The 72,089-nt window shown below is 37.0% G+C and overlaps 2 protein-coding genes across 2 annotated transcripts in view; one reads left to right on the top strand and one right to left on the bottom strand.

The window, feature by feature from the left end:
- Positions 1 to 37,981: 37,981 nt before the first annotated feature.
- LOC110657268 (E3 ubiquitin-protein ligase UPL3) lies at positions 37,982 to 56,171 on the top strand. Its single transcript, XM_021814424.2, has 18 exons — positions 37,982 to 39,322; positions 39,525 to 39,635; positions 39,752 to 39,868; positions 39,956 to 40,126; positions 40,207 to 40,368; positions 46,411 to 46,659; positions 46,741 to 46,862; positions 46,948 to 48,376; positions 49,707 to 49,799; positions 50,789 to 52,360; positions 52,460 to 52,684; positions 52,777 to 52,881; positions 53,097 to 53,177; positions 53,267 to 53,335; positions 53,441 to 53,569; positions 55,324 to 55,446; positions 55,557 to 55,775; positions 55,975 to 56,171. Exons 1-17 carry the CDS (start codon positions 38,447 to 38,449, stop codon positions 55,620 to 55,622), a joined length of 5,700 nt encoding a protein of 1,899 aa, XP_021670116.2. The 5' UTR covers positions 37,982 to 38,446; the 3' UTR covers positions 55,623 to 55,775; positions 55,975 to 56,171.
- A 12,713-nt stretch (positions 56,172 to 68,884) lies between these two features.
- LOC110657267 (beta-galactosidase 13) overlaps positions 68,885 to 72,089 on the bottom strand; it is a 5,079-nt gene continuing 1,874 nt past the window's right edge. The window contains exons 8-19 of the mRNA XM_058148626.1: positions 71,881 to 71,986; positions 71,704 to 71,788; positions 71,500 to 71,618; positions 71,223 to 71,390; positions 70,962 to 71,137; positions 70,747 to 70,856; positions 70,503 to 70,612; positions 70,308 to 70,415; positions 70,076 to 70,183; positions 69,812 to 69,957; positions 69,368 to 69,713; positions 68,885 to 69,259 (exon numbers count right to left, since the gene is read on the bottom strand). Of these exons, the coding sequence (XP_058004609.1) occupies positions 69,143 to 69,259; positions 69,368 to 69,713; positions 69,812 to 69,957; positions 70,076 to 70,183; positions 70,308 to 70,415; positions 70,503 to 70,612; positions 70,747 to 70,856; positions 70,962 to 71,137; positions 71,223 to 71,390; positions 71,500 to 71,618; positions 71,704 to 71,788; positions 71,881 to 71,986 (1,699 nt within the window). The 3' untranslated portion in view covers positions 68,885 to 69,142. The remainder of the gene's footprint in view (positions 69,260 to 69,367; positions 69,714 to 69,811; positions 69,958 to 70,075; positions 70,184 to 70,307; positions 70,416 to 70,502; positions 70,613 to 70,746; positions 70,857 to 70,961; positions 71,138 to 71,222; positions 71,391 to 71,499; positions 71,619 to 71,703; positions 71,789 to 71,880; positions 71,987 to 72,089) is intronic.

Raw genomic sequence — 72,089 nt, 5'->3', positions numbered from 1 at the left:
AAAGTTGCATTGAAAATGCAATCTGTACAGCTTTAGTAAATTGACCATATCTTGGTCTATACAACTCAGAATGACCAAAAATCAGTGCCAAAAGTTCAATAAGATATAAATCTACAATATTGAAATTTTGACCAGAACCCAGAAATCAAGGGAACTAGGCCAATTAAGTTGATTAAGTTGACACACTAAATCTGGAATTGGTACAATTGACCATTAAGTCTAGAAAATTCAAATAGGCATATCTCCCACAAGAAGTCTCCAAATGTAATGAACCATAACAATATGGAAAGCTAAGAAAGAGACCTAAAGCTTTGTTTTAGGCAACTTCCTTAAATTATAAATGTATAAGACCAGAATTTAAAGTTAAAGCCATTGACCTAATTGAAGACCATGCCAATATAGGACCTTTGAGTCCAAGTCAACAATTTAACTATAAATAATTCTATAAAACTTGATAAATCACAAGTAAAATTTCTGATTGTCCCTAAGACATACGGCAACAATACTTATAAAGAATATTAGACCTCAATGTTATTACAAATAGTTCAAATAATTTAGTAAAGTCAGAACCGAAAATGCCTAATAAGGAAGTCGAAATTTAGATTTGACCTAGTTATGGTTAAATGATCATAACTTGAGTTATACAACTCAAAATAGAGTAATTCAAAAAAGAAATTAAAGAAGACACAATAAGAAACAATTTGATAAAGAGAATTTTGCTAATTTCACCCTATAGCCTAACCCAATGGAACACTAACCATTGGCCATGAAATCTGAAAATTTGGAATAACTTATAATTAGCCTTGAATTAAGTTTGGAAATCAATGCCAATGAGTATAAACTCAAAATGAGGAATCCTATTGCAACTAGAACCAACATATCTGTTCAGTGTGAAAAAGTCAATGTTTATGTTTGACTAGTAATATGAACAAGAAACATAATGACTTAATAAATCACATGAGTGTATGAATGGGACATTAGTCCTTATTATTAGAGACAAGAAAAATACTTTGAGCACAATGGTACTTCAGAATAATTGATATGAAATATGATCTGTCTGATGATCTATTGAATAATTGTGACATGTTGACACTAGAATCAACCTATTTATGATGTATAAAAAAGTCAACATTTTTATTGACCAGTGAAAGGCATAATGACTTATAAACCCTAAGAATAAAGAATTAAATTTTTAAACTTGTAAATGCCCTAGTATTGCCTAGTTGACTAGTTTGGATAGGTTGGCATGCCAATAGGTTCTGACAGCTGTTCTATGAATGGCTTTACGCCATATTGTGTTTTATGGTTTATTATGCCACACTGTGATTTTAATAGCCTATGGCTATATGGATTATGTTATTATAGTCGGCTTTATGCCTAATTGATTACATGGCTTTTTAGCCACACTGTTTGCACACCGGGAGACACTTTGTGACCGATGATGTGACGGCCCGAAGTACTAGGTACCCAGTGCTATTTTAACCATTTATCCAGTCTGGTCAGTGTATAGGCTACATCGGCAGTCAATTAAAATATTATTCAATTTAGGCAGTTAAGTTAAGTATAATAAAATTTTAGTACAATTAAATTAAGTATTGAATGAAATAAGTAAAAGAGATTAGCAATAGAAACATAATAAAAATATAATTTGCAGAACCGTAGAGACTTGAAATACAATACAGTTAGAATAATTTATATACTGGGTAGTATTATTGAAAGCTTATAAACTAAGTACTTCCAAAGACGAACAAACTAGTATATAAGATAGTTGATACTAGAAATACCATACCAAATTAAATTGATTCCTGAGCATTCGAATTATGATTTATTTCTTTCTTTATTTATATATATTATTTCTTGTTATACTATTGCACCACTAAGCAGAAATGCTTAGCGCGATAGAATTGCTTCCTCACGCAGGTATTGAAGGTAAAACCAGTAGACTGTCGACTGAGATTTTTGGAGTCCAGATCTGCAGAAATGTCAGAAGTGTACAAGGTTGTCGACTTCTCAGTAATGCATGTAGATAGGGCTCATATTTACACAAGTTATGTATTTTGTTCATTCTAAGTATATTGTAATTTAATTGTATATCCTGTACTTGACAAACTTATGTAATTAGTTGGCAAATTATGTAAGTTAATGAAATGTAAGAATTTTGATATATGAGTTAAGTATCTGATCATGATGATTCTGATTGAGATTGAGTATGAGAAATTTTGAGACTGATTCTGAGTTGTGAATTTGAGTATATATTGAAATTGTTTTTGGCAGGTTCAGAAGAACTGTTAGTCCACATTATAGCTGGCATTTTGGTGGATTGTTGTTAAGAAATTTTGAAATTTTCCAAATTAGTCAGATTTTGATAAACAGTAAAAATAGCCTAAACCTTAGATAAAGTTTTTGAATAAGTAAATCAAGAACTGTAATGAAATCAAATAAGATCAAATGCTCCGGCACTCCGTGTGACACGCCTTGCTCGGCTACACTGTAGACGAGTGAGGGGTGTTACATTAAGCCACTTTGTAAAGTGATCGATGTCTATAATAACATACTGCTGATATCCCGAAGCTTTAGGGAATGGCCTAAGTATATCGATTCCCCATTGATAGAATAGCCATGGATTCCCAATTACTGATAACTTCTCTGCTGAAGTTCATGGACTGAAACCTTACTCCTGACACCTTCTGCATCGGTGAACTAGACTTTTATCATCGTCTAATAAAATGATTTCTTTCACTTTTAAATCCCAAACAATTCGATTCAGGGTCAGTACACAAAAATTTAAGGTCATTTCTTTAAGGCACTGTAGGCCAGAAATAGCCTTTCCGAAATGCTTTTTGGCAATAGCCTAAGCTCCCTTGTGGCTTCCACATAGGCCTTCATGAATGTCAATCAAAACTATTGCTCCTTCATTAGGAGAGATACATTTTAGCCACGGTTTCATGAAGGATTTTCTGTAAAGCCAACTATTGAGAACATTGTATCAGGATGATTTTTGCACGATCTTCTTTGCTTTGAGCAGGTTATTAGGAAGAGTTCTATGTTTGAGGTAATTGAAAATCAGAGACATCCAAGTTGAGCTGATGTTAATTAGTAGAACTTGCTCTTAATCAACTATTGGCTATCAATTTCTTCTAGATGGATTGGCTAAGAGAGATGCTGTTCTCTTGCTGCTGTCATTTTAGCCAAGGCATTGGTATGATAGTTCTCCCGCTTAAGAACTTGGAAAATTGTGACTTCCCCCAGGCTAGAACAAAATTTTGCTAATAACTTCTGAATTCTTATGTAGTATTTACCCATATTCAGATCTCGTACTTAAAAGTTACCCTAACATTGGTTTACCACTAACTGAGAGTTAAAATATATAGTAATATTTGGAGTTATTATCTCCTTGATGATGCGTAGGGCTATCAATAAAGCTTTATATTCAGCGATATTGTTTGTGGCTCGAAAATTTAGGCGTGCAGCATACTTGAGCTTTATGTTGTAAGGGCCCTTTATTACGATTCCAATTCCTGATCCATTGGCACCCATTGCTCCATTACCCAGACATTCCACATTGTCTTTTGCTTTATTTTCGACTCTGATACTATTGCTAGTTCAACAACAAAATTACCCAAAACTTGCACTTTAAACTCTTTGGACAACTGAACAAGTAGCAAGATGTCCTAATGTATTCAATCTCTATAAGATTTTCCTCAACAAATAGTTTGTTCAAACTTTAATAGTGTGAGATTCGAAATATGGTCTAAGCTTTATTGCAAAAGCTAATTTCTCTAGAATTAGATAATTGAGTTTGACAGCCTTTACAACTTAATATATCGCCTTTAGAACTATAAAAGACCGAGCTCACTGTTTCCTTAGTAACTGCAAGATAAAGATATAGGAACTCACCTTGCCTAGGTGAATCCAATAAAGAAGAGTTAGTTAAAAAAATTTTTAATTCATTAAATGCTACTTGATAATCTTCACCCCATTCAAAACTTCTTCGAGCTTTGAGTGCTTTGTAGAAAGGTAAGCACTTTGTTGCTGAACAAGACATTAATTGTCTGAAAGTAGTTATGGCTTCTATTCCTCTTTCTGAAATTAAATAGCCTAAAAATTTGCTAGCCTTCACCCCAAAAGTGCACTTTTTTGGATTATGCTTCATTCCGACCTTATCGAAAGTGCCGAATGCTTCCAAAATGTCCTTTGCATGGTCTTCTAACTTCTTACTCTTTATGATCATGTTGTAACATATACTTCTACTATCTTGCTTATCAAAGGTTCAAATATTTTGCTAACAAGCCTTTGGTAAGTGGCACCTGCATTTTTAAACCGAACAACATCACGTTGTAATAAAAAACCCCAAAATCAGTGATGAATGTAGTTTTTTCCTTATCTTTCGGGTCCATTTTAATTTGGTATATTTGGAAATGGCATCAACCAGTGAGCAAACCAAATGCCCTACTATAAAATTGACCAATTTATTAATTTTTGGCAATAAGTAATGGTCTTTGGGGCAGACTCTATTGAGATTGGTGAAATCAATACACATCCTCCATTTGCCATTTGACTTTTTGACTAGCACTACGCTTGCCAACCATATCGGGTACTTGACCTCTCTTTTGAGTCCTGCTTTTAACAACATTTGGCCTTCTTCTATGATGGCTTGTTGCGTATCCATAATGATCTTTCTCTTTTCCTGTTGAACTGGCTTGATGTTCATATTAATATAAAGACTATGAACCATGAAAGGTGGGTCCACTCCTGTAACCTCCTCTGGGCTCTAAGCGAAAGTGGATGATCTCTTAATCAAGATTTTAATTAACTCTTCCCTATCTGATCCCTGAAGCGTTGTGCCGTTCTTGACTCTCTTTCCTTTACAGAGCTCAACCTCTTATATTTGATCTGCTAGTTCTGGAGAAATGTTGCTTTCAGGCTTTTCTAGGAGATCGATTGGTAAAGTTACCTTGCCCACTGTTTTTGTAGATTAGTTGTAACATTCTATGGCTTATTTCTGACTATCTCTCACCATAACAATTCATCCTAGAGTTAGAAGTTTCATGCACAAATAATCCATGTTAATTAAAATATTATTACCATTTAAGATCAATTGTTCCAAGATTACATTGTATGATAGTGGAATATCCACTACGACAAACTCAGCATAAATAGATCGCTTGAATTTTTCATCACCATGGACCATTATTAAATTGATGGTTCTAGCCACTGGCATAGTCTTGTCTCCCAACCTAACCAAGGGAAACATGACCTTAGTAAGGTTGCTTCTCTTTAATTTGAGCTTCTTGTAAACTTTCCAAAGTAATCAAATTTACTGAGGTCCCAGTATCAACCGGAGCTTTATGAACCATGTACTTATTCAATAAAACATTTACCACTAAAGGTCAAAATGAGGTTTTTTAACATTCTCATAATCTATGGGTCCAAAAGTGATCAAATTTTTTCATAGAGACTCCTTGTGGAATGAGAACACATTCTTTAAGCTAGTTGCTTCTATTACTCTTTTGCCCTTTATTTTGTGATCATTGGGTCCCCTTGCAATAACATTGATAATGCCAACTAGTTCCTCTAGATCAATTTTTCTTTCATCCTTGTTCCTTGAACTCTTTTCTTTCCTCATGCTCTTTGTTCAGCTATCTTTAGTGAACTTCTTCAAACTTCTTTCTCGAATAAGTCTCTCAATCTCATCTTTGAGCTATTTGCAATTATCTATTATATGTCCATGATTATCATGGAAATAATAGTACTTTTTCTTATCTCTTTGGGTAACAGTGTTCGATTTCATTTTTTGTGGCCACTTGATTTCTTGACCATTCTTTTGTATCCACATTAGTACCTAGGCTCTATACTCTGTCAAACCTGTGTAGTTGTTATACTGATCTCTCCACAAAGTTTCGTGATCTTGTCCGTAAGATCTTCGATCACTGGGTCTTTTTTCGGGCCTCTTATTTGAACTCTACCCTATATGCCTTTCTTCTTTTAAAGCTATCCTCTCATCATCCAATCCAACATAGTTCTGAGTTCTCTCTATTAACTGCTCATAATCCTATGCAAGGTTTTTGATGAGAGAATCCACAAACTTTGCCTTTTTTTAGATCCCTTCTTCATTTCCTCATGAGCAATCTTATGATTGAGGTTTTTGATTTGTATGGCCTCTGCATTAAATCTGGACACATAATCCTTGGGAGATTCTCCCTCTAACTGTCTGATCTTCCTCAAATCGAATGATAACTTTTTAGGTGAAATGCAACTAAAAAATTTCTACTTAAACAAACTCACCAACTGCTCAAAGCATTAATTTGACCGACAGCCTCTGGTACCACTTCTTTGTAAGCTCGGTTAGGGCTGTCAAAAAAACCCTACACAAAGTAAAATTATTAATATTTTCCAAAAGCATTGTAGTGCAAAATTTTGGAAAATGGCTTATGGGATCAAAAGTTCCATCGTATTTATCCAGAGCTGGGAGCTTAAATTTTAGAGGAAATTTTTCTGAGAGAATCTCATCACTTAAAGGTAACCCATTATCCATCCCATAATCATCATCTTTAGGGTTCTTCTGGAACTTTTTAATTGCTTGTATAATTTTCTGTCCCAAAGCACTTTGCTTAGAGTTTGACCCCTCCTCATTTGGGTGTTTTCTTTTTGCTTTGCCTTTGCTACTCCCGGATCTTCACTTCTTTAATAGGTTCCCCAGACAACATTGTAACCATTGGAGGTGGAGGCAGGTGTGGTGGCATTGCTAAAGTGATTAGCATGCTACCCCTCGTGCTTTATTCATACTCAGTTTTCAATGATTCCAACATGGCCTCCATCTCCTTTATTTTCAAAAACATTGAATTAGGATCAAATACACTTATTGGTTGGACTCCTTTAGTCGAAGCACCCATATGCAACTCCCCTACACTTGGTAGAGTGCCCGTGTTGTCACCTGAGATGTGAAGGGGTTTTCCTAAGATTTGAACCTGTATCAACTATTAAAGGTGATGTAAAATAACAAATAAAAACCTAGAAAAATCACGTGAATAGATTTTTTAAAGAAATATCAAAGAAACAGTCGATGGCGTTTCCCACAGGTGACGCCAATTGATGTTACCATGGATTTCTGGATACTTGGTTGATACTTGATGGCTAGACCCTGGTGACCTAAAAATAAGAAGAAAGGTATCCAATAGCCACTCCGACGCTTAAGTCAGTAAAGGAATCCAATTAGGAGATAAGGAAATATGGTGTTACTTTCAGATCTATTTAGAACGTACTTTATACTTGTTTTGAACCAATTTATATAAAGATGGATGACAATTACCTGAAATTCTAGCTAGATCTTCACCTTTTCCTTATTGGCTTATAATGGAATACACATCAATTAGTGTACTTGATCTCAGCTATGATCTTTGATGTGATCTCTAATTATTATGATCTCCAAAGATATTGGTCTCTTCATTAATGCATCTCAATTCGAACTTTATGGAATGATCTTCTTATCAAAGATTGCCTTTGAGCTATCATTGTTGCTTCAACTCGGATCCAAAATGAGATTGGAATTGGGCTGAGCTAATCCGAACCACTAGAGTTAGCATTTGGCCTAAGACTATATCAAATAGTAAAATAAGAATGTCACGATCCAACCTATGGGCTGGACCTACACTATGACCTGGGTCAGTATAAGGCTCCCAAAGCCTGTAGTAAGCCCAGCTAAACTCTATCCCATTGGTAAGCCCATATTGAGCCCAATTTCAAGAAATCAACCAGACAAAATCTGACCATAAAATGGACTATCCAACGGAGAGTTATTTAACTTACCCAACCTGTAATCTCAATAAAAATATATTTGGGGAGCTCAGCTCACCCATCAATCATCCATAATCCAAAATAAAATCAATGGGAGCTCAGCTCCCTCATCCATCATAAGTATCCAATCACACAATTACACATACCTAAAGTTTATAGATTATAATCCTAAATTGAAGAATATTATAGTCCCAAACTAAATGATATGTTTCTACACATGTGGAGATCTAGAATTTTTATATTTGACAGTACAAAACATAAAAATAATAGCAAGTAGACCTGCGAAGAATGAAAGCAGGTTAATCACAAGGAAAAAACTCTCCTGTAACCTGGAAAAATAGTGAACAGGAGTGAGCGTTCGACTCAGAGAGTAAATATTTATTTTATATACAATTTCTATAACTATCTAGTTCTAATGCATCCTTAGAAATGAAATGCATCATCTTCATGCAAGTCATACAAATCATATTAAGTCAAATCAAAGATAATCTGGAGCACTCACGCACCCGTGTCAAATCCATACTCATACATACATATATGGGGAGCTGATCCCTCTACCCAGCTCTCTTCATCCAAGGCCTGCCAGCGAGATCAACTAGAGTTGGACTTTCTCTTAATAATCCATATTCAGGAGTCGGCGATATCAACTCAAAGCCGAGATCAACTCAAAGCCGTACTCACTTTGACTTCCTCAAAAAGGACTAGGCCCCAAGCGAGACTAGCTCAAGCCAATTGGCCCGTCCTACCGATATCCATCACACCACACTATACACACACCGACATACACACAGAGCTCTAGATTATCAAAACACAGTAACTAAAATAGTATTCATCAAGTACAAATGCAATGCGGGGCATGCCTAATATTTAACTACTTATATATATTTATATAAGTGATGCATAAGTATGCCAGAAGTATAATAATATTAAAATTATAAATAAAATAAATATCTACTCACAAAGAGGATGACCCGACTACAGCTAGTTCGACTAGATAGAAGAAGATTGGCTGGCACTGTTCACCTATACATATACATTGACCTCTATCAATTAACTGACAGAATTAACTAATTAATTTAATCTATAAAAGCAAAAATAAATCCTAAGGTATTGTTGAGATTTCGACAGAGTTTCCCTCATAAGTAGACCTAACCCCCTACATGAAAATTCAATAAAACGCAGCACACAAGGCCTCAGGCCTATAATAGCAACATCATACAGCCCCTCATGGGCCTGCCAAACTAGACAATACTCAAGTGACTGCACAAAATAATTATTTAAACATTCAAGGTGTTACAAAGGAGGTAGGAGGTAGTTATATATATGTGTTTTAATGGTAGTTTAAAGGCATTCAATGTCATATTTTGAAAATTCCCCATCATAAATGAAATTATAAATTACAAGAATTTGTGTTCATGCTTTCTACATTTATTATTTGATGCAACTTGTTTATGAAAAGTTTTTTAATATGATTTTACCAATATTCTGATATTACTTATCATTTAGACAAATGTAGCAGCTCAGACTTAGACTATCATTGGCGCTAGGGCATTGGAAAGCATAAGGCCACCAGAAAGCATAGTAAGCCTTATTTACATCAAAATATTATTTAAAACTTATACAATTCATATAAATAGTTTACCTAATATAAATAGTAATTATAATTTCTTTTATATTACTGGCAAAATATAGTATTAAAATAATAAAATTTACATGTTTTTATAAAATAGAATTCCACAAAATGTACCTTTACCTTTATGCAAAATTGAGGCAGTAGCCTTTGGAGCTCAGCTAACCAAAAATTGCTGATTGTATTCTCTATACTTATCCCTGAAGGGGAAGATAGAAAAAGGGGGTGAATTGGGACTCAGTAAGTAGAATTACATTTTAGGGATATAAAACAAAATATAAAATAAACAGTTAAGTCAATAACATGGATATACATCATTCGCATGATATTTCCCCATCACAAACATGCCACATCAAAGTAATTCATGTCACCAGTGGATCTCCAAGCATATCATTATCATCATAATTCAAATGTGCCTGACCCATCAGGGCTTATTCTTAACATACACATAATGACTCCCAGGGACACAAAAATCATGACTTACTTGAGGTGGATCCTGTAATCCTTGGTATCTGAATGTCAGAGACATAAAATTATCTTACCTAGCATCCTATATCTTTATTTTACATAGGTGAGCTCATTGTATGCATGTCTTTCCTTTACTTTCATTTACCTTTCTCATTGGGAGTCAGTAAGTCATCCATAAACTGCCAATACAACACAATAAATAATTTAACATCTTCATGATATGCAACTACTAGTATTACATAGTAAATCATGCAACTTATAATTAACGTATGTACCATGATGCATGAATGTGCATGGAATGTAATTAAGCAGTAAAATAATTTTTTTAAGACCATTAAGTAAATTTTACTAACAATACTAGTTAACCCTTTACTATTATGGGGCTTATTAAGGCTGCTATTATATTGATTGGATATACCTATATAGATGTACCATTACCCATTAGACACTTAATCATAAATTAACTTTGATTACATAAATAACTTAATTATCTTAATTATCTTATTTATCCTGCCAGAAATACAATAGAGTCGTGTAACTAGGTCTATCCTCCATGCAAAGCAAACTCAACACATGGCCTCAAGCCCACAGCAATATCATAATGCCCACTCGGGGCCTACAGAAACCTAATTCTATGATTAGTAGCTTGTTGCTCCAGCTAAGATTCTTAACTCCTTCATAGTTCAGTTATCTTTCCTTTTGTATTTTGAAGCTTATATAAATATTTCTAAAGGTCATTTACGGTATTCTAATGTTGTTACATTTCATTTTACTTAGTAGTATGCCAAGAATATTTTATAAATTTTTACACTAAACACTTGGCCAACATTGATTGTACTTTAAATAATTAACTTAATTATCTTAATGTCCTAGACTTTCTAAGTCTGGGATGTTCTATCCTCAAGTCCACATTAAAAAGTTTAAGGGGTTCTTAGTTCAGGACTTAAACATGATTGATTAGTTTTTACTCGTGTTAATATTTTTTAATAAAAAATAAATATATTTATGCTAAATAACTAATAGATAACTAGCATAATGTGAGATCAAATTTAGATAAACAGATGGCCTAAGCCCATAATCAAGAAACCCTAGCCTAAATGGGTTTGGTCTCAACTCGTGACTGAAGAGAAGAATCTAACTGTAGAAAGCACGTGGCATATAATTTATAAATTTATAAATTATACTTTATTGTATAATATACTCTCTTCATTTATTTCTATTTATACTAGAAAATATCCTAAAAAAAAGTTTTTTGGTCTTCTTTAAAAATCTCATTTGTCTGTTCCCTCTTCTTTGACAAAAAAATATCTCAATGTTTTACTAAAGATATTGTCCTCGTATTGATCAGTTGATGCACCCTATCTTTCCACATCTCAATTTTCATAATTTTTTTTAATGTAACTTAATTGTTTATGAATTTATTAATTTTGTGGATATTATATTGTTGGATATTATTTTACAGCTTCTTTGTGGATGATGGTTTATGAATTTAGTAATTGTCCATTGTTAATGCAATCCATAGATAGTATATTAATGAATATTATATTAATATGTAATAGACAATTAACTATGTTTTGATCTTTACTATATTTGTCATTCTCGACTTTGCGTCTAATTAATTAATTAAAAATGCAAAGTAGAGATGCTAAGAAGTTATACTACTTTTGTAAATATTATTTTACTGCTTCAGTGCTTTTGTGCTTATGGGAACAAAGAATCATGGATATTGCAAATATTAGCAAACAATCAATTTATTATATTATTGTGTATTTCTCATTTTTAAGTCTAAAAATTTACTTTAATTGATTATAATATATTTATCAATATGCATAATCTCTTCATTATTAATAGATGTTATTAAATATATTAATTTTAAAACTTATACAAAATAGATTTAAATTTTTATTTGCTTATTTAATATTTTGTTATAATTAATTCACTCATGCATGTTAATGATATAAATTTAATAATTTTAGTTTTAAATTTTTTATTAGGCTAAAAATATGTTGAAATCTATGACTATTGATTATTTTTTAAGAGAAAAAAATGATGTGTGATTTCAATTTTGGTTCTAGATCTATCTAGAAATTGAAATTAAATTGAAATTTTGATACGATTTTGATTTAGTTCTTTGATGTTTCAGGATACGGTTTGGTACGATTCTGATTCGAGATTCAATTCTTGAAATAGTTTTATGCAATTGTTTCTAGGAAAGTCATACTTCAATTTCCATTCAAAATTTAAAGTTGATTGTTAATACACAATATAACATATAATATATATTTTAACTATTTCTTAATTATATAATATTTAACCTTTAACTATAAAGTGCATATATATTTAAAAATTAAACATGTAATCTAGTAGTAAACTCATAATTAAAAATTAGGGAAAAGTATAAAAACATCCCTATGATTTTATGCTTTGATACATAAAGAATTGTGTTTTAATTTTTATTAATATGATATCTTATACTATACTCTGTTAGCATAAATAGTTTAAATCATTATTTATCATTAAGTGACGCTGATATGGTGGAAGTGGTGTCAATGCTAACGTCACGTGAACAATTTTAATGTTTCATTTATTTTTTCATCTAAGTGCAAAAACAATGATGGAACCAGAAAACTTTTTGTTGATGGCCAATTATAATACGTCAATAACACATGCATGTGTATATATATATATATATATATATATATATATATATTGAGAGAGAGAGAGAGAAGTATTACACAATTATAATTTTTATAATTACATTTTATAATATAAAATCTTGTCAAATTATTATATCAAATCTATAGTTTTTTAACATAAAATTTATCAATCCCAAAAAAATATATTTATGATAGGAAAACTAGATAGGAGGAAAGATGAAAAAAATTATATTATATCCATCGAATGAGAATGGGAGAAAAAATACAAATTAAAAAATCTCGTAAGATTTGAGATATTGATTTATTATATTGATTTATTGTATTTAATTTTTAAATTAAAATAAATTATCAATCAAAGTTAAAATATAAAAGTTATTAGATTTAAAAGTATGAAAGTACATGGTACATAAGTATATTTTTTACATAAGTATATTTTTTAAAAAAATTTAAATGTCCATTTCAAATTCTTATCATCATTTTCCCTTTCGAAAATTTCCCCTTTGTAATGACGTAGCCTGGGGGCTGTTATCAGTGCTAAGAATTGGGTCAGCTTAAAGTTGCCAGAACCCGTAGTAAGCCTAAGACCTGTTAGACATAAACATATTCCTGTATCTTATAATTCAAGCATACTCCAAATTATTATACTTTAGTCTTTTCATCCATACTTAAACATTCATAACATATAATTGATTCAGAATTTGAACTTTTACCTACATAGAAAATCACTAAAGTGTAATTTGCTCAAACCTACATACTCATATGAGGAGTTAGATTTTAAAAATACATAATGACATTACTTGTACTTAATAAAAAAACATTAATTAAATCCTAAGTACTAGCATAGTAACTATTCATTTACAATTTACATATCCATCTAATCATACCACAAACATATAAAGACCCTACAACTACTCCTGCTTCTTAAGCTCTAAGGACTCTTATATTCCCGCACTCCTGCATTTGGGGTTAAGGGAAAGGGGTGAGTTTACACAAACTCAGTGAATAAACTAACCAACATTAATTAATTATCTCATTCATTTCATACATGTGTATCGACACCATATTTTGGCCGATCCCCAAAATCAATAAAGTTCGAAACTGATCCCCAGCACTAAGTCTCCCTTTGCCAGCCAATCACATTTCCGATCTCTCTTTACCAAACAATCACATTTCCGACCTCTCCTCAAAAGGAATCAAACCAATACTAAGTCCCCATGTCACTTAAAGCCTTGCCGATCTCTCAAACCAATTGTCAAATATCCTGAATGGTTAATTACATTCTCGATCTCTCTCGTCAGACGAAACTGAACCAGCACTAGATCTTCATTTTAAAAGTTTAGGAATAATCAAGTTAAGGTTCCAATCCGGTTTAATGGCGATCCCGATCTTAAGTACTCAAGCCAAATTTCCAATTTTAAATTAAGTCCTGTTTAGCGTTGGTTCCCTGCCGATCTCATGCTTATGGTGTTTTTCGACCTCATACACTTAGATTAATAATCAACTTTAGTTGTTTTAATATGCTCAGATAATCAAGTGCTTAAGTAATTTAGAGATTTTTCGATCACATCCATTCACTGAACAAAAGCGAGTTTCATTTCATATTAAAGTTTGTACAAGTCATTCGGCTGGAGGATCACCCCCAGCCTGATCTACATTTTGTTTACGGACCCCGAACCTAGAATCTCTGTTTTTGAAGTGGTTTCATTTTAATTTACTTTCACAAATGGTTTTCTTTAATTTCCCTCAAAATTAAAGTGGCGACTCCTCACTTTTCCCACTTCGGTGAGTGTTCGTCCAGGCGACCGCAAAACACCTTGCGACAGCTTGGCGACTCCACTGGGGAATTTTGACTTAACCCCGGTCCAGAGGTCCAAAAGTAGATTTAATTTTGCGATCAAATCATTGTTAGGTGGGCTCACTCCACAAAATTTTATACGTTAATTATTGTTATTCCTGCTAACTGTTTTGCTTATCTTGCTTTGTTTTACTTCCTACAGCGCTCTTCGTTTAAAAGAAAAAAAAAAGAGAAAATTTCCCCATACTGGGAAGAGGTAAAGGTGCCCCTTCACACACTGAACGCTCACACGATGTCCTTCACACACTGAACTCACACACTTCAGCCCTATACCCGGCTTTCTTACCCTTTTAGGAAAGTAGGAGGGAGTCATGTAGCGGTACCCGTGGGTTTTACCCCGTTAGTATCCGTGAAGGCTTCTGCTCAAATTGAAACTCGTTCTATTCACTGTGATACCCGTGGAATTTTCCCGACAGTATCGTGGGGGATAGAATGGGGCTCTACCGTTTACAGTAGGGGCAATTTGGGAACCTGTGGCTTTTAGAAAATTAGACTTTGAGCTAAACTATCACGATAGCTGGAAGCCGTAGCAAGCTACCTTGTAAGATAGAACTGTCCGATTAGGTAGCACCCAGCCGGTATTAGGACTTTCCTTTACTTTAAGACAAAAGGGGCATACTTACTCTTACCCTATTCTGTTTATTTTATTTTGTTCTTATTTTTAAGGGTAATATTGAATCATGCTGTTAAGAAAACCTACACATTTTCCTACTTTGATAAGTGTGCAGGTGTCACTCTGCCAATAGTATAATTCAAGATTACCTGAATTTATCCTGCTAACAAGTTTTTCCTGCAGGCATCTCCAAAATAAGGTCTGTAAAAGGATAAGCATCATTTTTAACATGGCATCCTCGAGTCAGTCGGCAGAAGAAGTTCTTAAATCAGAACAAAATGCTAAACCATGGCCCGAATCGTCTCATAGCTCAGTGCCCCCACAAAGGGATACTAGCTCATTACCTCCATTGGACCTGAGCAAGATTGAAGTCAGGATGAACAGTCTCGAGGGTCTGGCCAATAGTTGGAAGTCGTTTCCTGATCAGGTCAAAGCACAATTTGAGGAGAAATACGGGAGGATTGCAACCTTGATGCGAGTTAGGGTCCAGGTCCCGGCACTAAAGGCCATGTTGTCAGTTTGGAACCCTAAGTTTGGAGTGTTATCTTTCAATGACATCGATACTGCTCCCACTATGGAAGAATATCAAGCATTGCTAGAAATCCCTTATGCGGCGCAGAATTGGATTTACCTACACCTCGAACATAGGCAGACCTGGAAACGGCTCGCACATATGCTGGGGATCCCACCAGAAGAAGCAAAGGCGAGAGAAACCGTCAAAAGAAACACGCATGGATGGTATTGGACTTACCTCAAGAAAGGGTTGGATCAATGCATCCAAGATCAACAGTGGGATCAAGCTTCATTGGTGCTCGCTTTAGCAATTTACGGCTTGATCTTGTTCCCTGGACCTTCCGGAATCATAACCTGTGGTGTTGTGGAAATGTTCTGGGTAGTAGAGAAACAGAAAGTCAATCCAGTACCGGCAATACTTGCCGAGACTTTCTTAACCCTCACTTACTGCAGACAGCAAGGCAAGGGGTCCATTAAGTGTTGTTCTCAGTTGTTGCACCTCTGGGTCATTAGTCATATGTGTCCTGTGGAGACGAAGGGATTAACTTGGTATCTTGACCAGCCTCTCATCGAGAAAATGACCCGATTGGTAATCAGCCCGAAGGATGAGCCGCAGTGGTAAGAACCGATTTTGAGTTTCAATAGCCATAACTATTGTTGGAAGAAATTGTGGACGTCAAGTCAATCCATTCTGATCAGCACGGGGAACAATCAATCAGTATCCCTAATCGGAGTGACTGGATACACAAGTTACACTCCGGCCTTAGTAGTAAGATAATTCGGCTCAACACAGTTCAGAATCAATACGAAAGAATACCACCAAGGTCATTTCTACCATAAGCTCAAGGAAGAGGAGGGGTTGAAAATAGCTCGCAAATCTTGGGAAAACATCACTCTGATGGACAGGTCGCCTAAAGGTCCGAGTGCCACGGGCGATTATCTTAAATGGAGGGCTGACAGGGACCAAGAACACTCAACTGCAGAATTCGAAGACAGCGACCCTCGCCGAAACATCCTATCAGAAGAAGCTAATAATCATCTGGCTAACTCACTATAGAGAGCAAACACCAAAAATTCGCAACTGCAAGAACAAATAAAGCAGTTAGAGGACCAACAGCGGAACCTTAAAAGAAAAGTGAGAAGACTCAGGGAAGAGGCAAGGGCCGAAAAGATGAGTTTCGAAGAGCAAGAGGCACGGTGGGAAGAGGAAAAAGGCTCTCTCCAGGCTGTGGTAAGGGAAGTAGAAATGCAGAATAGTAAGCTTCAAGAAGAAATGAAATACCAAGAGATACTCGTAGAAGAGTATAAACAAGAGAACAAAAAGAAGAAGCTCGAATTGAAGGAACAGGCATTACTCATCAACGATATTCTGAAAGAATGTGCTAAGGAAAGGAAGGAGAAAGAAAGACAAGCTGCTCTCTATCAAGAGCTGAAAGAGAAAGTTTACCAGCTGGAGAGAACAATAGCACAGGGAAAACAAGAACTCCTTCCTGAATCCGAGTATGCTCTGAAAGCATTCGACCCTGCCAAACAAGAAGAAAGGTTATACGAGTATCTCAGAAAATGTCATCTCATTATAAGGAACCTCCCTGAGCTTAGGCCGATGTAAAGAATGTTGTGTATAAATATTCAGTTAATGGAAAACTTTTTGGGCCATTATTTAGCAAAATTGTGAATGAATAGTATAACTCCCGTAGGAACCCCCTCGCTAGGGTTATGCGAAAAATTGGATATGCCATATGAACAGGTATCATAAACGCGCATTCAATCCGGTCATTCACAGTCAGACTATCGAATGATGCCATGATAAAATTGATGCAACCATCCTCCTGCAGATTTCATTTTGGCTCCCAAATGCCACTGTATCCTTCGTCCGAACCAGAACCTTTAGTTTTTTTTACGAAATTCAAAATTCACTAAAAGCTTTTATTTATCTCCCCACAGAAAATCAACATTGCTTCAAACAAGGCAAGTCTGACCAAGCACACGGTTCAACCCAAGCGAGTGTACTTAACAAGATCCCGAACAAAGAAGATAATGGAAGATCAGGAACAAGTACAGAACTTATAAGGTCAAGTATCTGAGCTGAAAGACCAGGTCTCAGAACTCATGAGACTAATGAGGGAAATGTCCCAAAATAAACCCACTTCAGAACCTAACCTGCCACTACCTCCTCCACCACCTACGACAATGGATCCTCATCAGGCTTCAACCTCCTTCACCTTTCAGTCACCTATCCCGGATCCGACAACATCCAACCCTACGCCATAAAAAATGACCTACCTTTCTCCCATTACCCAGTTGTCTCAAATGCTGACCCATACCCTTCAATAGTAATCCCTCCAGTTCACTCCACCCCTCATCTCCCAACTGGAGGAGCATTTTATGCAGTAGGAGGAGAAAGTAAGGCCAGGGAAAACGAGAAGCTGTCTGCTCTAGAGGAAAGATTGAGAGCAATAGAGGGGCTGAACATGTATGGTTCAATCGATGTGGCGTCACTGAGATTGGTGCTAGATGTGGTGGTGCCACCCAAATTCAAAGTCCCGGATTTCGACAAGTACACCGGGAACTCAGACCCCCGCATTCACCTAGCAACCTATATCGCCAAAATGTCTGCCTTGACAGAAGATGACAGATTTCTCATCCACTTCTTTCATGAGAGCCTCTCTGGAGCAGCCCTGAGATGGTGTATACAGTTGGATAGGAGCAAACTGCGCTCCTGGAAGGATTTAGCTGATGCATTCTTGAAACAGTACAAATTTAACTGTGATGTGGCCCCCACGAGGAGAGACCTTCAAAACCTAGTGCAAAGAGACAGGGAAAGCTTCAAGGAATATGCCCAAAGATGGAGGGAGAAGGCTGCAGAAGTATATCCTCCAGTAACCGACAATGAACTATGCTCCCTGTTCATCGAAACATTGAAGGCTCCTTATTTCAATCTGATGATTGGGAATACCTCCAACAGCTTCTCGAATATCATCCAAGCGGGTGAGAGAATTGAGGCCAACTTAAGGATGGGACGACTACAGGAGTTGGCCGAGAACCCTGTGAAGAAGACTGCCAGTTTTGGCAAGAAGAAGGAGGGTGATGTGCATTCCATCACCCGTCAGAATAATTATTCCCCACTTCCCCAAAATAACTACCGGCCAGATCCTCCCCCTCACGTCCAAACCATTGCAAACATTCCACCTCCTTTCCCAAATTATCCACACCCGCGCCCATAATACCCACCACCTACAAATTACCAACCCAGACCACCTCCTCCACCTACCCAACCCAGGCCACCTCAAAATAATCCCATACCACCAAGAAACCCTGATCCACCCCTTCCCTTCCCACTCAGTGAAATATACCGATACCTCGTCGGTATAAACCAGATTGTACCAGTTCCCCTAGACCCAATTCAGCCACCATACCCCAGGTGGTATGATGCCACTGCCCGTTGTGAATATCATGGAGGGGCACAAGGGCATTCAACTGATAATTGCGGAGCACTCAGAGGGAGAGTGCATGCTTTAATCCGGAACGGGTGGTTGAAGATTGAGGGAAACGGTCCCCTCCCCAATGTTACCTCAAACCCGCTGCCTAATCATAATACAGGCAATGGTGTAAACATGATAGAATCAAACGGGGAGAGGCCGACACCAGAGGTAGACGAGCTGATTCCCCACTTTGAGGAAATTTTTGCCATGGCAATGAGGGAAGGTTACCTTTGCCCTCAGGTATCGGAATCAGAAAAAGGTACGGGATGTCCTTACCATGGAGGGGCAGCTGATCATGAGCTGCAAGACTGTGAGGGATTCCAGTAAGAGGTCCAGAACTTGCTGTCCCTCAAAATTTTAAGATGCCAAAGGAGATCGAAAGTGGAGGATGAAGTAAATACTGCCAGGTTTGGCCAGAATACCTCTACCCCCAATCCTAGATTAACCTTCTCTGCCCCCAATGCCCCAACGCCCTCACCACCGGTAACGATTATCCGAGCCCCGCCCAAGCTTCCTGTCACCAATACTCATGCCATACCTTGGAATTATAACTTCCAAGTTTTCACCCAAGGAGCATCAAGCAGTACGTCAGCTCCTAATCTTGCTTAACCTCCGGCACCTCCAAAACCGTGCTTCACTCCCCATGAGCACTTCAGAATGACTTACGCCAAACCTACCAGCAATACTACTCCCCAACCTAATCCTCAGCCCGTCGCTGCCACAAAATCCTCCCCACCTGAGCAAGGAGTCGAGTTTATAACTCGAAGTGGGAGATGTTACGGGAACGAAGAGAAAGAAAAGAAGAAGGGGAAAGTAAAAATGGGAGAATTATAGAAGAGTACAGAAGAGGAGATTGAGAAAACGGGAGAAGTAGAGCTCGCCGGACCTAAAGAAGAGGAGGAGCTGTTGCTCCAAATAATGAAGCAGAGTGAGTATGATGTGGTGGAACAGTTGAGAAAGACACCTGCCCGAATTTCATCAAGTATCGATTTTGAGCTCTGAGGTGCACCGTCAGGCCTTGCAAAAGATCCTGGATCAGGCCTTTGTGAACCCCGACATCACACCGGGGCAGTTCGAGAAGATAGTGGGACAAATCCAGGCATCCAGTTTTGTTACCTTTTCTGAAGAAGAGATAGATCCTGCAGGCTTGACACACACTAAAGCCCTCCATGTGACAGTGAAATGCAAAGGTTGTATAGTGGCCAAGGTCCTTATTGATAATGGATCAGCACTCAACGTACTGCCTAGTGCTACCTTGGCTAGACTGCCAGTTGACCAATCAAATATACGTCAGAGTGCTATGGTGGTAAGAGCCTTTGACGGTACAAGAAGAGAAGTATTGGGAGACATCGACTTGCCGCTCCAAATTGGCGCATGCACCTTCAACGTCACATTCCAAGTGATGAACATTGAACCGGCCTACACTATGTTGCTGGGGAGGCCGTGGATCCATTCCGGGAATGTCGTTCCTTCAACTTTGCATCAGAAGATAAAGTACATCATGGACGGCAAAGTCATCACGGTGAGAGGGGAAGAAGCCATATTGGTCACTAAGCCACAATCACTTCCTTATGTGGAAGCTGCCGAGGAGTCATTGGAAAGCTCTTTCCAGGCCCTCGAATTACAAGAAACCAGAAATGAAGGGGCTATGGCTATGGTAGCCAAGATAATGTCAAGGAATGGATATGAAGAAGGCAAAGGCCTAGGCGCCACATTACAAGGAATTGTTGAACCTATACCGGCTATCCAGAAGGTGGGCTGTTGCGGTTTGGGATATGAGGAAGATGCCCTCATAGATGGACGATTCTGGATGAGGAACAGACTTCGGGATCAGAAATTTGACCAGAAAGTCGGGAGAATGAAAGTAGTGCCGAGAATCACAAAGGTCTTCACTAAACCGGTCATCGAAAATCCGGCAGAGGTTGAAGAATCACCCAATGAACCATCTATTGATGTCATCCACTTGGATTCCTTGTATGAGGCTCTGGTCTTGCCAATGGCTGAGGGGCAAGAGTTGGACAACTGGACGGCAGAGGACATCCCTGTACTTAATTTCGAGTAAAGTACCTTTGGTTATCTACACTTGATCATTTTGTCCATGATGGCAAGTGTAACATTGTAAATGGACCCTTTTCTTATGTCATAAATTTTTAATGAATTAATAACGCATTTATTTCCAATTCTCTTTTTCTTTCCACTTGAATTCCATCCTTATAATACATTATATTTTCGTTCATTCAGGACCATTCATCAATTAACACCTAATAATTCAATAGACTCAGAAATTCCTCTAGTTAATTTTGAAATCCACATAACTGCCATTACTTCAAGTGATTCTGAGGTGGAGCTCACAGAGGAAAGGGATGAAAGGGATGAACCTTCCCTAGTGCCTTGTGGAGACGAAACGCGCACCATAAACTTAGACACGGAAGAAGTAAAAAGGGAACTTAAGGTTGTGGAGAGTGTGGAATTGGGAGATATGATCAGTTTGCTGAAAGAATTCCTGGACGTGTTTTCCTGGAGCTATGACGATATGGTTGGTTTGGACCCCCAGATAGTGACGCACAGAATTCCCCTAATTCCGGGGACAATCCCGGTTAAGCAAAAGCTAAGAAGAATGAATCCGGACACGCTGCTCAAAGTTAGGGATGAGGTCAAGAAACAGTATGATGCTGGGTTCCTGGAAGTAGTCAAATATCCCCAATGGATAGCTAACGTTGTCCCGGTAATGAAGAAGGACGGGAGAGTTAGGGTGTGCGTTGACTACAGGGATCTTAATAAGGCGAGCTTAAAAGATGATTTCCCTCTCCCTCACATTGATGTGTTAGTAGACAATGCTGCGGGATTGGGCAGGTGTTCATGTATCGATGGGGCATCGGGATACAATCAAATCCCAATGGACGAAGAAGACAAGGAGAAAACTGCCTTTATCACTCAATGGGGGGTATTTTGCTATCGGGTCATGCCTTTCGGGTTAAAGAATGCTGGAGCCACCTACCAACGCGCCATGGTCACATTATTCCACGATATGATGTATAATGAAGTGGAGGTGTACGTGGATGATATGATCATCAAATCTAGGGGAGAAGAGAGTCATGTGCAGGTGATGAGGAAAGTATTCGAGAGACTCAGGAAATATCAGCTGAAACTGAACCCTGCCAAATGCATATTCGGAGCTAGATCTGGGAAATTGTTGGGATTCATACTGAGCGAGAAGGGAATAGAAGTTGATCCGGACAAAGTTCGAGCCATTCAAGAGATGCCATCCCCAAAAACAAAAAGAGAGGTACGCAGTTTCTTGGGGAAGTTGAACTACATATCAAGGTTTATCTCAAATCTCACCGCCAAAGCTGAGCCTATTTTTAGACTACTCCGAAAGAACAAAACCACTCAATGGGATTTGGTTTGTCAAGAGGCTTTCGAGAAAATCAAGCATTACTTGTCAAACCCGCCAGTGTTGGTTCCACCAATGGCCGGAAGGCCTCTGATTCTGTATATGCCAGTCCAACAAAGCTCAATGGGATGTGTTTTGGGACAACATGATGATACCGGCCGGAAGGAAAGAGCTATTTATTACCTGAGCAAAAAGTTCAATGATTGTGAGTCAAGGTATTCTTTCCTAGAGAAAACTTGTTGCGCACTAGCCTGGACAGCAAATCGCCTCAAGCACTACATGTTGAATCACAAGACATGGCTCATTTCCAGAATGGATCCTATCAAGTATGTATTCGAAAGCCCATTCGTGCCGGGAAGGATAGCCAAATGGCAGGTCATACTATCTCAATATGACATTGTCTATATGACCCGGAAAGCGGTGAAAGGTAGCGTGATCGCTGATCTCTTAGCAGAAAACCCTATCCAAGATTATGAAGCTCTGGATTTTGAGTTTCCTGATGAGCATATTAACGAAGTAGACTGTGGAGAAGAAGAGCCAGCTGATGTATGGGAAATGTATTTCGACGGAGCTGTCAATTTGTCCGATAATGGAATCGGAGCTGTATTGATATCTCCGGATGGGAGACACTTTCCGATAGCTATCAAGTTGAGATTTGACTGCACCAACAACATCACAGAATATGAAGCTTGTGTAATGGGTCTACAAGCTGCTATTGAAATGAAGGTCAGAAAGTTGGAGGTGTATGGAGACTCAGCTCTGATCATTTATCAAGTCAAGGGAGAATGGCAAATTAAGGATCCGAAGCTAATCCCATATCAGAAGTACTTACTAGAGTTGATTAAGAAATTCGAAGAAATCTCCTTCACTCACCTTAGTCGAGACAAAAATCAATTTGCAGATGCCTTAGCCACCCTGGCTGTTATGGCTCAAATGGAAGAAGGGCAAACGACTCAAGTATTGAAGATTAAAGCAAGAAGTGAGCCGGCTTACTGCTTCATGATCGAAGAAGAACCTGATGGTAAACCTTGGTACCATGACATCTTGCTCTACATCAGAAACAGAGAATTCCCTCCGGGGGCGAGCAAAAATGAAAAGAGGATGATTCGGAGATTAGCATTGGGATACTTCCCCAGTGGAGAAACCTTATACAAAAGGAGCTCTAACGGTGAATTGCTGAGATGTGTGGATGCAAAATAGGCAAAGAGAATCCTTTTCGAGACTCATGAGGGAAACTATGCAACCCATGCCAATGGATACATGATGGCTAAACAAATCATGAGACGAGGATATTTTTGGACTACCATGGAAAAGGATTGCGTCGAGTATTTCCGAAAGTGCCATAAGTGTCAAATATACGCGGATCCGATAAATGTTCCGCCTCACCAATTGTTCAACCTCGTTTCACCATGGCCTTTCGCAATGTGGGGCATCGATGTGATTGATCCCATCAACCCTAAGGCATCCAATGGGCACAGGTTTATCCTAGTAGCAATCGACTATTTTTCTAAATGGGTCGAAGCGACATCATATGCTCACATTACACAGAACACATTTCTCAAATTCCTCAGAAATAATATCATCTGCCAGCACGGCCTCCCCAACGAAATCGTCACTGACAACGCCAAGAACTTGAATGGCCCAAAGATCCAGAAGTTATGTGATCAATACAAGATTCGACATCTCAATTCCTCCCCATACCGTCCCCAGATGAATGGAGCGGTGGAAGCCGAAAATAAAAATCTCAAAAGAATAATTCGGAAAATGACGATCACTTATAGGGATTGGCATGATATGCTCCCTTACGCTCTTCATGCATACCGGACCTCCGTAAGAACATCAACTGGGGTAACTCCGTACTCACTGGTCTACGGGATGGAAGCTGTATTACCTATCGAAGTTGGAATTCCTTCCCTAAGGATTCTGAAGGAATCAGGGATTGATGAGTCGGAATGGATCAATTAAACTTGCTGGATGAGAAGAGGCTAGCAGAAGCATGTCATGGGCAGTTGTACCAGAGAAGAATGGCCAGGGCATTTGACAAAAGTGTTCGCCCTCGCGAATTTCAACCCGGAGACCTAGTTTTGAAGAAAGTTCTCCCGAATCAAAATAATCCCCGAGGTAAATGGTCACCAACCTACGAGGGGGCCTATGTGGTTAAAAGGGCATTTTCTGATGGGGCCCTGATCTTGACCCACATGGACAGCGAAGAATTTACAAGACCTATGAATACTGACGTCGTCAAGAGATACTATGCCTAAAAAAAAAAAAATAGGTAGGGGTGAAAACTCGAAAGGGCGCTCCTAGCAAAATGTGTGAAAGAAGGCAAAAACCCTCGAAGGGCGCTTTCTGTAAAATGAGTGAAGGATGAAAACCCGAAAGGGCGTCCTGAAAGAGCAAGCCAAAAAAAAAACAAAAAAAAAAGCAAAAAAAAAAAAAAGAAGAGAAAAGAAGAATCTAGGGGTGAAAACACGAAAGGGCATCCCAATAACCAAAAGGGGAGAAATAAAGAGCGGGGCATGAAACCGAGAAGGGAAATAAACAGTAATGGCACGAGGCTTCAGAGTACTTGAAATAATGGCAGTTAAGGGACTTCAAAGCTAACTACAAGAAACATGTGAGATCTATCCTTGTACCCTTTTCCTTTAAAACTGTATCTTTGTTTCTTAAAGCCTTAATAAAGTCATTCTTCTTCTCCAACCTATCTTCTTCCCGCTTCAATTCGTCTTTTTGCTTTATCTTTATACTCACACAATTTTCTCTGCGCTATTAATCATTTAAAATTTTGCCATAAGGTTAGGATTTGAAAATTGATAACCTCACGTACTTTACTATGAGATTTGCAGGAAATGGCCTAAAAAAAAAAAAACTAGAGGTGAAAACCTGGAAGGGCGCTTCTAGTCAAATGGACGAAAGGAAAGTGAAAACCTGCAAGGGCGCTTTTTGCAAAATAAAAAGAAAGTCAAGGGGCATCCGAAGAAATGAGGTCGTAGGCCAAGTCTTGTAACTCGTCCTCCATTAATCATCGGCTTTCGGGATCCTGTTAAGTACACTTCATCGAGGAAGAACTTCTTGTGTCGAGATTAGACTTGCTTTGTAAGTTGATTTTAATTTTTAGCATCTTAAATTTCCTGTAATCAACCTCTGGTACCTTGATCTAAGTTTATTTTAATTTCCAGCATTTTAAATTTCTTGTCAATCAATCTCTGGTTCCTTGATCTAAGTTGATTTTAATTTCCTGCATTTAAATTTCTTGTCAATCAACCTCTGGTTCCTTGATCTAAGTTGATTTTAATTTCCTGCATTTAAATTTCTTGTCAATCAACCTCTGGTTCCTTGATCTAAGTTGATTTTAATTTCCTACATTTAAATTTCCTGTTATCAACCTCTGGTTCCTTGATCTAAGTTGATTTTAATTTCCTGCATTTAAATTTCCTGTTATCAACCTCTGATTCCTTGATCTAAGTTGATTTTAATTTCCAGCATTTTAAATTTCCTGTCAATCAACCTCTGGTTCCTTGATCTAAGTTGATTTTAATTTTCTGCATTTAAATTTCCTGTTATCAACCTCTGGTTCCTTGATCTAAGTTGATTTTAATTTCCAGCATTTTAAATTTCCTGTCAATCAACCTCTGGTTCCTTGATCTAAGTTGATTTTAATTTCCAGCATTTAAATTTCCTGTCAATCAACCTCTGGTTCCTTGATCTAAGTTGATTTTAATTTTCAGCATTTAAATTTCCTGTCAATCAACCTCTGGTTCCTTGATCTAAGTTGATTTTAATTTCCAACATTTAAATTTCCTGTCAATCAACCTCTGGTTCCTTGATCTAAGTTGATTTTAATTTCCTGCATTTAAATTTCCTGTCAATCAACCTCTGGTTCCTTGATCTAAGTTGATTTTAATTTCCTGCATTTAAATTTCCCGTCATCAACCTCTAGTTCCTTGATCTAAGTTGATTTTAATTTCCTGTTATCAACCTCTGGTTCCTTGATCTAAGTTGATTTTAATTTTCCAGCATTTCCTGTCAATCAACCTCTGGTTCCTTGATCTAAGTTCATTTTAATTTTCCAGCATTTCCTGTCAATCAATCTCTGGTTCCTTGATCTAAGTTGATTTTAATTTTCCAGCATTTCCTGTCAATCAACGTCTGGTTCCTTGATCTAAGTTGATTTTAATTTTCCAGCATTTCCTGTCAATCAACTTCTGGTTCCTTGATCTAAGTTGATTTTAACTTTCAGCATTCTAAATTTCTTGTTAATCGACCTCTGATTCCTTGATCCAAGTTGATTTCAAATCTTTAGCATTTTAACTCCTGTTACCAATCTCTAGGTCACTAACTTAAGTAGACTTTAGCTTCCTAACCTTGAACTCCTAACCGCCCAAAATATGGGTCTGAATCTTTGCATAATTCCTACACGGGAAAATTTTTTCTCTTTAATAGAAATTATGTAAAGAGGGGCAGCTGTCGACACCATATTTTGGCCGATCCCCAAAATCAATAAAGTTCGAAACTGATCCCCAGCACTAAGTCTCCCTTTGCCAGCCAATCACATTTCCGATCTCTCTTTACCAAACAATCACATTTCCGACCTCTCCTCAAAAGGAATCAAACCAATACTAAGTCCCCATGTCACTTAAAGCCTTGCCGATCTCTCAAACCAATTGTCAAATATCCTGAATGGTCAATTATATTCTCGATCTCTCTCGTCAGACGAAACTGAACCAGCACTAGATCTTCATTTTAAAAGTTTAGGAATAATCAAGTTAAGGTTCCAATCCGGTTAATGGCGATCCCGATCTTAAGTACTCAAGCCAAATTTCCAATTTTAAATTAAGTCCTGTTTAGCGTTGGTTCCCTGCCGATCTCATGCTTATGGTGTTTTCCGATCTCATACACTTAGATTAATAATAAACTTTAGTTGTTTTAATATGCTCAGACAATCAAGTGCTCAAGTAATTTAGAGATTTTCCGATCACATCCATTCACTGAACAAAAGCGAGTTTCATTTCATATTAAAGTTTGTACAAGTCATTCGGCTGGAGGATCACCCCCAGCCTGTTCTACATTTTGTTCATCTCCTCTCTCACCCTCAGCCTCCTCCTTGCTATCATCACCCTCGTCCTGGGGAGCCAGATCTACCATCCAAGTGAAGTCCTCCTCGGGATATCGCTTTCTGAGCTTGGCCAAGAGATCCCTGTGGGCATTCACATAGGCACCGGCCTCTCTTGTCACTATCTCTTCTTCCTTCGCTTTAAGTTCCTCAGTGAGGTGAGCAACTTCATCGGCCCGGAGCGCTTGAACTTCTTCAAGGACACGAGTTCGCTCGGCCAGAACATGAGTTTGCTCGGCCAGCTTATCCTCGTAAAACTTCATCCGCCCCTCAATTTCAGATATGTAGTTTTGAGCGGATGAGAGTTGGGATCGGAGGGAAGCCACTTCATGACCCATCTTCTCGACCTCCATACCCAGGCGGTGAGCCTTCTCCCGGATAATATGCTGGTTCACCAAGCACTCCACGTTCAAGCTCATAGATCGGGTCAGGATGTCATCAAGGTTGTCTGAGGACAGCCTGTCCCGATCCTCCCGAAGGTATATAGAAGCCCCCAGGACCTTAGCCAAACCCGGATTCTCCCGAACAGTCCGGTTCTTCTCCAAGGAATGGATCAGCACTTGGGCACCACGGGAGAGAGTCCTTGGGGTAGGCTGGGAAGGACCCCCTTCCGCACTCGAAGCGACTGGAGGAGGTAGAGGTGGCTCTTCTTGGCGAGGAAGAGACCGGATCACTTCTACCTCGGGGATCGGCTGTCCCGAAAGTTGAGATGAGCCCCCATGAATTTCCCCGGGTTCATGACTGGGAGTCTGGAGCAGCTCGGACCGCTTCATTTCCCGCACTTTCTGGGAGATCTCTCTCTTTCATTTCCGGCTCTCCTTGGAAGCTTCGCGGCTCGCCATACCTGCACAAGGAAGAGTTCAGTGAGATCGCTAAGGTCCAAAGATGTGAGATATAGAAAATACCGATGCCGAGGTCAGAGAGCTGAAGCCCGCGATCTTGGCCGGTGACCAGCTGCATAGTCCAATGGTGCAGCTCAGCCGTCACTACATCCAAGCAAGAGAACTTCTCTCTGGATGCCTGTTCCTTCAACTCCATCACTATTGCACCCTCTTCCTTATTTAGGGAGATGTGCTTCGTAAGCAAGGGACCCTGATGCAGCCAGCTCCGAGGGAATCCCTCAAAACCATTCGGAATTTTGCTCCTCAAGATAAAGAAGCGGTTCTTCCAATTCTTCAGGGAGGAAGGCAGGTCGGTAAAAAGCCCACAATGGGGTTTCGCCTGGAAGAACCAATACTCGTCATCCTTTCGATTTGTTAGCCTGTACAGTTCAGCGAACACCTTAGCTGTAGGTCGGAGCCCCTTAGCTCGGCATAGGCCTCGAAAGGCTACTAAGATCCGCCACGAGTTCGGGTGAACTTGGGCGATGCACACTTGGTGATATTTTAAAACTTCCTTGAAGAAGTCGTCCAAAGGGAACCGTAGACCGGCTTTTAATTGCTCTTCGTAGACCATGATCATATCGTCCCCCTCAAAGAAGTGATCGGCACGAAGATCGCCATGACACCTAATCAGTTCGAATGAATCAGGCCGAATGTTATACTCCTGGCTGAACGACTGCAGATCGGTTTCTTGAAGGACCGATGGCAATTCGTCCATGGGAAGATTTTCCCTCCCTGAAGAAGGTACATGCCTTGATAGTGCTGCTTGCCCCCGAGCTGAAGCAGAGACCCTAGGAAGTTCAGATCGCACGCTTGGCTCGACCACCTCTACTTCATCAGAAGACCACGAGAACTGAAGGAAAGGAGGGCTCGTCGCTCTCTGACCCTCGGCGCCGCTCATTTTCAAAGGAAATAAAGAATTTAAACTAAAAGAAGGATCAAAACCCTTACCGGAGCTTGATCGGTGTCGGAGGAACTTGAGAAAATGAGAGAATTTTGAAGTTGTTCGCGAGAGACTGAAAATGACATAAGGGAGCAACTGGCTAACCCCACCTCTATTTATACTCGTCCGAGCATTTAATGCTCACGATGTTCTAGGTAGTGCATCGGATAGCGGGACTCGCCAGCTGTTCTGACACGTCTCACGAATATTTCAAAATTCCGTAAGGAGAGACCGGCTAGTTAGGGATCGGCTAATTAAGGCAAATGTTTGGAAGTGTGGATCGGATGAGGGCTGTTCAGTTAGAAACCAGATCGGATAAACACACCAGAGATCGGAGAATAATCAATAATAATAATGTGATAATTGGCAAAATAAATTTTATTTCCAAAAGGTCAAATTACATTATTTGGGCAATCTCTGGAGATCGGATTACATTAAAGGTCTAATTACATCATTTGGGCGATCTCTAAAGATCGGATTACATTAAAGGTCTGATTACATCATAAGGGCAATCTTTAGAGATCGGTGGAACATCCTATCTAAAAGGCCTATGTCAAAGCCTAGTCTTGTGGCTGAGTCAAAAGATGTGTTTGACCAGAGACCTACTGGGGACTATGACTCTCATGAGAATGAGAGAGGTCACATCAAAGTTACCAAACCGAGCCATTTTAACACCCAGTGTGGAGAGGAGCCAGATGAACGCCAAAGAGCAGTCACCGATGTTGAGGGGAATATTAGCAGTCTTCTCGCCCGAAATCAATTCGCCGATTATATCGGGCGAACGATTCCAGATCGGCACGATCGAGGTCCTCGATCAAGATCGGTTAATTAGTCCAGTTCTCTCACTGTCATCTGATAAGGTCATCATGATTTTTCGATCACTGGGATCATAAATTTTCAGGCAAGGAACAAAGAGGGCAACTGGAAAAAGATTAAAAGCGGTCATTTTGTCTGGGATTGTTACCGGAGCAGCTAGAACAGGAAAATGAGGAGAATAGGGGAGAAAGTCAAATGAGGTAGGGCTTCCCGGTTGAAGGTATATATAGGAAAATTTGAGCATTTATTGCAAGCAGAAAACGAAGCGGACACCTCGAGAATTGAGGGAAATAAATGCTTTGACTGGACCGAACCCGATAAAAGGAAGACCGGTGTGGTAAAGATTGGTAGAAGGGAGACCGGCATGAAAGATCGGAAAAGAGCGTGTTAGGAAGATCGGAAAAGAAAGGAGGTCGGATAGCAAAAAGAATAAAACAGCTCCTGCTGATTATCATCATAATCAGGGCCGAGGTAGTTAAAGCGTCGCAAACGAAATCTCCACCGCACTCCCCTGAATCGCCCGCATTACTGACATGTGCCAGAGTATGTCAGGACAGCGCCGTACATCTTAATCTCCACCGTTGATCTTACTTGTAAGGACGAGCTCGGAGCCCTCGGATCGAAGAAGAAAACGACAAGATCAGCGCCTTTCACTCTTAGCCCTCAGATTGCTCTTGACAAGAAATTTTGGGCCGTCAGATTAGAAGAGAGAAAAGGACAAATACTCCGGAAGGGATCACAGTCTTCCTTTCTGATTCTCTTTAATTCCCGAGCCCTTAGATCATGTCCTTCAAAATCTTAACCCTCCATCTCCCTCAAAACAGATCCTGACCCTCCATGGGGAGCACCCGGTTCCTATAAATACCTGCATGACAAACTGTTCAAGGGGGGGACAAATAGTGAATATAGCGGAAGGACTCTGAAACTTAATTCAGCTCGTTACTCTGCTATTTTTGAAGCTTTCATAAGAAAAACTTTTGAAACCAGTTTTCTGAAGTATTTTCTTGCAAAGGATTTCTGAATACTGAAACTCTCCATTTTCAGTTCGTTCATTATCCTGTGACATTCTCGCTTATTGTCTTTGTTATCTTTATTTCTACTCCCGTTGTCCAAGCTCAACTTCATTCATACTCGGTTATAATATTGATCGGACTGCATTTTAACAAGGTATTCTTCATTTCAAGGCGAACCTTAATCTTCAGGTTACCAGCCCGCGGCCTCCATTACGTTCTGTGAGCCCATAGTTAGTTCAATAGATCCGACTCCCCACAGGTGAGTGCTCATATCGCTTTTTTTTTTAAGTGCTCGTTCTTATTTTACGTATTTCCTTTATTCTTTACATATATATAATTTTCTCCAAGTTTATATTGCGCTAAAGAACACGAAGAAGGTCATTCTTGAGTTTACTTCCGCGTTGACCAGTCCATTCTTTTTGTTAATCTTTGTTATTTCTGAATGTAAGCCTTCTAGTCCCGAGTAGCATATAAGTGGTCGGATAAAATGTAGGTAACTGTATATTAAGGGTCTCTTTAAAATAATGAAAGGTCTAAACAATAAGTCGGGAAAATAGTAAGGCCGAATCACTAGAATAATGCAAAAGACAATTGAGTAAGATGACACAAGGCAAAGTAAAACCGAACCTTAAGATAGATAAATGGGATAGATCGGGTATCAAAAGGTACTGGTAAGGCGACCACATAGGAAGGTCGAAAAATTCGGTTTGGTATCTCCTGACTAGTTACAAGGTACCAATGAGTTAAAAGAAACCTTATTCCGAGCCCCCTGCATCTTTAAATGCCAAAACCCTTAGTTCTAGGATTTCGTGACGGGTAGCTGTAATCAAGTTTCGAGAGATCGGAAAAGCCCTTATCCGATCCCTATTAAAATAAAAGAGATCGGAGGAGAGTTCTTATCCGATTCTCAACCTAAAGTTTTAATAAATATTTAAAAAGGAGATCGGAGGAGAGTTCTTATCCAATTCTCAACCTAAAGTTTTAATAAATATTTAAAAAGGAGATCGGAGGAGAGTTCTTATCCGATTCTCAACCTAAAGTTTTAATAAATATTTAAAAGGAGATCGGAGGAGAGTTCTTATCCGATTCTCAACCTAAAGTTTTAATAAATATTTAAAAGGAGATCGGAGGAGAGTTCTTATCCGGTTCTCATTTAAAAATTTTTAATAAATATTTAAAAAGAGATCGGAGGAGAGTTCTTATCCGGTTCTCACTTAAAAATTTTAATAAACATTTAAAAAGAGATCGGAGGAGAGTTCTTATCCGGTTCTCACTTAAAAATTTTAACAAATATTTAAAAAGAGATCGGAGGAGAGTTCTTATCCGGTTCTCACTTAAAAATTTTAACAAATATTTTAAAGAGATCGGAGGAGAGTTCTTATCCGATTTCCAAATTAAATTTTAACAAATACGTAAGATGATCCCCCTAAAATAAAACAAATACGCAATAGCAACTCACTAAGGTTGTCTCATTTACTTATGTATCTGGGTAATCCGGATTAGTGAAAAATCAAATATTTCTTTTATCAAAAGGATTAACATTTCCAGTTAAACCCTCCTAACTATAAAGAACGTGAAGTTAAATCTGCTTACCCTCGTTGAGGGACGAGGTGGGGTGCCTAACACCTTCCCCGCCTGCCACTTTAATTCCCCGAACCTAGAATCTCTGTTTTTGAAGTGGTTTCATTTTAATTTACTTTCACAAATGGTTTTCTTTAATGTCCCTCAAAATTAAAGTGGCGACTCCTCACTTTTCCCACTTCGATGAGTGTTCGTCCAGGTGATCGCAAAACACCTTGCGACAATGTGCAATGCAATATTCAAATGGATTTTTGCACCATAAACATTTCACATAGGATGAACTTGTTATTAGTGATTCTCTGAATCCAATGTGCCCAACTCATGCAGAGGCTTCTCAGTACTTTCGCTTAAAATATAACATGTATCATGTATCATGGGCATTGTAAAGATCTCCCCTTGAATTTTTTTATGGATCCATAACATATGTAGCATAACGTAGTCATAATATGGGGGGAGTTAGTGGGTCATCTATTATCCATTAATGCACCAACAAAAAATATGTAAATATGTAACATATTCATGTTCTAGATATATACATCCTAAATAAATATGACATGATGCATGAGAATGATAAGAAATTAAATTTAAAAAGTTTACATTTATTAAGATTAGAATTACTCACCTCTTGTAACCTATCAACCACCTAACTTGAACGGTAGCTATCTTTAGATCTATTACTTCCCGAGTCCCTCAAGTCTGATTCTATAACATCGGACCCTCAAGAGTTATAAAAGGTTCTAAAACTCTATACACATAATAAACATCTTATTTTATGCTCTTAGGAACCATGAAACCATGTTTAGAACCTTAAAAAAGAAGGGAGAAAAAGTCAGGTAGAGCCTACGTAGCTGCTAAAGTCTCAGGTTTCGGATGGTCTTTTCATCCAATTCTAATTGTGGCTGCTAAAGTCTTGGACTTCCGTTGTCGAACCTAGAAATTTTCTAGATTTTTGAGAAACTACATGTTTTGGCTTTCGAAAATTATGAGTTTCAGCTGCTGAAATTATGATTTTCAACAATGGAATTTAGGAATTTCTAGAATTTTCAAGTTGAAAACTTATACATTCAAACTCTCCAAAAGCCCCAAACTCATTCCAAAGTTTCAAAGGATAAATTTAATAACTGTCTCTAAACTTATATAATTATAACACTACAGTCCTTTTACTTTAAAATGTAACATAAAACCCCATAAACTTTCAAATTTAGCATAGTAAAATCCCTCTAACTTTTAATTACTGATTTTTCAGTTAGAAACTGATGTGAATTGTAACATCCCTATTTGCATAGCCTGGTATATTTCACTGTTCCGATGACTGGTATCGGTCCGGACAATTAAGAGAATTAGAACAATGTCTAAGACACCTAGTTAAGCCTTGAACACAAATAATTAGTAATTGCCAAATAGTTAAGTATAAAGAAGAAAACAGAACGCAAAAAGTTAAATGAGCCGGGAGTCACAGCGATGGCTGACCTTCTCGGGAAATGACTGCGAGGTCAGTCTAAACTCAAATTTCGAACCAGAAAATGTGACGTTGAGGTCCTTAGGACTATTGCGAACATAGTGAAAAAGAGAAAATTATGAAAAAGAATTGTTAAGCAGATCAAATAATTAGGTCAGGGATTCAGAAGATATATTGAATAACTTGTAAACCGAATTGAACCAGCGATGGGCAATTTGGTCAATTCACCCTTAGAGCTGACTCCTGACCTAACTGTCTAATAAAATTGGAGAAAAAAAAAATTTCGGGATCAAAAATTAAATTAAAGAACTAATGAAAAAATAAATGAAAAAAAAGGAAAAAATGTTATTACATCACTTAGATGACATCATGGATGAAGTCAAAATTAATTTATTTTTGCCTACAAATTTGAACTAGTTTATAAACTTCTATTAAATATAAGAAAATGCTCACCACTTCTAAAAAGTAAGAAAATGGTTTTAAAATCATTTGTAGGGTACTTAATGAGTTATCGGTAGGTGAAGTTCGGTAGTTCATTAGGTATTCTACGGGATCATGTTATGCTTACAGAGGGGTAAGGTATGACATGTTTAAGTGGTATCAGAGCCACTCGCGTGTCCTCTTGGGTGATGGTGAGGCAAACCTCAGCGAGGATGCTGAGTTCCGAAAGGATGGAGAAAGGTCCCTTAGGCAAATCCCACATCGGCAAAGCCCGGAAATGGTCTTGGTTCTAAAAAGTAATGATATATAAAATAGGAGAACTAATCACTAGAGGTGCCTTTTGGTGGAATGGCTTGGAGAGTTGAAAGAACTCCAGGGTTAAGCGTGCTCGCTTGAGAGAAATCGTAGGATGGGTGACCTCCTGGGAAGTTCTCCATTCCACCTATAGGACAAAACTGTGAGGGTTACAGCCAAAACGGACAATTCCTCTAGTGGTTGGATCCCGATTATTTCTAACTTTTAATTATTGTTTTTTCAGTTAGAAACTGATGTGAATAGCTCCCGCATGGCACTTTGTCAACATTTCTCTGTCATCTCTTATGCAAAGTGTAAAATTATTCTCTTTACACATGAAAAATTATTCTATCTATAGAGAGAAAAAAGATTCAATTTATACATAGCTTGAGAGAGAAAAGAAAAATATTGACTAAGCTCCATGCTGTAACTGTCCAGGTTAGATGTCCTAACTTTTAATTACTGATTTTTCAGTTAGAAACTAATGTGAATAGCTCCCGCATGGCACTTAGTCAACATTTCTCTGTCATCTCTTATGCAAAGTGTAAAATTATTCTCTTTATACATGAAAAATTATTCTATTTATAGAGAGAAAAAAGATTTAATTTATACATAGCTTGAGAGAGAAAAGAGAAATACTGACTAAGCTCCATGTCAGAATCAGTCTGTGCCTAACCAAAAAATCAAGTAATTAGAGGTCAGAGGGATTTTACTGTGTAAAATTTGAAAGTTGATGGGGTTTTATGTTATATTTTTAAGTTGAGAGACTGTAATGTTACAACTAGATAAGTTCAGGGACAGTTATCAAAATTTATCTAGTTTCAAAACATAAACCAAATACATAAACACATCTCTAGAGTTGAAAACAACTTTAAATCATGCTTAATTTTAACATACATCATCCAATAACACAAAACCTAGGTTTTCCTCAAAACTAACATAGCATAAGCAAGGATTCCCTCAAATCTATCAAGAGAAATTATCCATTTAAGGCTTATAACACTTAAACATAACTAAACTAACCATAAATATGCAATTTCAATATAAAATCACAAAACCTTAACCCTAATATGCATAATTACCCAAACTCCTCTTAAACACAACTTCACATGAAATTGAAGTTATAAAACCTAATTTCTCATTAATGTGCTTGGATTTACTTATTAGATCAAGAAGAAAAGAAAAATTATTTCTTTTCTTGGAGCTTGGAGGTGAGAGAACTAAAGGTCCAAAGCTTGAATATGCTCTCCCAAGCTTCCTTATGGAGGAATTAACGTCCAGATCTTGAAAACCTAAGAAAATCTCTTTAAAGAGCTCCTTGTATGCTCTATCAATTGAGAGAGGGGGAAGAAGAGAAAAACCCAAGTGTTTTGGTAGAAAAACAAGCTTTGGTTCCTTTTTATACCCTCATTGTTGAGTTGGATACCGGAAGACTCAGTTTCGGCTACTGGGGTCCATTTTGTCCAAAATAGATTTGAACAATAAAAAGGATTTTGGCTACTAAAAGTCCATCATTCGGCTCCCGAAGTTCCTTCTGTCTAAAATACACTTAAAAATTTTTCTTTGGTCAAAACCATTAAAACATTTTAATTTTTAAAAGCATTTTGAACACATCCCACATATGTGTGTGTGTGTATATATATATATATATACACACACATAGACACATACACTTCTACCCCTATTCATTTATCAGTGGAACCTTTGAATTCGCCAGAATATTTCATTTACAATAGAAATTTTGACGTAAGAAAATGGTGGGTGTTACACCCTTCCTTTTTATCGTGTTGCACCCTTCCTCTTTATCGTTTTCTTCTCCGGCTGATCCACACAATCATCTTAGGCTAATTGCATAGTATTGTCCATTGATAACAATGAAACTCAACAAAAATACGTAAGGCTAGGTGGGTCAAAATAGATAATATAATACAATTGGGTCAGGGCATTTTAGCCTAGATGAAACTGAAGAAGAAAACGAGAAAAGGTAAAGGGAAATTTTTCAAAAGGGAAAAAAGATAATAAGAATTTAAGATAGACATTTAAATAATTTTAGAGAAAATGACATTAAGTATTATGTATTCTCACACTTTTAGTATTTTGGTCTGAGCCTTTTTTCAATTTAGGGCCTTAAGGTTTTTTTATTTTCTTCAATTCAGGGCTTGCACTTTCAACCTTTTCCATTTAAATGACAAAACACTATAAAAAAAGGATTTTTTTTAGCGATAGATCAAAACTCCATCACAAATAATATTTATTAGAAATGAATTAGCGACGGATTCATTACTAATACATAGTTAATCTGTTGCTAATTTGTTGCTAATACATAGCTAATTCTTCGCTAATACATAGCTAGTTCGCTGTTAAAACTTTAGCAACAAAGATTTCAGTGACGGACTGAAAATTCTATCTCCAAAAGTCAATTTTTTGAATTAGCTACGAATTAAAGATGGATTATAGTCATTGCTAAAGCCTTTAGTGATTGATTCGTTGCTAATCTACATTATCAACAATAGATTCGTCAATCTGTCACTGATAATCTTTTTTTTTTTTTTGTGAAATAAGTAATATCATTAAAATTTTTGATATAGTGTTGAGATGGTATTATGGTTAGCGCTATATCCACTACGTTAGCTCCATGTGAGTATCGTTAACGATACATGTTGAACCACATTTACAAATAGAACATAAGTATTAAATTGACAAAAGTAAAGTACATTCCATTAAGTGTTAAATAGCCACTTAAATCTTGGTAAGTCCGTTTAAGCTTAAGATTAAACAAATAGATAAACAAGACCATAGTGTTAACCAATGTTAACCAAAAAGTTTATAGGTAGGTAAGATTTTAAGCAAAGGGAGTGAGCATAAGCGAGAAGCCCAAGCACATTCAATAGGAGGTGTTTGAGATCCTAACTTTCACACCCTGAAGAGTAAATAGTAATAAATATATTTTTTTAATGAATAAAATTTTTTAATGAATAAAGTTCACTTGGACAACTGTGCCCTTAAACCTGTATTCCCGATGGAGACGGAGCAAGCGGAGAAGCTTCACCGCTATCTCGCCCCCCGCAACCAAAGAAAAATGCGTTGCGTACAAACAAATACTTACATTACGAGGCAGAATCTCTCTCTCTCTCTCTCTCTCTCTCTCTCTAGACTATCATCAACAACACATATAAAGAGAAGTCAGCACTCTCCCTCTCTTTAGGGTTTTCTCTTCTTCTTCCACCTCCCTCTTCCTCGCAAATCCCTAATTTCCCAATTTTATACACCCAATTCTTCTCATTTCTCGTCCTAATTATTTAATAGTATATAATTTCTAGGGCTTCGGATTGGTGCTTTGTTTGGATTGCTTGATTTCGATACAAACGAGCAGTGTATTTTCCTTCTCAAATTTGAGGCGTGTTTTGGTTTTCTTGCGTCCAGATGCAGTGGATTATTACCCGATCCGTTGCCGCGTGAATCGCGACCGCGGATTTAATCGGGGCGGTTTAGTTCTTGTATGGAAACTCGGAGCCGGAAGCGGGCGGAGGCCTCCTCAACAGCCCCCTCATCTTCCTCCTCAGGTCCTACCACCCGCTCCCAGAAGCGCTCCCGCCTTTCTGTCGCCACTGCTACTTCCTCTTCCACCTCCACCACTGCTGCCGCCACCGCTCCTTCAATCGCCATTGCCACAGCTCGCACTCGCTCTACTCGCGCTTGTCCTGCACTCATGGACTCTACTACCCCTGTCGAGTCATCATCCCGTTCCCGTCGTAACAAAAGCGAATCTTCCGACAAAGGCAAGGAGAAAGAGCACGACGTTAGGGTTCGAGACAATAGGGATGTCAGAGATAGAGAGAGGGACAGCTTGGGCTTAAATATGGAATCCGGAAATAATAATCCCAATGACGATGATGACGACGATAGTGAAGGTGGTGGAATCGGAACTTTCCACCAGAATTTAACCTCAGCAAGTAGTGCTCTCCAAGGCCTATTGCGCAAGCTTGGGGCTGGACTTGATGATTTGCTGCCTTCATCTGGGATGCCATCTGCTTCATCCTCACATCAATCCGGCAGACTGAAGAAGATTTTATCAGGTTTGCGATCAGATGGGGAGGAAGGGAAGCAAGTGGAGGCTTTAACTCAGCTTTGTGAGATGCTCTCAATTGGAACTGAGGAGTCATTGAGTACTTTCTCGGTGGATTCATTTGTACCAGTGCTTGTTGGGTTACTGAACCATGAGAGTAATCCGGATATAATGCTGCTTGCTGCTAGGGCAATCACTCATTTATGTGATGTGTTACCTTCATCTTGCGCGGCCGTTGTGCATTATGGTGCTGTTTCATGCTTTGTTGCTAGGTTGCTTACTATTGAATATATGGACTTGGCTGAACAGGTTTGTTTGTTGATTTGATTGATGGAAATCTATCTTTACCTTGCTGTTTTGGTCGTAGCAGATGATACATTGTTTATTATGTGCAAATTGCATTCATTATATATGTGGGGACAGTTTTAGTCACTTATTGCTGTTACAGTTGATTGGAAGTAGCTGTTTATTGGGTTCTTATTGAATTTTATGGTTGTTATGATGGAAACAGTCCCTGCAGGCGCTAAAAAAGATATCTCAGGAGCACCCAAATGCTTGTCTGCGAGCTGGTGCTCTTATGGCTGTGCTTTCATATCTGGATTTCTTCTCCACTGGAGTCCAGGTAACTCATTTATAGTTAATTTTCTAGAGTTAAGTTGGCAGTGTGTGCCGAGGGACTTTAACATTGTGGAGCATTTTGTATGTTGGATTTCTTTTTTTTTTTTTTTTTCATATCAGCGGGTGGCTTTAGCTACTGCTGCAAATATGTGCAAGAAACTCTCATCAGATGCTGCTGATTTTGTGATGGAAGCCGTTCCTCTGTTGACAAATCTTCTTCAGTATCATGATGCAAAGGTAGGATTGATGTTTCCTCCCACTTGGATCAAACAATCCCCCTTCTGGTTTGGTCTTCATTCAATACAACTTGTGATATGATTGTAGGTATTGGAGCATGCTTCTGTTTGTTTAACCCGGATTGCTGAAGCATTTGCTTCATCTCCAGACAAATTGGATGAACTATGTAATCATAGACTTGTCACACAAGCTGCCTCTCTTATTTCCACCAGTAATTCTGGAGGTGGACAGGCATCCCTAAGCCCACCTACATACACGGTAACAACATTGTTTGGATTGAGTTTTAATGCTAGTGAATTTTGAGGATGGTAGTCTGACTAATGACTTGAGGCATGTAGGGCTTAATCCGACTGCTTTCCACATTTGCGAGTGGGTCCCCTCTAGGAGCCAAAACTTTACTTCTCCTTGGAATCAGTGGCATTCTCAAAGATATATTATCAGGCTCTGGTGTTTCAGCTAACTCATCAGTTCCTCCAGCTCTAAGTAGACCAGCTGAGCAGGTGCTTGTTGCTTCTTCTGCTAGTTTTTAGCTTAAAGAGATGAAACACTACACTATTTTAAGCAACTTGCATGAAAGTTGAGATATGTTATGGATCATTGACTTATCTGTATAATCATTTGTTTCTTCCTAGTTAGTTGGTGAGGACATGAGTACTATATTAAGATCTCACATCAGTTGGGTGAGTGAAGTGCTTTTATATGACTTGGATAAATTTGCCTTTTAGAGTAGAGTTGAGCCTGATCCTTCATGGTATCACAGCCAACCCCAGTCTTGATGTTGGGTCACCCATAGAGATGTTCAATCTTGCAAACTTCACGCTCTAGGTGTCCATTCGTGGGTGTGAGGGGGTATGTTAAGATCCCACGTTGGTTGGGTAAGTGGACAAAGTGCTTCTTATATGACTTGGGCTCTCCTCACAGATAAGGTGCCTTTTGTGGTAGTTAGGCTGGTCCATTTTATCAGCAAGTACTGCTATTTCTTTATTTCTGATTATATAACTTTAGAACTCAAAGTTTGAACTTTACAGGTGAAAGAAAAATGCACCTTAACTAGCCTTAGGATGCAAGGTTAGCAATTTTAAAATTTATAACCCTAGGTTTCATGCAACATGCATAAACACTTTATACTATTGCAAAACACTTAGTTTTGTTTTAATCAATTGCTGATATGCCTAATTAGCCATTGGGAAACAAAACTCTAAATTACCAAAGTTAGAGAAAAACTCACCCAATAAGGCACAGAATCAAATTCTAACTACATAATCCGGGGAGTGAAGCTACTAAGTGTTGACTCTGTAGCTTGTCCATGTAAGCCCTTTGATCAAACAACTTTTATCCAAGAAAAATTCCTCCTTTGGTTCTCCCTTTGGTTCGGCCAAAATATAAAGGAGATGAGGAGAAGAATTTCTTGATCTTGTGTATGCGGAAGTGGAGAGAAACACTTTCTTTAAGACTAATTCAAGTATATTAACTCTTAACACGCTTGAATCAAGCAAGGAAGAAGGAAAAATTTTCTTTCTTTGGTAGGAGAGATGGACGGCACAAGGAAGGAAGGAAGATGAAAATATCTTCTCTTTTCTTCTTTTATATTTGCGTTAATTTACTTTTTAATTAAAATTAAAATGACAAGTGTCCAAATCTTATTCAACTCTTGAATGAGTTTTCATCTTATGATTGGTCCATTTGTCATTCCTTAATTTTAATTAAGAAAATTAAATTTTAATTAATCAGTATTCTAAATACTAATTAAACTAATTAATTAATTAGATTTTTTTCTCCTATTTTTGACCAAGTCAAATGGTCAAAATTGTCAAATTTTAACTTAGTCAAACTAGTCAAAATTTAATTCTTCCTTAATCTTAATTCTTCAATTTATTTTTAAATACTTTAAATATTAAGTTCAACACTTTCATTGATAAATTTGATAAAATTAGCACTCAACTACAACCAACGTATTAGTGGGCATTCTTGATCATAATCTACTAACTGGTCCAAACTTCTTGGAGTGGTTTAAAAATCTGAGGTTTGTCCTAAATTTGGAGTGTATATGATACATTCTAGATTCAAAAGTTCTTAGTTCTTTACTTGAAGGGCCCATAGAGGAAGAAAGGGACACCTTGGATAGATGGAAAGAGCACGACATGCGGGTTGGGTGTTATATGCTTGCTTCTATGACCAATGAGTTACGTAAGTAGCGTGACAACTGACAAGATGCATAGTGCATCTGAGATCCTCGATCACATGCAAGAGTTGTATGATGAACATAGTCGAAATGCAATATATGAGATATCTAAGCGATTATTTCGAATGAGGATATGACTGAGGGACAGGAAGTGAGAGCCCATGTTCATAAGATGATTGGATTGATAATGCAGTTGGAAGCTCTTGATTTCACTATGAACTTTCAGCTTTAAACGGGTTTGATCCTGCAGTCCCTCCCTGAGTCATTTGTATCTTTTATTAAAAACTTCCGTATGGCTAAACAGGAGTGCACCCTAGCTGGTCTGCTTAATTTGCTGGTAACAGCCCAAAAGAATATGCCCAACAATAAGGGAAAGGAGGTAGTTTTGGTTGCTTCTTCTACTGGAAATTCCAAGAAGAAGAAGGGCAACAAGAAGAAGAAACCTTCTGTCCCTGGTCCATATGGTAGAGTTGTCAAGAACCAGTCCAAGAAGTTTGGACCAGTTAGCCGGTTATGGTCGAGAATGCCTTCTAATCCGTTGGGGGGTTGTGGTTGAGTACTCATTTTATCAGATTTACACTGCAGAAAATAACAAGATTCAAATTAGTATATTGTATTAAGTATATTATCAAAATGATTATGGTCTTTTAATAAAATTGGTTCTCCCACTAATTTGGCGAATTCTACACTTCCAAAGTAGGAAATGGAAGTCCCAGTTGGAGTGGATTTCTAGTGGGTGATTGAATTCTTATAAACTGTTACTCATCCTCGAGTACATCTATTCTTGGAATCATAATAATTCATAAGTAACTCTTTACTCATCACATCTCATATGAGGTTCAATCAATTTATTTGGCCCTTAATGCTCAAAATTTCAGGTGCATCCATTCTTGGTTTATCTTGCATTAGTTAAGTTGAGCCTACTAAGTCAGCAAGTTTACAAATTTGAACCTTAATGACCTCAAGTACATCCATTTTTGGCTACCAAAGTATTTACATACTCACAACATCTTATGCTTAATAATTATTTCAAGATCTCTTAAACCAAATGCATAATTTCTATGTAACCATAGCAAACAATGTAAGTGTTTAAAATTTCTTAAATAATTGCCTTAGTGGAGGGCCATGATGTAATTTCCAAAATTACACTATTACCAACTTAATCATTTTATTGGAAGATTTTCTTGGCCGACTTAATTACTATTTGGTCTCATTTTTCACATTAATCATTTTGCATGCATAACTCATATGCATCATGAATATAAATATCACATATATACATTCATCAAAATGGAAAAGGAAAAGGCATGGGCATGGACTATTCTATGGGAATTCAACCCCAGCCACAAGGATTGAATTCAAGGGCATCCTAGGTTAACATTCATCTATTTGCAGCTTGCTTTGACAATCTTCAACTCTTGAAGCTTGTACTCTCATTGATCTCCATCAATGGGTTGGGCTCCATATCTTCTTGTAAAATCCACTAAGTCAATTACAACATTTATCCTTGGCATACCAAGGTGAAAATTGCAATAGAATGAGTATATAAGCTTAAATAAATAAATTACAACTTGAGGCTATCACAACCATTTTATGATATAACCCTTCAAAAAATTAAAATAATTATTACAATCCTATAGAAATGAATAAGAACAATCACATTGGTTTTCTAAAGTTCATGATCACCCTTTATGCCAATACACACATTTAACAGTTGAACATGTTTTTATTTCAAATATCTCATATTCAAAATTAAATCTACCAATAATGAATCACATTAACAATCATGTCATACTGATTTTGGGACTTAGATTAAATATTTTAATCACCAAGAAAAGTCATGAAAGTTGATTAAGCACCATGATCACATCATAGGTCTAATGGTCCTACCATTTTGGCCATAATGGTGCTTCACTGAAAAGTCATGATTTTTCTTAGATTTCTATGGTTCCAAATTGCATCTCATGCGTGTCAAACACCATAAAACAACTGAACTCAACAATACAAAATTGTTTAACCATATCTAATATTTTGGCCGAATTGATTTCCATGGTCACTAACATGGGCCGAATCAAATTATGACAATTTCTCTTTGAGTTTTTCTTGTTTTCAATTGCATCTCATGCAAAATATACTTGTCCCAAATATCATACACATGATTAAATTTTCGTAATGGCAAATTATGGTGGCTCTGAGACCAATTGAATGAAAAATGCGTCTTAACTAGCCTTAGGCTGCAAGGTTAGTAATTTTAAAATTTATAACTCTAGGTTTCATGCAACATGCATAAACACTTTATACTATTGCAAAACACTTAGTTTTGGTCATAATCAATTGCTAACATACCTAATTAGCCTTTAGGAAATAAAATCCCTAAATTACCAAAGTTAGGGTTTTGGAGAAAAATTCACCAAACAAGGCGTAGAATCGAATTCTAACTATATAATATGGAGAGTGAAGCCACCATGTGTTGGCTCTCTAATTTGTCCACACAAGCTCCTTGATCAAATAACCTTGATCTAAGAAAAATTCCTCCTTTGGTTCGGCCAAAATAGAAAGGAGATGAGGGGAAGAATTTCTTGATCTTATGTATGTGGAAGTGGAGGAAAACACTTTCTTTAAGACTAATTCAAGTATATTAACTCTTAACACTCTTGAATCAAGCAAGGAAGAAGAAGAAATTTTTTTTCTTTGGTGGGAGAGATGGACGGCACAAAGAAGGAAGAAGAAGATGAAAATATCTTCTCTTTTCTTCTTTTATATTTATGGTAATTTCCTTTTTAATTAAAATTAAAATAACAAGTGTCCAAATCTTATTCAACTCTTGAGTGAGTTTTCATCTCATAATTGGTCTATTTGTTATTCCTTAATCTTAATTAAGAAAATTAAACTTTAATTAATTAGTATTCTAAATATTAATTAACTAATTAATTAACTATTAATTAATCATATTTTTCCTCTCATTTTTGATCAAGTCAAATTGTCAAAATTGTCAAATTTTGACTTAGTCAAACTAGTCAAAATTTAATTATTCCTTAATCTTAATTCTTCAAGTTTATATTTAAACATTGTAAATATTAACTTGAACACTTCCATTGGTAAATTTAGTTTCAAGTCATACTAGGGATTTTGTAATCTAATTACAAACAAAAATTATTAATTTAATTAATTAATTAAATCATTTAATTAATTAATTAAATTAATTTTACTTTGATCATGGTGCTCTTATGTGTGTGACTTACGAGGTTCATTACTAATTGGCAATGAGAATAATATTAAGTCCTTAATATTATTTGAACCATTCCATACTTAAAATGAAATTTCCTTTTCATTTAAGTTATCATAAATCATGGTTGACATCTAGCATAATGTACCATGACTACCCAACTAGTTCTGAATTAATTCTCCGATTAATGAATCTTGATCATATGTACTCTGCACTAGAATCTATTTGTTACAAAATCCTAATTCCAGTTAGAGTCATGGTTCATGTCAAACTCTTTTGCTTAGAATCATATGTCCTCTTTTAATTCCAATTCTTGATTAATAAACATTCTTATTAGAAACTCTTTTCTGACTAAGTTTATCTGTCCTGGCTAGAAACTTGAATTGATCAAGAACAATTAAATAGATATAGGATTTTATCCTTATTTACTTAGGTTGACGGATCCCATCTTGACTAATACGTATCTCTATGTATAACTAGTTGAAGTCAACACATACCCATATACTCATACATAGTATAAGTATGAAAGTAGTATAAATCTTAAACCACCTATATACAAGATAATTGAGTTATCTCAGGTCAAGGGATTATATGCACTATTATGATCTAGATGACTTTGTTTTGATAAGAGGAAACACCATATACAAGTCATTTTATATCACTGGTTCGGCCTATTTATCTTATAAGTGCCTACCATGTTTGTTATATGGCGTGAGACTTACCATTTCATCTCATTAGTATCTCGTACTAATCCATGAAAATAAATATAAGTGATAATCTTTCCGGATAAGTCATGTCCAGTGAAGTATCCTAAATTATGAACTGAATTTATAATACTTGTATTAGAATGTTCTGTCACTCATATTCTTAACAACTTAAGAATAGAGCATCTAACAAAATATTAAAGGACTTTTTCAATTAAATTCAAACCATTCAAATTTAAAAGAAAAGATTAATTGTCAATAAATGGGAATAAATATTTACATGATATAATATAATGATATGTTCTAGGGCATATTGCTAACAATCAGCTGATAAGGGCATTTTTTTGATAAAGCATATTATTGGGCTATTTAAAAGCCTTAACCAAAGCCTTAGACTGTTATTCTGATATATTTTTTTTCCACTGCACAGATTTTTGAGATTGTCAACCTGGCAAATGAGCTTCTTCCGCCACTTCCGCAAGGAACAATCTCCCTCCCTGCCAGCTCCAATATGTTTGTGAAAGGACCTGTTATGAAAAAGTTGCCTTCAAGCAGTTCTGTGAAGCAAGATGATCTAAATGGAAATCTTCCTGAGGTTTCGGCCCGAGAGAAATTGTTGAAGGATCAGCCAGAGCTTCTGCAGCAATTTGGAATGGATATTCTTCCTGTGATGATTCAGGTTAGTTTTGGTAGGCTAGAAGTTGTTCAGGTTCTTTTTTGGTTCAGTTGATGATAATAGCTTTGAATGCTTGCCAAGCAGATATATGGTTCCAGTGTCAACAGCCCTGTTCGACACAAATGTCTTTCAGTTATTGGAAAGTTGATGTATTTCACCGGTTCAGAGATGATTCAGTCTTTATTGAGCGTCACAAACATATCTAGGTTTTTATTCTTGTACATGCATGCCTCTTGTTGTGTTTACATCAAGCTTAATATGATTATTTATTTATATTATCTTTTTCCATAGTTTCTTAGCTGGTGTATTAGCATGGAAAGACCCTCATGTCTTGGTTCCTGCCCTCCAAATTGCTGAAATTCTTATGGAAAAGCTTCCTGGAACTTTCTCCAAGATATTTGTTAGAGAGGGTGTTGTGCATGCTGTAGATCAGCTTGTCTTAGCTGGAAATCCAAATTCCACTTCTACCCAAGCATCCTCTGTTGACAAGGACAATGATTACGTGTCTGGAACATCATCTCGTTCCAGACGTTATAAACGTCGCAGTGGCAACTCAAATTCTGAAGGAAATTCATCAGAAGAATCCAAGAATCCTATTCCAACAATCGCTGGATCACCTCCAAGTTCTATTGAAATCCCAATGGTTAATACCAATCTTCGCATGGCAGTCAGTGCATGTGCTAAGGCTTTCAAAGATAAATATTTTCCATCTGATCCTGGGGCTTCTGAGGTTGGAGTTACTGATGATCTTTTACAGTTAAAAAATCTTTGCATGAAGTTGAATTTTGGTGTTGATGACCAAAAGACTAAAGCAAAAGGAAAATCCAAGGCATCTGGGTCTCATGCTGTTGATAGTTCTGCTAATAAAGAAGAGTATTTGATTGGTGTGATATCTGAGATGCTGGCAGAACTAAGCAAGGGGGATGGTGTATCCACTTTTGAGTTTATTGGAAGTGGGGTTGTAGCAGCCCTACTGAATTATTTTTCTTGTGGTTACTTTTCCAAGGAGAGAATTTCAGAAGCTAATTTGTGCAAGCTTCGTCAACAGGCACTTAGAAGATATAAGTTGTTTGTTGCTCTTGCCCTTCCTTCTAGTCTTGATGAAGGGAGTGCAGCTCCCATGACTGTCTTGGTTCAGAAGCTTCAAAATGCCTTGTCATCCTTAGAACGTTTTCCTGTTGTTCTGAGCCATTCATCTAGGTCATCTAGTGGAAGTGCACGTCTTTCTTCTGGATTAAGTGCATTGTCTCAACCTTTTAAGTTGCGTCTTTGTCGGGCCCAAGGAGAAAAATCTCTCCGTGATTATTCTTCGAATGTAGTTCTTATTGATCCATTAGCAAGTTTAGCAGCTGTTGAAGACTTTCTTTGGCCTCGGGTTCAGCGATGTGAATCCGGTCAAAAGCCCTCAGCATCTGTGGGAAATTCTGAATCTGGGACCACCCCTATTGGAGCTGGCGGATTATCTCCATCTACAGCCACTCCATCAACCACTCGTCGTCATTCTTCAAGATCCAGATCATCTGCTAATATAGGAGATGCAGCTAGAAAGGAATCGTCACAGGAGAAAAGCGCAAGCTCCTCTAAGGGAAAGGGGAAAGCTGTTTTGAAGAATGCCCAGGAGGAGGAAAAAGGACCCCAAACCAGAAATGCTGCCCGTAGAAGAGCAGCCCTTGATAAAGACGCCCAAATGAAATCAGTAAATGGGGATTCTAGTTCTGAGGTATGGTAATTTTTTTTTGTGGACTATGAATATGTCTTACTCATTTTCTCATAATGATAAATTCAGAATTGATTTAACATGCCAATTCTGTAATTTGGTTTTTTGTGTTAGTCTAGTAGTATACCACAGCCTTAACTTTATGTTTTGTGATATAATTTAAAGGCAGAGAAAGTTGGAAAAAAAAAAATCTTTCTACTATCTTCGTTACCAAAGCATGATAAAAAGTTAAATATCTTGATGTCGTTCATGTCTAATATATAGGTTAAGATAAGACTATCTGATCTTTAGTTAGAAAAAAAAAGAAGAATATACATTGTAATGCTTCACAGATTTTATTCACCTTTTGCAAAAGTTCTTCTGTCTGATATCTTTTTTACTAACGCATGATAAGAAGTTAAATATCTTGATGTCATGGATGTTTGATATGTGGGTTGAGAAAAGGCTAAATAACGTTTAGTTAGAAAAAAAGAATATACATTGCAATGCATCACAAATTTTATTTACTTTTTTCAAAAGTTACATGTTTCATTCTAGTGTTGTGCATTTGTTTTTATGTAGGTTGACATTTATAAATTCCAGATGTAAGACATAAATATAGTATTAAGTCTGCAGATTACATGTTCTTCATGGTTGGAATTCTCTTGTTTTTAGGGAACACAGAATAACATGACATAGTTAGCCTCTCCGATCTTTGTAATCTCAACATTGTAGTTGGTTCCCATGAATTGTTAGTATTCTGATATTTGTCTTCACCAGTTGAGATGTTATAACAGCTTGTAGATGGTAGACTAATTCATTAAGTATCTTACTGGTTTTGTTAGAAATCAAGTGATGGACATTTTAGATCTGTGGTATTATGCTGTACATTTTTGGATGAAGTGTGGTCACCTTGTTTTATAAGGCGCTTCTAATTTTTATAGTTTTGTATACTTGTATTGCTGATTGGATTCGACTAGACAGTGTTTTGCCGGTCTGTATTGGCAACTTATCTAAAGCCAAAATATGCAATATAAATGAAGCACTCAGCAAGAATAATTAGGTTGGAAGGAATTTGAATTTTGCATAAGTTGTAATAATGATGATAAATACTGTTAAGTGTGTTTGAAGTCTGCTTATGTCCTTGTTATACAACAGGGTGCTTGTATCTGTGATACATTTTTTTTGGTGGGTAGGAGTGTATGATTGGAGCCAAGCTTTCCTTCACTATTATGTCATTTTGTTTTTGTAGTGGAGCCATGTTGATATATTGAAACTAATGTTTCCTTCTCCCTTGTTAATATTTTGGTGGAGTTGCTTTTCCAATAATTTTCTTTTGAATTTTTTTTGCTAGGATGAGGAATTGGATATATCTCCTGTTGAGATTGATGATGCATTGGTGATTGAAGATGATGATGATATCTCTGATGATGATGATCACGAAGATGTAATTCTCTGAATCCTTGTCATAATTGATGCCTATGTAGTTCTTTTCTTTTCTTCCACTTGTTGGCCTTTTTAAAACTAGAAAACTATTTATGCTATGGTGTTGGCATTATGACTTGAAGCAAATTGCATTCTTACATTTGATAAATGTATGTAAAATGTTAGTTGGACGAAAAGCGCATAAAAATATATGATGTGATGTCACATAAATGTCCCTTATATACATATATATGCTGAATTTGGATTTTTTTTTTAATGGTAGCATATCATAAACTATTTATATTAGGGAATAGATTTTATGGAGAAATATAATTTTAAATTTATTATTGAGAGAGAGATTTGTGTATACGAATTATTTTAATATATTCGAGTGATAATTATTAAACACATATTGTTTGATAATTATTAAACACATATTGTTAATATTTGAAATAAATATCAATAGAGAGTGAACATTATAGTAAATGTAAAATTACAATTCTAGTAGTTGTTAGTTTTCACATGTTCATGTGATTATAGTATATGCCTTGACTCAACATGATTGATTTTCCAACATATATGACAACTTTTGGATGGTTTTTTAATTAAATTTTGATAGGATCATGTTCAAAGTATGTAATGCAAGTAGATGGGAATGGAATCATTGGATTTGGATGCATGTGAAACAAACACACGTTTCTTTGTAGGTTTCCATGAACCTTGTCTAATTAGGTCCTGTAACTGATGATGTAATTTCTAATGACCTTTATCCTTGTTTTATGGCCTTGTGAAGACACCCCCCCCTCTCAACACAAACCCAAAAAGGAAAAAAGATTGTGGCAGGATACTGCAACTATACTTAATTTTATCATGCAGTAATGCTTATTTTTATATACATTGTTATTTTTCAACCAATCATATTTTGGTTTCATTATGAAGTTAGTGCCACCACTGTGGTAATTGATATGTCAATTATTTTTTTATTTGTTTTTCTTTTGTTGCCCTTCACAGGTGCTGAGAGATGATTCTCTACGTGTTTGCATGCCTGAAAAAGTACATGATGTAAAATTGAGTGATGCGCCTGAGGATAGCAGTGGTGCTCCAGCAGCAAGTGATAGCCAAACTACTCCTGCCTCTGGTTCTGGTAGTAGAGCAGCTGCTGTTAGGGGCTCAGATTCTACTGATTTTAGGGGTGGTAACTCTTATGGCTCTAGGGGTGCTTTGTCATTTGCTGCTGCTGCTATGGCTGGTCTTGGAACTGCTAATGGCAGAGGTATAAGAGGAAGCAGAGATCGACAAGGACGACCACTGTTTGGTAGTTCCAATGATCCTCCAAAGTTGATATTTACTGCTGGTGGGAAACAACTAAATAGACATTTGACCATATATCAGGCTGTCCAAAGACAACTTGTGCTTGATGAGGATGATGAAGACAGGTATGCTGGCAGTGATTTCATATCTAGTGATGGTGGCAGGCTTTGGAGTGATATATATACAATTACATACCAGAGGGCAGATGGCCAAACTGACAGGGTTTCTATTGGGGGCTCAAGTTCTACCACCACAACAAAGTCTGCAAAAAATGGTTCTTCCAGTTTGAACGCTGACAGCCAATTGCAGCGGATGTCACTTTTAGATAGCATCTCACAAGGGGAGCTTCCTTGTGATTTGGAGAAATCTAATCCTACTTATAACATATTAGTTCTGCTTCGCGTACTAGAGGGTTTGAATCAGCTGGCACCACGTCTGAGAGCCCAGTTAGTTTCAGACAATTTTGCTGAAGGGAAAATCTCAACTTTGGATAGGCTGAATGCTACTGGTGGTAGGGTTTCTGCTGAAGAATTTATTAACAGCAAGCTTACCCCTAAATTAGCTCGTCAAATTCAGGATGCCCTTGCATTGTGCAGTGGGAGTCTTCCATCATGGTGTTACCAGTTGACAAAAGCATGCCCATTCTTGTTCCCTTTCGAGACTCGGCGACAGTACTTCTATTCAACTGCTTTTGGATTGTCTCGTGCATTATATCGTCTTCAACAGCAACAGGGTGCTGATGGTCATGGATCGTTAAATGAAAGAGAGGTGAGGGTTGGAAGATTACAACGTCAGAAGGTTCGTGTTTCTCGCAACCGCATTTTGGATTCTGCTGCAAAAGTAATGGAGATGTATTCTAGTCAGAAGGCTGTACTTGAAGTAGAATATTTTGGTGAAGTTGGCACAGGGTTGGGTCCTACCTTGGAGTTTTACACACTTTTGAGTCATGATTTACAGAAAGTTGCACTCGGAATGTGGAGGTCAAATTCATCATCTGAGAAGCCAACTATGGAAATTGATGAAGATGGTAACAAAAATGGAAAATTCAATAATGGCTCTGGTGGTGCTGGTGATGCAGATGTTGTCCAAGCTCCGCTTGGTCTGTTTCCTCGTCCTTGGCCTCTAAATGCTGATGCTTCTGAGGGTAGCCAGTTTTATAAGGTTATTGAGTATTTCCGGTTGGTTGGACGGGTAATGGCCAAAGCTCTTCAAGATGGACGCCTTTTGGACCTTCCGCTTTCAACAGCATTTTATAAGCTTGTGCTTGGTCAAGTAAGCAGATTGCACTGGACACACATCTTTTCTTTGCTTTAAGTAGTTTCATTATTTATTACTGTTGGTCAAAACATTTAATGTGTAATTCCACTGCAGGAGCTTGATCTGTATGATATTCTTTCCTTCGATGTGGAATTTGGGAAGGTTTTGCAAGAATTGCAGACCCTTGTTTGCAGAAAACATTACATAGAGTCTTCAGGAACTGATAATCGTGATGCTATTGCTAATTTACATTTTCGTGGGACACCAATCGATGATCTCTACTTGGATTTTACCCTTCCTGGTTATCCTGACTACATTTTGAAGCCTGGAGAAGAAACTGTATATGACATTTATATTTTTCTTAAAATTGGAGTCCTTTCTTGCTTTTGTTGTCTTCTCTCTAATGCGGAACTATTTATTATAAACTGCAGGTTGATATAACTAACTTGGAAGGCTACATATCTTTGGTGGTCGATGCAACAGTGAAGACTGGGATTGTGCGGCAGATGGAAGCGTTTAGAGCTGGGTTTAATCAGGTAAAATACATTATGTATAATTTTATTGAAATTACAGATTGAGTTTTATATAGTCTGTAGTTCGTCTTTATGGTTCAATGGAACATAGGTCCACCATATATATTTGCATTTGTCTATATTTCTATGAATGCTTGAAGATGATATTGTACTTTGATATCTGGTTATCATGTTCTCATTTTCCTATATTTGCTTCATACTTTTCCATTACAAAATAGGTGTTTGACATCTCATCCTTACAAATATTTTCTCCACAAGAGTTGGACTATTTGCTTTGTGGGCGTCGAGAGTTGTGGGAGGTAATTTACTTTTCTGTTTCTTCTAATTTTACAATACTTGACTGGATCCAGTACTATAGATTGTTCTGATGAATTTTTTACTAATACAGCCTGAGACTCTTGTTGATCATATAAAGTTTGATCATGGATACACAGCCAAGAGTCCTGCAATTATTAATGTATGAACTCTTACCTTGAATTTGGTGGGATTTTTTTTTTTTTAATATGAATTTTGTTGCTTGAACTCGCTTGATGGATTTGGTGTGTTTTTATGACTCACATAGTTGCTGGAGATTATGGGAGAGTTCACCCCTGAGCAGCAGCGTGCCTTCTGCCAGTTCGTTACGGGTGCACCAAGGTTACCACCTGGTGGTCTGGCAGTACTGAATCCAAAGTTAACAATTGTGAGGAAGGTATAGTACAATGATCAAATTCAAATGGTCTTCATTAAATTTAATGTTTTTGACTTCATGTTGCATTTTTAATTCAACAGAGGTGTGCTTATGGAGCTGTTAATGGTCAGTCATTAACATCCTATACTGCAAAGTGCAAAATGTTCTGATTTTAGTTTCATGTCATTCCACTTTGTTTTTATTCAAACTGTCAACTCTTAAGGTTTTGGAATGCCTTGTGATTTTTGTAGTTGATTGTTGGTTTTCCTGCCTCTTCTTTTGGGTCTTATATCATATGATCTACCATGTACCATATGGCATAAGCAGAGCTATTTATTTGTTTATCAATTTTAATTGTTTTGTTCGTCACCCCAAAATTTAAAAAGTTGCCAGTTAGAGGGTAGTCTGGTTGGTCTTTAATTGCTTTTAAAGGTGCATTGAGTGAGGAAGTCTCGAATTCGAGTTTTCCCATTCATAGTTATTAAAGGCTCAAGGCCGCTAAGTTGCCAAGGTGTCTTGGAGCCTAGACTCCTCTGAGCAAGGCAACGCGCAAAAATAAAAATAAAAAATAAAAAATGAAAAAAAAATTGTAAATATTCTATCACACTTTAAGTAATATAAAACTACACAATGCAACATACAAACCAATTTATAATACTATAATTCAATTATAATAATAGAAATTAATAATTTATGATAAAATAAACTCAATTATTATATTTCTAATAATTTATAATAAACTCCACACTAATAGCCTAACCTAAAAGCAAAAGCAACAAGAAAATAAACCCAATTTAATTCAATCATAAAACTAAAAGCTAATAACTAATAACAAATTTAACCCATAAAGCTAATAAGAAATTTAGAGTAATGGAATTAGCATCTGTAACATGCTTTCACAATTCACATGTCAACGTTCTTTCACATTCACAATAAACAAAATCAGAAATTTAGACAATAAAAAAAGGGCATATGGTTAGGAAAAGAGCATTGCAGAAACAAAAAAAAAAAAAAAGGAAGAGTGCAACTGCTGGGCCTTGGACGAAACTCAGAGAGAGAGAGAGAGAGAGAGAGAGAGAGAGAGAGGCATATAGGTAGGAAGAGAGAGCGTGGCAAAAAAAAAAAAAGAAGTGCAGCTGTTGTTGCTGGAACATGGATGAGAGAGAGAGAGAGAGAGAGAGAGAGAGAGAGAGAGAGAGAGAGAGCACTCAGTAGAATAGAAGAAGAAAAAACAAGAATATTTAGAACACTTCTAGCTGCTGGAAATCAAAGGTTTGAGCTCTCTTCTTCTTCTTCTTTCTTTGGTGGTTGACTGCTGGCTGTTGGCTTTTAAAAGAAATCCTAACTTTTTTTTTTTTTTTTCCCTTGTGCCTGGACTCCATGGGGCGCACCTTTCTGCGCTTCATGCCTTGGTGAGCCACTCCTTCCGTCGGGTGACGCTGCCTGTGCCTGGTGCACTGCGCCTCAGGTGCTCCTTTGATAACAGTGTTCCCATCTACCCATTCTAAGATTTATCACCTTTTGTTGAGAGTTTTTTGAAAGGAGAGGGTTACCTCCAATTGTATAGCCGACAAATTGTTACTTGGTCTGCTGGGCCTCATAAAAAAAAATTGGGAAGTTTGGTGGTTTTTTGCATACACATTTGATGGTGTAGACGAAGTAACTAAACCTTTTTATTTTTCTGTTCTCAAATAAATTTTTAGGTAGATTGCCTTTTTTGTCTGTGTTCCTGGAACTACTTTTCAGATGCATAACCATTGTATGGCTGCATGCAGCATTCTTCATCTGCAGGGAATGTGGTAGCAAATGGAGCTGGGCCTTCAGAATCAGCAGATGATGACTTGCCTAGTGTCATGACATGTGCTAATTACCTGAAACTTCCTCCATACTCTACAAAGGTACCATATTGGGTGAACATGGCGATTAAGCTTTTTTTTTTTTTTTTTTTTTTAAATTTTTACATGTCTGGGTTTGAATCTTCGGGTGCTGATTATTGTGCTTTAAACAGGAAATTATGTACAAGAAATTGCTGTATGCAATTAGTGAAGGGCAGGGATCCTTTGATTTGTCTTGAGGTTTGACTAAATGGTTGAACGGCTTATATTGTATCACAAGACTCTTCAGGATCATTTTTTTTTCCTGGATAAATTTGATAAAGAAAGTAGCACCTGTCTTGCTCAATAATGGCTTCATTTTGGTGGCCCTTCAAACTAATGGCGTCATCAAGGTCAGTTCCTCAAATTTTTAAGGAATCTCATATGGTCGAATTTTGTCAGGGCCGGATGGAATCCGTGCTTGGCTGGGTCTTTCTGTTTGTCATGTAAATCTAAAGTTTATATTCAATTTAAAGAAAATGAAATTATTGCCCATGCTTAAATCACAAGGCTTGGTTCCTTAAAAGGGTCAAAATTAAATTTTTTGTTCAGGTTGGATTGCTGCATTTTCATGCTGTAAAGAGGGAACATGTGTAAAGAAGAGGGAACATGTGGAGGAGGTTCAGCTTCTAATGCTTGTAAATAAATAGGAATATCTTTTTTTTTTTTCTCCATATTTAGTAAGATATACATGTATTCCATGAAAAGATAGTGGGGAAAAATAATGCATTTAAATGTTGATCACCCTATCCGTTTCTTTTCTTTCCTTTGCCTTTTTTTTTTGTCCCCCTCGTCTAGAATGTTTATTGCTTGTGTTCTTTAGATGTTAGCCTTGATGGTTTCAACTTTGCATTGTGCATGCTTTACCTTTTTCACTTTGATGGTAAGGAAACAAGGAAATAAGTTGATGGGTGATACAAAAATCAAAAAGTTGCTTCAACTGGGTATAACATCTTCAATTGTATTTGCGGGAATGAGATTGATGGAACTTTGGGAGTGGTTGATATTTGGAATTGCATTATTTGGAGACGGCTTATCGCCATTAATCTCGCTAATGAGGACTTGCGGCGCATTTTCCCGGTGACGAATTGTACATAGAATTTGATGTTTACAAATTACTAGCGAGCTGAGACGCCAACTGATGTTAAAGATGATTAGAAAATAATTTATCCTTTGTTTGATCCCTGCTAATGGGAGGTAGCAGGTAGGATATTTATCGGTGACGAGGTGTTCGTCTCACGTGGGATAGTATAGTGAAGCGGGTGATTAGTATTGGTTTTCTTATTATTCATATATCAAGTATGATTCTGTAATTGGAACTCCTTGCGGTCTTCTTTACTTCCTTTTTATCATTTTATCACTTTATGAACAATAATCATCAGTTTGGAAAATATAATTTAGGAAACTCTTAAATACAAAAACATTAACTGACATCAGTTTTTTCTAGAAAAAAAATTTAATTAAGTTCACACAATTATATTAATTTTTATTTTTTTTGAAATTGGAATTTTAATTTTAAAAACTAAATATTTTTTCATTTTTTAATTATGAGATTCGATAAAAAATTTATTGAATTAAATTTTTTTGTTAAATTTTAGTTAACGGAGGATTATGTTTGGATTATGATTATAACGTCATTATCTCCACCAATGAGAAGATGAAATTAACAAAGCAACGTGAAAATAAGCTGCCGAATGATCAATCATCTGGTGGCCACATTCCGTCAGATGTATCACTCTCACTCTACTGGTTATAAGTAGGGATAAGCAAATTTTGATTATAACTAGGGATGAGCAAACTTTGATTGTAACGGAATGATCGAGCAAATACGGTGGCCGCATTCCCTCCAACGCCACACCTGTTGGGGAATTAGATGCCGATAGTATTGCCGGTCACTTTGCTGCTTGTCCTGCTTCTTCTAATGGGCGAAGCTAAAGGTTAATTTTGTTATTTCTTCTTTTATTTTTGATAACTTGATTTTATTATTTTGTAATTCCTCGTGTTGTTTTGCAATTGAGGATTTTATGATTTTTGGATATTTGTAATTGAGGATTTGAGATCGAGGTGCTCAAAATTTGGGACCTTGACTTGTTATTGTTCACATTTTCTTTTGTAGTGTTATGTAATTTTGGAAAATTGTCAATAACCTATTGAACGAAACGAATCCATTTTTGAAGTTTGAAATTTTTTAGATAATTAGATTTGGTCCAGTTTCAAAAATTATCTTTTTCGTTATTCCGTTACTGCAGTTTAGTTTGTGCTTCAAGCCTTAAGGTGCCATATTCCCACACCTTCTTTAATTATTCTTCAGTGGTGAGCAATATTAGCAAAACTAGGCTGCAACAGAAAATGTAGACTTGTAAAAAAAGGTCAAGTATGGAGAAATTCATCCTTTGCTATGCTTAACCGGTTCTTGGGTGCTAGGCCTGAGCATGGGGAAATCCACTACTCTTAGCTTAGCCCATTTTTATATATGCAAGGCATGGGATGGATGGGGTCCTGTTTTTTATAGTGCATGATTTACGAACAATGCTTCAAACTCAGTGTCCTTCCTTTTATGTCCATGTCTTTGTGATATAATGGCTTATTTAATTTATTTGCTTGATATTCTTTAAAGATATACATCGGTACGATGAGATTTGGGTAGACTTTTTGCTTAATAAACTCATCAAGTATTCAATTTTTGTTTTGAAAGGATCATTAAGTATCATCTAATTGATGGAAAACCAACAAGTTTTTGATGCAACTCAAAATAAGTAATTAGTATCTATGGTGAAAGTAGGTTTAAAATTTCCCTAAATCTAGTATTTTGTTCAAGTGTTCCTATACACAAGCATTAATATCCGCCATTTATTAGAAGTGGACCAAATCTTTTTGCAAGATTCAGTTATCAACCAGTATCCTGCCACAATCAAACTAAGAAACATTGAATCATCATTGATATTATGTATTAAATGATAGCCAGCCTTATTTTATCTGTAAGTTGTTACTTTGTTCTTAGTGATGCTCATAAACTCCAGCAAGAATACCTCATGTAATTATCTTTTTTTTAGGATTTTTTTAATAGTCATGAATTAAAATTTTTTTTTCTTTTTAACAAGAAAGGGAGAAAAACCACTAATAAGCCGAAGGAAACACACGCCCAAAGCATCATCCTGTAATAATAGAGGAAGAAGACCAAGTAGGGGGCTGGAGAAGCGAGACACGTTGAAAATGAAATCATGAGCTAGTTTAGCAATTCAATCTGCATAACTATTAATCTCTCTATAAACATGTTGGAACATGATCCTTCAGTTCCAATGACGCATATCTTGGATAGAAGCAAGAAGGGAGCTATGATGGTTCAAAATATCAGAATGTCCTTGGATTGCTTAACAGGTTGCCAAGCTATCAACCTCCGTAATCACTTTTGCTTGAAACCAAGATCCCATGCAAGTCCGAGACCTCAAAAAATTCCTCAAAGACCAACGCAAAAAACATCATAGTAGCCAATATTACACCAAAAACCAGAAATTCGGTTGCTATAATGATCCTGTACAAGACCACTTCCTGCCCCAAGATTGTTAGCCACACTACCATTTGAATTAACTTTAGCCCACCTAGATGAAGGCAGAGACCAACTGACCAAAGATTTCTTGCTGAACGTTAGGGGAGTTGAGAGGGTTTAAACTACTGATGCATTGAGCACTTCTTCCACCTTTGAAAGAATAAATTGAGTAGAGTTTTTAGGAGGATCCAAGTTGTTGAAAATGCACTCACATTTTCATTTTCAATCATTATGGCTCATGAGCCGTCTTGTGAAATGGCTTACGAGCTGGCTCATTAAATAGGCTTATGAGTTGACTCATTGAATATGCTTACAAGCTGACTCATTGGCTCTTCATATTGAGATTTGTTTTGGTATCTGCAATAATTTTATAACAGATAAGATCCAAAACTATTAGACAACTCTTATGAAATTGATCAAATGCTCTTATTTATGTTTTGGTCCTATCCTTATAAACATCTCCACCTAGAATGAAAAACTTTGGTGCCTTATATTGATCTCAAAGTAGCACCTTTGCTGCTAAAAAAACTCAACAAGTGGAAAAGACTTGTGTGGTGAACATAAACTCGAGAGTGAATAAGAGTGAGAAACATACCATTTAGAAAATGCCATATCAATTGAAAGATTGATGTCTATAGGGGGGACATCTGATAGTATAATGTCATTCGAACTTACTATCGATTGAGTATATAAAACTACTACTCTACTCAACTACTCAACTAAGCTTTTATCTCAAAAATTTGGGGTCGGCCATATGGATTCGCTTTCTCCACTTTAAATGATTTTGGGTTAAATCCTCAGAAATGTGTAATGCTTCTAGGCCATGTTGTACTACTCTCCTCCAAGTCAATTTAGGTCTACCTCTTTTTTTTTTTTTCTTTCTATCCTCTAACCTAATGTGCTCTACTTGTCTAATTGGAGCCTCTGTATGTCTACGCTTTACATGACCAAACCACCTCAATCTCCATTCTCTCAACTTATCCTCGATTGGCACCACTCCTACCTTTTCTCTAATACTCTCATTATGGACTTTATCTAGTCTAGTATGGCCACTCATCCACCTTAACATTCTCATTTCTGCAACTCTTATCTTAGACGCATACGACTCCATTAGTGCCCAATACTCATTAACATATAACATAACCAGTAGTATGACTGTACGGTAAAATTTTCCTTTTAACTAATTAGGAATCTTGCGATCATATAAAACTCCCGTTACATGTCTCCACTTCAATCATCCGGCTTTAATCATATGACTAACATCCTTCTCACATCCCCCATCTACTTGAAGAACTGAGCCGAGATATTTAAAGTGATTACTTTGGGACAGTACTACTCCATCCAAACTAACTCCTTCCCTATCACCAGTTTGGCCTTCACAGAACTTGTAATGCATGTATTCTGTCTTCTTTCTACTTAACTTAAAGCCTTTTAACTATAGAGTACTTTTCCAAAGCTCTAGCTTTCTATTGACTCCTTCTCGCGTCTCATCTATCAGAACAATATCATTCACAAATATCATGCACCAATGAATACTCTCTTGTATATGTTTCGTCAAATCATCTAAAACTAATGTAAAAAGGTAAGGGCTTATAGCTGATCCTTAGTGTAATCCAATTGAGATTGGAAAATCTCTTTTGTCCCCTCCCATTGTGCGCACAATAGTAGTTGCTCCTTCATACATATCTTTCAACACTTGTATGTATCTAATAGATGCCCTCTTTTTTTCTAACACACTCTATAAGACATCTCTTGGAACACTATCATAAGCCTTCTCTAAATCAATAAAAATTAATAAAAATCATGTGTAGATCTTTCTTCACATCTCTATATTTCTACAACAAGCTTCTAATGAGAAAGTTCGCTTCCATAGTTGAATGACCGGGCATGAAGCCAAATTGATTGAGAGAGATAGAAGTATCATGACGTAGTTGATGCTCCACAACTCTCTGCCATAACTTCATAGTATTGTTCATGAGTTTAATTTCTCTATAGTTTGAGCAACTTTGTATGTCTCCCTTATTTTTAAAAATATCTATTAAAATACTCCTCCTCCATTCATCAGACATTTTCTTTGAGTTTAGAATCTTATTAAATAATTTAGTTAATCATACCACTCCCATATTGAGTATATAAAACAATCAACTAAAATCCAACTCCAAATTAGCTATCTCCTAAATCATCTCCTATTAAGATATGAATAAACTCCTAATAGAATTAGAATTATAATATTACCGTGTTTGTAAGAGATCAATATGAAATTGGTTTTTAACTCATAATGAACTCCAACAAGGATCATAACTTTACAAATATATATATATACATCCTTGAGGTATGAAAATGTAATCTATTCTCATGAATATCCTCTTCTATGTTGAGGTTATTGATTTAATTATTGGAATGGAACTCTTTCCCTTTAGCCAAAAGTCTTCTTTAACCTTTCCTTTTGATTGTAGTTATTGGATGTGCTCGGTCCTGTAAGTCCATTATCATACAAAGGCTTTTTAAATAATCCACACCGTTCACTTAGTAGAGCTTCATGTAGAGAACAACATATCATAATTTCATCAAGGCCAAGTAACGATAAATCATCCTATCATGGCAATGACTTTTCTTCTCCCTTTGCTAAAAACCCCAAATCTCACTTCTCTATCCCTTTTCTCTTTGTTTATTATTGCCACTCATAAAGCCTAAAAGAGAATAAAGGGTCTTTTTTTTTTTTTTTTTTTTTTTTCCATCTTCAAGCTTTCACAAACTTCTCAATACTATAGATGGAGATTGGATTGATAGTTACAAACTACGAGCTTTTCGCTCTAGGTATACAGAGCATCATCATTGTCGCAATAGGAACACTGATAAAAACCATGATTCTCTAAGAAGGCAACAACCAAGTCATGGGCAAAAATCAAAGCAAACCTCTCATCAGTTTGTATGAATTATTAAAAAAAGATAAGATTCTTGATATTTGTCTTGGTAAGCCGAGGGAATAGACTGAGAAAGCTAATCTCATTGTAACTGGTATGTAACATCCATTCTATACCGAACCTTCAAACATATTTTATGGCTGATAGAACTTTTTCAGAGAAAGTGTTATAAAATGAAGGCTCATACTCCATGTTAGAAAAAAAAAAAAAAGATAAAGGCATAAATTCAACAATAAAATTCTGCAGATAATAGAGCAAGAGTGTTGCATTTTTCTAATGAAAGAACACAACAAAGTACTTTAAATATTAACTTAACAAAATAGAAGTTAAAGTTGGAGAGAACACAAAAAACATAAATTTCATTACTTAAAATAGGGGATACAAGTAGAAAATTCTCTCCTTTTCTTTTTTTTTTTTTCTCTTCATTTTCAAAATGTTCTCTAGCACACCCAACTCACTTTCTCTCCAACTCCTTTCTTTCTCTGCACAAAACACTTTACACACTACTAAATTTACAATAGCATCTCCTCCTTTTTATAGACACAGAAATGTGTTTTACAAGTCAACAACCACACACCTAACCACAAGACAAATTTCTTAAAATCTCTACTAAAACCATTGAGATCCATTCCTTTTCAACTAAACATAGCATATCAAGAAGATTTCTTGCAGCAAATATCTCAGCTTTCAGCACTCCTCCTTCAGATTTTTGCTTCAAAATAAAATTCATTACTTCAAGCATCTTCACTATAGAAAAAAACCTCCTCCTTGATAGCAAGACTCCATAAAAGGAAGGCCCATAGCCTTTTAATAATAATTTCACAAAGTTTAGTAGTTTATAGACATGCATGATCCCTTCAAACAAGTTTTTAGCAGCTTATGGACATACATAAGTCCCTTGCAACGAGTTTTAATTTTTACAGTTTAGAGACTTGCAGATCTCTTCAACAAACTAATTCTACAGTTTATGGACATTTTGGTCCCTTCATGCAAAGTTCCAATAGTTTTAGGACATGCTTAAGTCCTTTTCAATAAATTTTAGCATTTTCAGGACGTGCTTGGGCCTCTTTAACATATTTCTTCATCAATTTTAATACATGAAGGTTTGCTTCAATATTTTTTTTTTAGTTGAGAGACTTATTGGTCTTCACATAAAAAACTTAAAACTTTTCATCCCTGAAGGAGGAAAAAAATGGGGGAGAAATATTCTTGATGAAGCTGTGAATCATTATTAACAAAAAATAGGTAGAAAAGATTTTGAAACAGGCCCTCAAAGATCATTTGGGCTTTGATATTATGTTGACTTTTTTCCATGTGCGCTTTTGGAGAGTGTGGATTACTGATTATATTAGGCCTTTATTATGTTGGACTCCAACTGGATTTCTCAAAATGGCGTAGCTGGGCTTTATCTTTTTATGGCCTTCCGTCTTTTTAATTTCCCACCAATGTGGGACTCTTTTTATTCCAACACTCCTCCTTGATGGGATTTTTGCTGGAGGTGGACATTTTCATCTAATCTTTATCAAAAAATTACATCAACTTCCTATAGAAATTCTAATGGGTAAAGACTTAGTATTGCTCATGTTTGACACCATAGAAATTATGGATGGGTTTCTTAGTAGTAGTTCTACATTTCTTGAACAGTGGTTTATGGATATAAAACCTTGGGATGTAGCATATACTCCTTAGAAATGCTTAGTATGGTTGAGACTTCACAGCGTTACCTTGCATGTTTGGACCACGTACTTTTTTAAGTGGATTGACAACCTGCATGGGACTTTTATTTCCATAGATAGTGCAACCTTGGCTAAGTCCACCTTTGATTCTGCCATGATTCTAATTCTAATAGATTCTTCGGATTCCTTAAGGAAAATTATTGCAACTGACATTGTTGGTGTTCCATATAACATTATTGTTACAGAAAAACAATTTTCTACATATAGTTCACCATTTTACTGTAACCAACAATCCCTATCGTGATCTTTTGACAAGAGCTTTGATGTGGATAACACATCATCTGATGATGTGGGTTCTTAATCCAAAGCTAACATGTCAAAACAGGTGGCAAGTGACAAAGCAAATTTTAACCAGTTAGACTTTGTATTCAATACCCCTCTCTCTTATAGGTACTCAAGCCTAAAGCAACATCTCAGCCTCATTGAACCTTGAGGGTAACCAGCATTCTTTATTTTCCTTGCCTTTACCTAATGGTTGTCAAGATAATTTAGACGGTCCAGATCAGTGTATCAACAATATCCATGGAGTAGTTGGTTTAGTGTCCTATGAATGCATTTGTCAAATTAATCAATTGCATTCTCTTGAGTTGAAAATGTTTTAAGGAAAATCGTTGCTAACTCAATCCTTTCCTATTGACATTGGTGAACTTGAAAAGGTGTTACCACAGATTCCCTCTCAAACATTAATGATAATCTTCAAAATGTAGCAACAATTCCTAGGCTCTATAACAATTTTGGGCCGATCCTCTAACCAATTGAAGAGGATGCTGATGCAGATGATAGCTTTTGTTTGAAAAGCAATTTGTCACTTTCTCACTACAAATTAAATTGCATTCTTAAGTCAAGAAAGAAGGTCCAGATCAATAAAAAATATTTGGGGCCTTTATCCTAAGCATGCCATCCTATTGAGCCCTTTAAGGCTTCAAACAGAGAAATTCATAGAATGAACAACCTCATTCATTCAAATTTAGCTAATTTGTCTTCCTTCTCTCCTAGAGTAGAGGCAAGAACCAGCATTGTTTTAGACAAAAATCTTGGTGTAATTTTTGACGAGGAGGAGGAAGCTTTTATTGAGCATATGGTATATGGTAAAGTAAATCTCTACGGACATGTGTCTTTGTCAAAACCAAAATTAAAGATGATTCTTTTGCTATAAAATAAAGTGGTCCTGGTGTTGGTTGGTTCATAGTGTCTTAACTTTCATCTAGATGGTTTCAATTTTGTCATGGAACTTGAGGGGGATTGGGGTCTCTTCAAAATAGTCACATTTGAGGAAGTTAATTACAAGGTATAAAATGGATTTTGTTTCAATATTAGAAATTAAAGGCTATGTTATTTCCTTCCCATTTCTTAGGCAAGTGTGGGGCATGGGAGATTTTTATTGGATAAAATATTGATTCAATTGGACTCTCTAGAGGCATCTTGGTCATTTGCAATAAAGAAGCATTTTGCATTTCCAGCAAATCTATTTTTAATAGATGGGTCATATTGAAAGGAACTTTTGCTCAGGGTAATTTTGATGTCATATTAGCATTTATGAGTGCCCCTTGTGATGCTCAAGAATAGGCTTGTCTTTGGAATGAAATCTTTAGGGAGCTGAATACTGTTGCCTTGCCCATCTTTGTAATCGCGATTTTAATCAGATTCTGCATGTTAATGAAAGCGAAAGTAGTTGGAATCTATTTCTGGCATGCATAAGTTTCAGGCATTGGTGAATAATTTAGGCCTCATTGATCTTGATATTAAAGGAAAATGAGTTACTTAGAGGAACTCCACTTCAATAAGTAGAATTGATAGAGCTTTAAACTTTCATCAGTAGCTCTTCATTCCCAAACGCACTCCTTACATTGTTGCCTAGAGGGAATTTTGATCATAACCCTATCCTCCTATCTATTGATGCTCTTAATTAGGGTACCAAACTGATTTGATTTATTAATGCTTGGTGTACTTACCCTCAGTTTAATGACACTCTAAGGAGCTTGTGGAATGAAATCTCATCAAGTAATTCCAATCTCTCACTCCCTTCAAAAATTAAATTGATAAGGCACAGTTCAATGCACTGCTTTTGTGAGTTTAATTGAATCATTTTTCGGTTCTAGATAATGTATGTTGTGCTCTAGGTAATGGAACCTCCATATCCTTTTGGCATGACATATGGATTTTGGATCATGCTCTTAAATTCTCTTTTCCCCACCAATTTAATCTTTCTAACTACCAAGATGCAAGGGTATCTGATGTTGGTTCTTGGCATAACAATGTTTACGAGTGGAATCTCATATGGAGAAGAAGCCTTTATCAGTGAGAGCTTGACTCACTTGCTCAACTTCTTGAGCTTTTGAATTCTCTCTCTCTATGCAGGTCTAGAAAAGATCACTTAGTATGGAAACTAAACACCAATGGTGCCTTCTTGTCCGATCTTACTACAAGGCCCTTCTTGATCCTTCATTCCAAAATCAACCTACAATGCCATCAATTTTGTTAGGCTATGCACCATCGAAAGTTGAATTTCTTGTATGGTTACCTTGTAAAGGTAAGTTGTGTACTAAACAATTTCTAAGCTCAATCAACATTATTCCTCAAATCCAGAATCTCTGCCCATTATGCCAAAATGCTTCTGAATTGGTATCTGTGTCTTTTTCTGCATTGCGAAGCCTCCTGGAGGGTTTGGTGTTGGTTTCACAAATGGTTCGGTGTCAGCCTTTGCCTTCCTTCTTCTATTCTAAGCCTTTTTCAAGGAATGGAAATTTCTTTGTTATGGAAAATTTTAGTCCATGTTCTGGATGTGTTTATTTTATGCAATCACTTGGTCCTTGTGGTTTGCTAGGAATGATAAAGTCTTCAACAGTAAAGATTCATTAACTTTTAACCTGTGTTTAATTATCCTTTTTAGCTGGCATCATGGATAAAGGCTCTGGACACTAAGTTCTCTTTGGCTATGATCTTTTGATCTCTTTAGCTGCAACAAAGTCTTGGTCTATTGCTATTAAAAATTAAAACTTTAGTCACACAGTCCCTCCTTCCTCGGTGCTACAAATGGAACTTTGACGGTTCATCAATCGAAAAACCTACTAGAGGCGGAGTTAGCGGTGTCCTTTGTAACCTTAATGGGAAATTCCTTTGTGTTTTCTCTTGCTATGTGGGTATTTTGGACTTAAATACTATTGAACTTCTTGCAATTTCCAAGGCTCTCTAGCTTTGCTCTTTTTTAAATAACTCTCTAGCTTTGCTCTTTTTTAATAACTTCTCATCTGATGTTGATCTATTGTTCATTGAATCTGACTTCCAAAATGCTGTTTCCTAGGTTCTTAAGCTAGACTCTGCACCTTGGTTGCTTTATTTTCCGTTGCATATATATTTTTTTTTAAAATCAAAATTTTTACTAAATTAAACTCTAGGAAAAACTTACCATTAGCAGACCTAGCTATACTCTGGTCAATAGACCTCCTTTGTACACCCATCCTATGACATGATATGCTAAGTAAAAAAATCTGGAGACAAATAAACTATCCAAAAAACCAGCAACAATCTGAACCAAACAACTAAGGAAAGTAAAAACTCAAGTACAAAACAAGTTATAGGCTAAATAAAACCTGTAGATACAACCAAAAAACCAACAGCAATACAAGCCAAACAAACTGAAGGAAGCAAGAATCTTAGGCATAAAAACAAACCCATAGCAGCCATCCAATGCCAAGCAAATGGCTCGTGATTTAAAAGTGACATAGCAAGGCGAAGGAAGCATCCATCAAAGCTGCAATGAAGAAGGATATCAAAGCTACTACACAACACACAAAAAGCACTCAACCTGGGAGGTTTAAAACCAAAAAAACTCCAGTTTTTAGAGAAAAGCTATAAAATCTTCGCTACGATGAAGTCCTTTTACTAAGCAATTCGCTGAACCATTAGTTTCTTGTGGAATATGTAAGAAGACTATCGAAGGCAAGAACTTTAATCCTTCAAGAATGTAATTAAGGATTGACGATAATCTCCAAGGGGCCTTGTCCGGGTTATTAATCTAAGAGATGGCATTTGACGAATCAGATTCAAAATAAATCATTTGAATAGAGGAGAAGAGATCTTGCTTAGACTGATATCAAATAAAGTTCCCACTCGAGTCCCTAAGGATACCACCAATTCTAGAGCTTCTCGAATTACCAATGGATGATCCATCAACATTCCATTTTAGGTAGCCTAAGGGGGGGGGGGGGGGGGGGGGGGTGGGGGGGGGTTGTGGTGGGGTTGGGGAGAGAGAGAGGGTGTAGGGGGAGCATTCCAATCGACGTCCAAGATTTAATAGAATAAATTGATATTAAGAGGTCTAAACCCGACAAGGGGAAGGAAACATCAATTAACAAACTTGGAGTGAACAAATCTGATTACTTCATTAATTGCTTGGATCTAGATCGGATGTCCAGGAATAGTTGTAGTCTTCAGGCCTGCTAACTTAAAGATTTCTATCTGTTTACCTGTTATTTTTTGGGCCTTCATCCCTTGCTTGTTGATGTTATATTGGCTGTTGCACCTTCCTCAAGCATCTTATCTCATGTGCATCATTGATTGGTTAGTTGGTTTTGACTTATTTTATTCTACTGCTCCTACTTGCTGAATACCATTGACAAGGTGGTCTTGTTTGGGACACTGCTACTGCATTTTTGAATAATTACCTACTGTCAAAATATCATAATCTTGTTGATGTGATCTCTTTGCAGCTTTTCAATGACTTTGGTTTGTGCCACCTCATTTATCTTAAAAGTTGGCTGCTGTTTTGTCATACTAGCAATGCTGTTGTCCTGCCTTGGTTATGTTCTTAGTTTTTCTGTTGAACTTTCTGCTATTTTGTTCTACCATCATGATCTTGGTGTTTTAATTTTCTTGGTGTCTTGGTTATACTCTTGCTAGATTTTTTCAATTGGCATATTTTGCTCTAGGATGGTTTTCTTGAGGAGGCCTATTGACTAGGGATTAATCAAGTGACATATGCTAACTTTTCCTATTCTCTTTAAATTAATAAAATTTTGATTGTAAAAAAAAGTGATCCTGTCTTGATAAAGTTGTGAAAAGTTTGCTAAGGTTGGTATTGACCAAATAGCTAGTGTTCTATTTGAGTGTTTCTTGTATATATTTAGTAAAAAAAAAAATAATGAATTGTTGCTCATCTTTTTTTACCCAAAATTTAAGTTGATAAGAAAAGGATATTAACCGCTAAGAACTAATCTTAACAAAATTGAAGGTGAATCTAGAATTACAATAAAAAGGAAAAAGAAACGAAAGGATTCATAGCCGGTAAAAAAAAGTTATATGAAGAAACTACAACTACCTGAGACAAAACAATCCGTTCTCAATTTTAATAAGAGATTTGAATAAAGAAAAGGTGAATACAAATCATGAGTTTGAATGTCTTGTAGAGACAAAAATTCTGTATTTTGCTTGGTCCTTAACCAGCATAATGCTCCATTTACCTCATTCAGACTCATGATTACAATATATAACACATCTGATGTTCTCTAATTCATCTAGCCGCACTTCACCTGGATGGCGAGTGTCTTTTGAATATCTGGGCAAGCATCATTATTCTTGTCGAAGAGCTCTCTCTCAATAGGAATGCTACAAGAAGTTTTTCCAGAGCAATGCTGCTCAAAATTGATATAAGGCCCATCAGGTTCTTGGGTCAGAGGAAAAAAAAAATAGGCAAAAAAAAAAAAATAATAATAAAAGACCAAGTAGGGAGCAGGAATTACCTGTTCGACAACCTGCTTGGAAAGAGGAGATGTGCAATTTCCAAGACTAAACCCTCCACAAGCGCCGTAAGGATCACCGAAGCTTGAAAACTCCACTGCGATAATCTTCTTGTGGTTTGGACACTTGAGGTGAGCTGATGGTCGCACATCATCAACTACAGTTTTAAACTTGTCATCTTTCCTCTCCCATGATTTTACATTGGGTGGATGATACTCTGTTATGAAACTACAGATTGTATCTCTATTCACAAGTAGAATCTCTATCTTTTCAGGGTTGGCCTGCTCCTCCTCCAGTACTACTATGAGGTTATCCTTTGGCTTCATATAAGATCTCGGGATGTGGTACCTGCAGGTTTTTATAAGTTTAGGTCCAAGAAATCTCGGTTCCTTTTTATACCTTGAAGATCTATTCTACATGTATAATTAAGTAGTGATTTTACTTACTCAGATTGTGTTGGCTGACCAAGAGGGGAGACGTAAGACATCCAGTAACGGCCAATGCTCTGACCATTAATCCAAATCATGCCCTTTTTCATACCAGTCATACGGACAGCAACTGGCTCGTTTCCTTCAGGGGCATCAAAAGAAGCCTGTTAACAGGAGATCACAAGGCCTATTTGAGTACCCAATAGATGATTCTTTGCCATGTAGCATCAAATTATTCAGAAATTCAAGTATTGATGTTGGTGATATATGAATGCCAATTACCTTGTACCATGAGACTGGAGGACCTTCTCCTTGTGGAACTTCTTTCCAGGTTACCTTCTTTGATCCTTCTTCAGTGTACCATTGACCCTTCTCTCCAGTCAAGCCAACCTGCAAGGTGGGCACGATGTCACTTTAATTAGCCATTCACTATATTAGACCATTAAGCTGGAAATTTAATTTCTTCAATGAACTTAATTGAACAGATTCATTCTGTATGGTTAGCTTATTACACCTCATGACCCCAACCATTTGCATCCAAATCCAGTGTTCCAGTGTTCAAACCCAAGATTGTTACACCTCGAGGCCCAGCAAACCTATGCTCCATATAGGCTCCGCTATCCTTAATTCATAAGGAGAAACTGTCAGTTTCAACTGCAAAATTCATCATTGAAATCCAAAAATTATGATTCTTCTGATAGCTTCTTACAGGTAGTCCAACTAGAGAGCCCAAGAGTGTAATGGTATTAACACCAGGCTTCAATTCCACAGGTTTCTGTAGGACAAAACTCTTCTCAATTTGGCTTCCATGAGCCGATCCTGAAAACAATTAGCATAATTACCTAAAGACATGGAATGCTCTCGTAAATTGATATAAAAATCTTCCATTATAGGAACTCAAATGCGATCGGAAATTTTATTATATCGCAACATGTGAATGTGGAGGTTCTTACCTACAAATTGACCATTCACAAAAGCAACCATTGCATGGCCAAGACTTGCAACCCTTAAAACTGGGAGAATATCTTTTCGCACAGACAAGTCCCGCGGATTCAGTACTAGGCTGGAATGAGAATTAAACTTACAAGTTAGATTTCTGTAATAATTTCTCAAGAAGAAGATAGAAAGAATGTGAAGGTAACAGTTCGAACTCAAGAACTGCACTTACACTGTGGTGTACCAAGCATAGTCAGTGACGTCTTTGGTCAAGCCATAGAGCTCCATTGGGATCTTGGATGTTACTTTAAGTTGGGTTGGAATGGCTTCTGATATCATATGCCATTTCAATTTCTTGTTTGCTGTGTTGGATCTTACAAAATTCCTTGCATTGTGTTGTGACACAACCTTATTTGCATAACCAGGACCAAGTCTTTCAACGAAAATTCAATCCAAGGAAACCGGAAAGCTAACAAATGATTAAGAACAATACCGTCATAGTGTTATAAACCACGGTCTTGCAATCAGGAAGGACGCTAATGGAACGCGGAGGCAGGTAGAATTCTCGACCCCTGAACTTAACAGTCTGTCCTTTTCTTGTGTCGTTGTTTGTCAAGAAAGCAGCACAGAGTTTCGTTTCGGGTTGCTCATAAAACCGAGCCTGTATATAGAGGAACAGTTTCAGCACAAGTAAATAATCTGCACTTCTCATTGAAATGAATGGGATTCTTTTAAAATGGTAGTCTGTTAAATTCCACTTTGATAGTCACCTCAAGATCATCACTCAATCTTTCGACACCAGGTGTGCCCCAAAGCAAAGCCTTCTTGGTTAGTCTTAGAGCCCTGTGCAAGTCCTTGAGGTGACCATATTTTGGTTGCCTCAGTAAACCTGAAACAAAAGAAACAAAAGAAAGGAAGACCAGTAAATATTTAAAGGACTCTTGCAGTAATTGAGATTTCGATATCAATCCTACCATATTCATCGAGAGGTGCTTCATCATAGTAGCGAGTTGTCACAAATGAGGCAGCAGTTCTATCTAAGTTCGTCCCACCATGGTACTGCAGAGCCAGAAGGATTAGCACATTATACAAAATGAATATATCCCAAAAAATGATAGGACGATATCAGAAAGATTTTAGTATTTTCCCACCATATAGTAGTTCACTAGAGACCCATTCTTGGAGAACCATCGTGCTACTGAAAATGCAATATCTTCTGCTGCTCTTTGAGAAGGTGGGTCTCCAAATACTCTAAACCTGTAATGACATTTTTGTCAGGTCTAAAATACTTTGTTAGAGAGATTGGTTGGTCCGGACTTCTAATGTCAGGAGTGGTTCAATTCGGGAAGGGTGAAAGAAC

This window comes from Hevea brasiliensis, chromosome 6 (assembly GCF_030052815.1).
Source record: "Hevea brasiliensis isolate MT/VB/25A 57/8 chromosome 6, ASM3005281v1, whole genome shotgun sequence".
Classification (NCBI taxonomy): Eukaryota; Viridiplantae; Streptophyta; class Magnoliopsida; order Malpighiales; family Euphorbiaceae; genus Hevea; species Hevea brasiliensis.
Note: the sequence above shows the minus strand (reverse complement) of the source record. Positions and strands in the feature narration are given on the sequence as shown.

What these genes read in the sequence shown, in the direction of transcription:
- LOC110657268 (XM_021814424.2), top strand. Translation starts at nt 38,447, where the DNA reads ATGGAAACTCGGAGCCGGAAGCGGGCGGAGGCCTCCTCAACAGCCCCC. An exon ending in TAAGCCCACCTACATACACG is followed by an intron (nt 40,127 to 40,206) that starts GTAACAACATTG and finishes TGAGGCATGTAG; the next exon opens with GGCTTAATCCGACTGCTTTC. An exon ending in TAAGTAGACCAGCTGAGCAG is followed by an intron (nt 40,369 to 46,410) that starts GTGCTTGTTGCT and finishes TCCACTGCACAG; the next exon opens with ATTTTTGAGATTGTCAACCT.